The following is a 72,089-nucleotide window of genomic DNA, read 5'->3' as shown; positions in this document are numbered from 1 at the left end:
AGAATTTGTATTACTCACTGAAGCTGATCAGGGGAACATGGAGACATTAAACACTGAAAAACTTTGAACCTTCCTACTCTTGCCACAGAGGACAACTCAACTGAAGGGCCAGCTGCATTTCTGAGCTCCTCTGCAGGTCTTGGCTGGACTTTTTCTTATTCTTAAGAACACGACTTTTAGATATTGTTCAGTCTGCTGTAGATAATCTTTGGGCCTGCCATTTCTCAATGACACACTGCACACCATGATTAATCAAGATTAGTTTTGAGCTAGTGGCTCTTTGGGAATCACCCTGTTGGTGCAAAAATACTGTTTTGTGTCTGTCAAACTGTATTGTCTTCACCATTTTTTATTTTTTTGCAACAGGCAGCTAGTAACAAAGTAGCTATACAGAAAATGTATAATGGTTCTTTGTTAATTTTTCTGCATAGACACTGCATTGGTTCTTCCTTGAGTTACGTAGCCTTTTTATCCTTGAATAGGGCGGCGTTTAAGTGGCTTACCAAAAACAAAAATGAATGAAGAAAACAGCCAATCTGAAAAGAAAAACGACAAAAGCTTGGAGAAATTTTGCGCTGTTCAGAAGAAATAATATATATAAATATAAATATAAATATAAATATATATATATATATATATATATATTTTTTTTTTAAGTCTGGCTCCTTGGAAGCAAAATCTGAAGAAATGAGGGTTGGCTGAATACTATACAGTATATACAGCACTGCCTGACTGAGTTTGCTAATGAACCTCAGAAATAATGTCTCCACCTGACATAATGACATCTGGGTATTTCTTTGCTTTCTATCTTTGCCTTCAGAATCCTCTAAAATGAACCCATATTAAAATGACCCTCTCCTAATTCACTCCTAAAACACGGTGCAATATTAACGTGCCAAAACCCCACACTGTAAATATTTATTGTTTTCTGATTGTATATTTGTACAGCTGATATTGTTTGCAAACTGTTCATATGTACATAGTGCTGCAGAACTGTGCACCTCACCCCCCTTTTCTTTTCCCACATGTCCTCACTGAGTAGGAGCTACTCTGTATCTCACTGACACAATGTGTATAGTGACAATAAAAGGCATTCTACTCTAATTCCAGTGTTTGCCAAACTTCACACTGATGAGCTGTCAGTGAGTCATTAGTGTCATTTGTTAAATCATAGTTTGTTCGTTTGGTTTGGCATTAATACTTCAGTCACATTCCACACTGTACAGTCACTCTAACTGTGACTGTGTTCTGTGGAAATTCAAACAATTGAAGGACTAAGCCAACAGCTCCATTGTAGCTGTCACTATAGTCACTAATACAGTTCAGATTGTAGATGCTGATGAACAACATGGAATAAGTGAACAGAATAATCTCCCCGCTCATTTAGAGTTTTTGTTATGGGATATATTTTTGTACTCTACACCTCCGTATTCCCCTGACAGCTACACCTCTACTGTAAATGAGTACTGGGATTAAGATTTTACAAAACGTCCTACCAAGAATACTTTGGTAGTAGGTATGTGTGCAGTTTATTAGGAATACAGCTTGTCAGAAGATAATTTTGTATTGATCGACTTCTGTGTATTTGCTGTCACAATAAAGAGTTAGCTTACAGCTACAATGGAAAGCCTACAAACTCCAGAGCTCCATCCAAAATAAGTCACTCATGACTTAAAGCTAACATTGATTGTATTAGTTTGGTAGAAAAATCAAAATGACAAAATGTGACAGCATTTAAAGCGTCTTAAACAGTTAGATCAAAGTATTCTTATTCAAATAGTTGAATGAGAATTTCAAATTAAAATTGGAAAAAAACTTTATGTAATGCATACTTTCACTTTTTAGACTTAATATTTTTTCCTATGAACATTCACGTAAAAGTTACTTCTGAAGCTATTAGTTACAGGTTATTTTAGCAGCATCTAAACACATCTACTTACATTAAGCCAATTAACACATGCATGGACATGGATTTAGTTAAAATATATTAAATATATTAAGTGCTTACTTGGCAGAGAGCGTATCTCCTCAGAGAGCATTTGAGAATGAGGCACAAAAAACCAACAAAACAAACGTAACCTATCATATTATCAGTTATCCAACCGTGAGACCACACCCGGGGAACCTGTGAAACTGCCTTCCAAGGTAAGACACTGACTGACAGGAAAACAAAAGGAAGAAGGAAAGTGAGACAGATATGTTGCTTAAAATGTGTCAAAGGTACAAGTGAGCTTGTTTCTGGTTATGCTAAATTAACATTGTGTAAAATGTTTTCTTTTGGAAATAAATAACACCAGGACAGAGCTATGTACACTGTGAAAGGCACCTACTGTGTTTTTTTTGCAGGATGACACCATATTATGTTTTGGTATGTTTGGAGATGTTATGCACTTCTCTGCTGTCTGCTTCAGGCAATACTTAAGGCCCTGGTGGAGTGTTGATCCTCGCTGGATCGTTGTATTTATTCAGGTAGTGTAGCCCTGGTGCTATCCCGGGTATCTTTCCTGTCTTCATACAGACCTTCCTGGACCCCTCCGGCAGAACCAGGCTCAGGGAGGGGCGGGGCCATCTGCTGTGATTGGTTCGGGTGAGAGAAGGAAGACAGGATAACAGACATGCTGTGGAAGACAGACAGAGGTTAATAACAGATATGATTTGATGCAGAGAGGTCTATTAACACATAGTGAGTGAGAAAGGTGACTGGAAAGGAAAAACTCAATGCATCATGGGAATCCCCGGCAGCCTACGTCTATTGCAGCATAACTAAGGGAGGATTCAGGGTCACCTGATCCAGCCCTAACTATATGCTTTAGCAAAAAGGAAAGTTTGAAGCCTAATCTTAAAAGTAGAGATAGTGTCTGTCTCCAAACTGGAAGCTGGTTCCACAGAAGAGGGGCCTGAAAACTGAAGGCTCTCCCTCCCATTCTACTTTTAAATACTCTAGGAACAACAAGTAGGCCTGCAGAGCGAGAGCGAAGTGCTCTAATAGGGTGATCTGGTACTACAAGATCATTAAGATAAGATGGGGCCTGATTATTTAAGACCTTGTATGTGAGGAGCAGGATTTTGAATTCAATTCTGGATTTAACAGGAAGCCAATGAAGAGAAGCCAGAACAGGAGAAATCTGCTCTCTCTTTCTAGTTCCTGTCAGGACTCTTGCTGCAGCATTTTGGATTAGCTGAAGGCTTTTCAGTGAGTTTTTTGGACATCCTGATAATAATGAATTACAGTAGTCCAGCCTGCAAGTAATAAATGCATGAACTAGTTTTTCAGCGTCACTCTGAGACAGGATATTTTTAACTTTAGAGATGTTGCGCAAATGGAAGAAAGCAGTCTTACATATTTGTTTAATATGTGCGTTGAAGGACATGTCCTGGTCAAAAATGACTCCAAGGTTCCTCACAGTGTTACTGGAGGCCAAGGTAATGCCATCCAGGGTAAGAATCGGCTTAGATACCATATTTCTAAGATTTTCAGGGCCGAGTACAATAACCTCGGTTTTATCTGAATTAAGAAGCAGAAAGTTAGCGGCCATCCAGGCCTTTATGTCTTTAAGACGTTCCTGCAGTTTAACTCATTGGTGTGTGTTATCTGGCTTCATGGACAGATAGAGCTGGGTGTCATCTGCAAGCAGCTCTGACTCCTGCATTTGAGTCCCGCCTTGCAATCCTGACAGGAAAGTTTTAATTTGAATGAAAAGAACACCATTCACTTGACTTTTAAATGGGTTTGTTTGTTTGATTTCTTCATCAGAGAAAGTTCACAAAGACTTTGAACTACTTAAATCAAAGATTTCAGAGAACCCGATTAGGTCTTTCTTTGTTGTGTTGTGATGTTATCAACCAGTACTGGCCCAGTTTGACCGTATTCTTAGTGAATTTAAAGGAAATAAATCTGCTCATATAGGCACCTAAGGCTCACCAATCTGGTTGGTAGGGAGGACTGCATCAGAAGTCGGGCTTTCACAGTAATTGGTGCTGAGACAGTCATTACTAAAAGTTACTATGAATACTAATTTGTACTCAAAACAAAAAATGGCCAAAACATATATGTGCTAAAATACATTTCAAAATATGTTATAAATATATTCTAAAATGTATTTTAGCACATATATTTTTTGGCCATTTTTGTATATATTGAAATATATTTCAAAATACAAATGAAAGTTATTTAAAATCATTCATATATACCACACACCCAGCACGCCCCTGCAGGTGGTTTATCCTTCAAGTCCTCTACCAGAGGCCTGGGAGCTTGAGGGTCCTGCGCAGTATCTTAGCTGTTCCCAGGACTGCGCTCTTCTGGACAGAGATCTCCGATGTTGTTCCCGGGATCTGCTGGAGCCACTCGCCTAGCTTGGGAGTCACCGCACCTAGTGCTCCGATTACCACGGGGACCACTGTTACCTTCACCCTCCACATCCTCTCGAGCTCTTCTCTGAGCCCTTGGTATTTCTCCAGCTTCTCGTGTTCCTTCTTCCTGATATTGCTGTCATTCGGAACCGCTACATCGATCACTACGGCCATCTTCTTCTGTTTGTCTACCACCACTATGTCCGGTTGGTTAGCCACCACCATTTTGTCCGTCTGTATCTGGAAGTCCCACAGGATCTTAGCTCGGTCATTCTCCACCACCCTTGGGGGCATCTCCCATTTTGACCTCGGGACTTCCAGGTTATACTCGGCACAGATGTTCCTGTCCACTATGCCGGCAACTTGGTTATGGCGTTCCATGTATGCCTTGCCTGCTAGCATTTTGCACCCTGCTGTTATGTGCTGGATTGTCTCTGGGGCATCTTTACACAGCCTGCACCTGGGGTCTTGCCTGGTGTGATAGACCCCAGCCTCTATGGATCTTGTACTCAGAGCTTGTTCTTGTGCTGCCATGATTAGTGCCTCTGTGCTGTCTTTCAGTCCAGCTTTGTCCAGCCACTGGTAGGATATCTGGATATCAGCCACCTCCTCTATCTGCCAGTGGTACATACCGTGCAGGGGCCTGCCCTTCCATGATGGTTCCTCGTCTCCCTCCTCTTTCTTGGGTTTCTGCTGCCTGAGGTATTCACTGAGCACTCGGTCAGTTGGGGCCATCTTCTCAATGTATTCTTGGATGTTCGTTGTCTCATCCTGGACTGTGGTGCTGACACTCACCAGTCCCCGGCCCCCTTCCTTCCGCTTAGCGTACAGCCTCAGGGTGCTGGACTTGGGGTGAAACCCTCCATGCATGGTAAGGAGCTTTCTTGTCGTTATGTCAGTGGCTTCTATCTCCTCCTTTGGCCAGCCTATTACCCCAGCAGGGTACCTGATCACGGGCAGGGCGTACGTGTTGATGGCCCGGATCTTGTTCTTACCATTCAGCTGACTCCTCAGGACTTGCCTGACCCTCTGCAGGTACTTGGTGGTTGCAGCCTTTCTAGCGTCCTCTTAATGGTTCCCATTTGCCTGCAGGATCCCCAGGTACTTGTAACTGTCCTCTATGTCTGCAATGTTGCCTTCTGGTAGTTCAATCCCCTCAGTTCTGACTACCTTCCCTCTCTTTGGCTCCATTCCATAGTTGGTATCCGTAGCCAGTCTTGTTAATGATCTCACTGAGGGGGTTCAGGCCTATGCAGAACAGCAGTGGGGACAGAGCATCTCCTTGGTAGATCCCGCACTTGATGGTGACTTGTGCTATGGGCTTGGAGTTGGCCTCTAGTGTTGTACGCCACATCCCCATTGAGTTCCTGATGAAGGCTCTTAGGGTCCTGTTGATCTTGTACAATTCTAAGCATTCCAGTATCCAGCTGTGGGGCATTGAGTCATAGGCCTTCTTGTAATCAATCCAGGCAGTGCACAGGTTGGTCAGTCTGGTCTTGCAGTCTCGGCTGACTGTTCTGTCTACCAGTAGCTGGTGTTTTGCGCCTCTGGTATTCTTGCCAATCCCTTTCTGTGCCCCACTCATGTATTGACCCATGTGCCTGTTCATCTTAGCCGATAGGATGCCTGACAGGAGCTTCCATGTAGTACTGAGGCAGGTTATTGGTCGGTAGTTGGATGGGACCGGTCCCTTCTTGGGGTCCTTGGGGATCAGGACCGTTCGACTTTCGGTTAGCCATTCCGGGTGTCTCTCGTTAACTAGCAGCTGGTTCATTTGTGCTGCCAGACGCTCATGGAGTGCAGTCAGCTTCTTCAGCCAGTAGGCGTGAACCATGTCGGGCCCTGGTGCTGTCCAACTCTTCATACTGGAGACCCTTTCTTGGATATCTGCCACTGTAATGGTTACTGGACCCTGTTCAGGGAGGTCGCTATGGTCTGCCCTCAGATCCACTAGCCACTGAGCATTGCCGTTATGGGTTGCGTCCTTCTCCCATATGCTCTTCCAGTATTGCTCCATCTCCAGCCTTGGTGGTGCTGTTCTCTTATTGTTCCCTTGCCACTGAGAGTACACCTTTGCTGGTTCTGTGGAGAACAGCTGGTTTATTCCCCTGCCTTCTATCTCTCTGGTGTACCTCCTCAAGCGGCTGGCCAAGGCTGTGAGTCTTTGCTTGGCAGTTTCCAAGGCCTCAGGTATGGACAGCTTGCTGTATTTCTTATGCACCTTCTTTGTCGCACCTTTCTGCAACTCCGTTAGTTGGCTAACCTCCCTCCGTGCTACTTTGATCTTGCCCTCTAGCCTCCTTCTCCATGGAGGGTACTGCCCCTTGTGGCTGTTCAACTTGTAGCCAAGCATCTCACTGATCACTGCTGCCGTATTGTAGATCAGCTTGTTAGTGTCGGTAATCGTGGTTGTAGGTATTGTCCAACCTATATATATATATATATATATATATATATATATATATATATATATATATATATATATATATATATATATATATATATACTCAACAAAAATATAAACGCAACACCTTTGTTACTGCTCCCATTCCCCATGGGATGGACGTAGAGACCTAAAATTCATTCCAGATATACAATATAACCATCCCTCCCAAACAGTGGTCACAAATCAGTCCAAATGTGTGGTAGTGGGCACATCTGCTATATTGAGATAATCCATCCCACCTCACAGGTGTGCCACATCAGGATGCTGATCTGACATCATGAGTAGTGCACAGGTGTACCTCAGACTGCCCACAACAAAAGGCCACCCTGGAATGTGCAGTTTTTTGCGCTATTGGGGGTCTGGGGACCCAGAACCGGTCAGTATCTGGTGTGACCACCATTTGCCTCATGCAGTGCAACACATCGTCGCATGGAGTCTATCAGATTGTCAATTGTGGCCTGTGGAATGTTGGTCCACTCCACTTCAATGGCTGTGCGAGGTTGTTGGATATTCGTGGGAACTGGTACACGCTGTCGTATACGCCGGTCAAGCACATCCCGAACATGCTCAATGGGTGACATGTCCGGTGAGTATGCTGGCCATGCAAGAACTGGGACATTCTCAGCTGCCATCTGCCCTGAACAATGTGAACCATGATTCATCCGTGAAGCACACACCTCTCCAACGTGCCAGACGCCATCGAATGTGAGCATTTGCCCACACAAGTCTGTTACGGCGACGAGCTGGAGTCAGGTCAAGACCCCGATGAGGACGACGGGCATGCAGTTGAGCGTCCCTGAGACGGTTTCTGACAGTTTGTGCAGAAATTGTTTGGTTGTGCAAACCAATTGTTCCAGCAGCTGTCTGGGTGGCTGGTCTCAGACGATCTTGGAGGTGAACCTGCTGGATGTGGAGGTCCTGGGCTGGTGTGGTTACACGAGGTCTGCGGTTGTGAGGCCGGTTGGATGTGCTGCCATATTCTCGGAAACGCCTGTGGAGACGGCTTATGGTTGAGAAATGAACATTCAATGCACGGGCGACAGATCTGGTTGACATTCCTGCTGTCAGCATGCCAATTGCACGCTCCCTCATTGCTTGTGGCATCTGTGGCATTTTGCTGTGAGACAAAACTGCACATTCCAGGGTGGCCTTTTGTTGTGGGCAGTCTGAGGTACACCTGTGCACTACTCATGATGTCAGATCAGCATCCTGATGTGGCACACCTGTGAGGTGGGATGGATTATCTCAATATAGCAGATGTGCCCACTACCACACATTTGGACTGATTTGTGACCACTGTTTGGGAGGGATGGTTATATTGTGTATCTGGAATGAATTTTAGGTCTCTACGTCCATCCCATGGGGAATGGGAGCAGTAACAAAGGTGTTGCGTTTATATTTTTGTTGAGTGTATATATATATATATATATTAGCACCTTTTAAAAAGCATATCTTAACTAGTCGCTATCCTAAACACAGAGGAATATCTGCACAATATAATGACATTTTCCATTTTTATTGTTAATGCACAACACACACTTATTCCTCTGAACTTAATTTCTGTCATCACACACTTCCAGGAAGTGTAAACAGATAAACGCGTGCTTTAAAGAGTGTCTCAACTCATTGTCCTCACTGCTAAATGACCTGTGATTATAAGACAAGATACAGACACAGTAATCTGGAAAAGACTGTCACTGTTTTCCATTTACTTTTGCTTCCAAGCTCTCGTTTTGTCTTGTGCTTTAAATCAAAGAGTTTCGTCTCGTTTTAGAAGTCCAAACACTTGTTGTTTATTCATCTTGAGCAATAACGTTATGAAAAGAGACAGAGTATCTGCAGTCTTCTTTATCTGCGATTACCTGGTCTATTTCAGTCATTTTAGAGGCCATCAAAATCCATCCAGCAGCATCAGGCAAAATCTACATAACTGATATCTGACAGATGCCAGCTAGAAGATGATCCTGGTATAAATATGGAGAAGTTTCATTAGCACTCACTTGGTAGCACACATGTTAAGAGCTTTGAGAGTTTTACTCAAAATGCTGTATTCGCCGGTGAATTAATAATAATCTGATCTGATCTCGTTCTCGTTGATCTCCTTGAGATCTGAATGACATCAAACTTATTTTTGAAGTTTGCATTTACCCTGTTGTATTAAAAGAATAACTAAAGTTTCTTTTCCATTAGAGAATTTTTTGTTAACCTGTTTACTGGTCTTGATTATGCATCAAGTCAGAATCTGAAATTCATTTTTTTAAAAAAGGACGTAAAAACTCCCACGTTTTACAGCGTCGGCTATGCGGAGGCTGCCAGGCGTCGTATTTACACACCCATGGATGTTTAACTGTATTTATTGTGTACAAATAAATGTGAGATAAAGATAGCTTAAATGGAACAAGACTCTGTTTTAACTCTTAATTCCTGCGTCCACCTGTTTAAAATATATTATTTTAAAATAATGTGTTACATGACTACACAGAAGGATGGTTCAGCTCAGTATATAGCAAATATAAAAAATATAAATAATTCTTAATTTTAAAATAAACATTAATCTGATTATTAAAAAAATTATTGGACAAAAAGTACATGGAAAAAAGAACTCGGTGAAATAGAAAAAATAAAGTTCAATATCTTGAAAATCAAATAGAATACAAGCTTTGTTTTCTTCTTTGTTTTCTGTATTTATCTGTTTGTATAAGACAAACAGTTTATCATAAGTAACTGAAAGTCTTTCGGCTCTTCGAAGAAAAACTGATGGGATCCAACGAATAAACATAACTAAAAACTGCAGCCTCAAAAGTAAAACTCATTTGTTGCTGATAATGAACGCAAATCCAAAGTGCTGTTGTTCCCACCCGAGAGCAGCAGGTGGCAGCAGCACGATACAAAGGAACTGTACTGTACTGGGATTTTTGTTAGTTTTTTTTTTTTCCAAACAAAGAAGCCGTTTTTAACGTAAACTGTTGATTAAAGAGTTTTTTGTTGCAGTTTGACCTTCAGCTGAACTTAATGTTGGGTTTCTATTGATTTTAGAGAAGCTATTCGCTGAGAGGTTGTCATAATTCATGCATGAAAGGGTTAAAGCTTATCCTTTGTTTCATTTTTTAGTGAAACTCTGGTAGAGTAGCTTTGAAACTGATAATTCAGCATATACTAAAAAATAAAAGCCTTTTCTTACAGTATATTTGTGTGTATTTTTTTATTTTGCAATATTTCTAATTACCACACTTAAAAGTGAACAGCCTGTAATGCTATCATGACTCATCACTCAGATGCGTTTTCGTTTGTAAACGCATCTTTTTCTCTCCGTTTTGGCCTTCCGTCTACACTGTGACAGCGTTTTGAAAAAGCTCTCCAAAGCGTATACATTTGACGCCGTTTTCGCGTAGCATTGTGGAAAGCGAACTGGAGCCTTTTTAAAAACAATGATACATTGTAGACTACGTCCACGCGTACCCGGGTATTTCTGAAAACTGAGATTTTTCGTTTTTTTAAGAAATCCCATCCACACCTCAACACCAAAAATGAAGGAAAATGCTGCCAGGAGCATGCCAAAGCAACAGGTGGCGATATATTCCTAACCGTGTAGAAATGTTGGCCAATCAGATGTCTAGACGCCTGGGCGGGAAAGAGTAAACAAAGATGGCGGCGCAGAGAAGCAGAACTGAGTCCTATGTGTGGAGGGACAGTAACTGTCTGTGTATGTAAGGATTTAAACACTACAGAGAGTAAAATTAACAGTATTTTGTCTATGTCCGCCATTGTAGAAATTAATTTCACCGAAACAATAACTTGGCGCACACCTTTGACCCTGCGTTTTCCTTGTCCATAGTAAACGCAAAAACGGAGTTCTTGAAAATCTCCACCCAGGCAGGAATTTTTAAAATTTTCCCTTTTTTAGGAGCCGAAACGTGTGGACGAAAGGTACAAACGCATAGAAAAATCTACGTTTTCAAAAATACCCATACATGTGGACGTAGCCTAGTCAAGTGATGCAATCATGTGATAAATTGTGACAGCCCCGTGAAAGATTAATATCAGTTTGTACATTCTCCAGATAGCTTTTCTTCAAATTCTTTAATTCTCAATCGCTTTTGCAACTTTGTACTTTTGTATTACTTGCAGCAACAACTCCACCTCATTGTTAGTCCATTTAAAAAACTCGTCGTTTTTCCTCGACATTTTGCTGCGACGTTTCAAAGAGCCGGAAAGTAAATAAACGGCAGACAGAAATGAGGCAGGTCGAGTCACCTTGCGTTTCACGCATGCGCAGTACTGGAACGTAAGTGTTTGTTTCAATGTGGACGCACAACTCTGTGAAAACGGTAGTCTGGACACGGAGTGTTTTCAGACGAAAACGCCTTTTTCAAATTTATCCGGGCTAGTGTGACGTAAGATCACAGGCCGTTCCAATGACGTCACATATCACGACACTTCAAAGCACAAAGCCTGCGTTGTCACAGTAACGCATTCTGCGATAGGAGGTCATATATAGGAGTGAACTTGACTCTCACACAGCCTGAACTGTCTGCCTGTCCTCATGTCTGCAGTGCTGCTGTCTCCTGTCACCCTGCATGTTTCTAAGGTTAGTTTTCTCCATATTTATGTTCTTGTAGTTTTTGTCCTCTGGTTTTTGTCCTTGAGGTTTGAATATATATATATATATATATGTATATATGTATATATGTATATATGTATGTATATGTTTTTGTCCTCAGATGAGGTTTGAAGTGTCTGTGTGGTGCAGCTGGTCTGGTCTGTCTCTGTACAGTCGAGGCTGGACCCACCTATAAAAGGTGGAGGCTCACCAGGACATGCACACCTCGCAAGTTCCCGGCTCTCTCGACTCGGTTGAAGACGGCTTTCTAGAAGAAGGCGAGGGCAGTGAGGCACAGTCCCCCGTCCCTCGACGCCCCTCGCGATGCCCCTCCTTCTTCGACTAACCCTCTGCATAGGAGCCGTGAGAGCCAGGAACTTGTGAGTTTTGTTTGTCCAGTCAGGCATCATTCATCCCTGGTCTGTAGGAAGTTCCTGTCAGAAGGAGGACGGACAGTGAACATTTTAAGCCCACTCGGCAGCGACAGATGGCCACCCCTTCTTGAGCCTGGTTCTGTCGGAGGTTTCTCCCCGTTAAAAGGGAGTTTTTCCTCCCCACCGTCGCCAAGTGCTTGCTCATAGGGGATTTTTTGGGCTTTTTTTTTTAAAACCAACCGCTGATAAGTTCACTGGCATCAAGTTCAGGACTCTGCAAATATTTAAATGGATAATTCGTCATCAAGTGAGGAATGATCCATTTAAATCATATTTGAGAGTCACATATATTTGTATATAAATATGATCTGTTGGACAATAAGGCAAATCACAGACTAATTTGGACAATTGGGAAAAATTAAATAAATAAAAAAAAATTGGATAAAATGCATGTGTCATTGTTTCATATTGATTTCAAATAACATACCATTTGATTTCAACATATTTTTGTTAGACTTGCAGTGGTGTTATTTTGTTATGATCCTGTTCATTTCAAATCTAAATATAAATCATCTAAATAGAAATGGAAAACTAGAAAAATTAAAAATATAGCTTTACTAATCTGAAAGTTATTTGTCATTGGATCCATCATTTCCACAGTGGAAACACATTATTTCATATTATGTTCAATTCAGTAGTTAAAAGTATAAAATTTAATAATGTCTAGTTTTAGTTTACTTTGTTAATAAACACATTTTTTAGTATTTTAGAAACACTAACATCATACATATCCAAATATGAAGCAATGTTTTAACCCTTGTGCACCCTGGACCAAAAAAAAAAAGGAGGGGGGGTGTCACGCAGATCCCGGCAGCGCGGACCCAGGTCTCGTCGCGAAACAGGGCGCCGGTTCGCGGTGGGGGCACATAGGGGTCAGGCGGACCCCCGGCTATAGTGGGTCTCGTCACAGCGTCGGACAAAGGCACCTAATTGGTTGTAACCCTCCATCGATCGCGTAAGTTACGATGGCAAACCTTGGGGTCTGGAGGGACCCCAAAGCGCCACGGCAACAACTCTCAACTTCACATCATCATCATCATCGTCTCCTTCTCGATAGTGTTCGCGTACACCGGCCTCAGTGAGGACCTCGGACTCTCCGTTCCTCCTCGACCTCCTTCCTCCTTCTCCCCCGTTCTCCTGCTCCCCGCCGGCGAGCGCTTAGCCGGATGGGCCCCGGGTTACGCGTAAACCGGCCCAAGTGGGGACCGCGGGCGCTCCGTGCTCCGTGGGTACTCTGTGACCCCTTAGTGATCATGATGGGGTATTTCGCCACCCCACACCACATTTGTAAGTTACGATGGCAAATACCGGAGCAAACATCTCTCAACTTCGCATAATCATCATCATCATCATCGTCTCCTTCCTCCTTCTCCTTGGTCCTTCTACCCTGCGCTTGCAAATGCTCAGCTTTACAGAGGGTAGTCTTCACGTAAACCGGCCCTCTCCTCAGTTCTCCTGGGCCTCGCTGTTGGACGCTTGGCTTTACAGAGGGCAGAGTTCACGGACACCGGATGGTTTTACCGTGGTTGTAGCTAACGACAAGGCATAAAGATAGTCGCTTGTCCATCCCTAGTGTGGTTATATTAAATATAAGAGAAAGAGAGAACTTTAAGAAATTAATATAACCACTACAGTGACCATCAAAACGATGAAAAAAATATTGCCGTAAACAGTTTATTTTGCGACACCTAGTGTAAAATGAATTGATAGACGTTTTTATATTATCATCTGATATATATATCGTTATATCGAACAGCCCTAATATGAACTTATTTAGAACTTACCAGAATGAAAATGTCTGTAGCCTAAGTAAGGACACTTACTCGGACACTCCCTGCCTCCTAGTCCTCCTTCCTCCTTCTCCTCGGTTCTCCTGTGTCTCGCTGTCGGATGCTTAGCTTTGCAGAGGGCAGTGTTGGCGTAAACCGGCCTCTATGAGGACCTTGGATGCCCCCTGCATCCTAGTCCTCCTACCTCCTGTTCCTCGGTTCTCCTGCTCCTCGCAGGTGAGTGCTTAGCCTCATGGGCCTCGGGTTACGCGTAAACCAGCCTTCGCGAGGACCAGGGATGCTCTCTACTCCATGATTACTATGGGGTCAAAGTGTACCCACCTTGGGGTATTTCGCAACCCCAATGCACATTCGTAAGTTACGATGGCAAACACTGGGGTATAGAGGGACCCCGAACCGCCGGAGGAAACAACTCTCAACATCATCATCATCGTCTCCTTCTCGGCAGTGTTCGCGTAAACGGGCCTAAGTGAGGACCTCTGACTCTCCCTCTCCTGCTTGTGAAGCTAAATTGAGTGTGTGGGCAAAACAACCAATGTGCAACCAGCCCGTTATTTCCACAGCTCGCACCATATTTGCAGCATTGTCAGTTACGATGACTGGAGTTTTGTTTGTAAGCTCCCATTCTTCGATTGCTTTGAACATAATTTCAGATAAATTAGCTGCTGTGTGGCTTGCTTCAGTGGTTCTTGTCTGTAAGACATGAGACACGAGTCGCCACTCCTGGTCGATATGGTGTGAGGTGATAGTCAGGTAGTTATCTGTTGCTCTGGATGTCCAGCTGTCACAGGTTATAGCGACTCTCTCTGCTGACTTGAGTGAGGCTGTAACATCGTGTTTCACTTTTTCATACATGTTTGGGATTACCACTTCACTCAAATGTTTGCGTGTTGGTAAAACATAGCGTGGTTCTAGCGTATTAATGAGGTTTTGGAAGCCATCATTTTCAACAACGCTGTACAGACGTATATCTTTACATATGAAAGTTGCCACAGGCTGGGTTATTTTTTGGGCACGTGGAGAAGTGGATGCCAACTTCACTGCAAATGCCTTTTCGAGTGAGCGTTGCTTGGTGTCGGCCGTTTTTGCTAGCGGGATATCTGGATGATGCCTCGTTAAATGATTTCTGAGATTTGTGGTATTTCCACAGTGCTTTACCTCCATTTTGCACATCTTACATACGGCTTTGCTTTTGTCCGGCTCTTCACTGTCTTCACAGTTCTTAAATCCAAAGTGTTGCCAGACATCTGCCTTTAGGCTCGGTGGCACATTCCCGGGAGTAGCCATGATGGTTCATGCAACCAGGTCACTTAACTCTCGCGTGACTTCCTCACGTTAACCGCTTACAAGTTTCATACGCGGCAAACTACATATGTATAAAAAAAATCGATTTCAGGATTTAATGAATTGATATCGTTTTATTCCAGTTAGAATCGATTTTAATCGATTCATCGATTTTAATCAATGAATCGATTTTTTTAAACCCACCCCTAGTGACAGGTACTCAGAGATAAGGGTGGTCTCTGCTGCCCTCTAGGCCCAACAGACTGTCAAAACAGTTTATTTGTATCTAATTATCATGCAGTTATAAGCATGGTAATTGTATAAAATGTGTGTACAAATATAAGTCTTTAAATACACTTACAAGGGAAATTGCAATGTTTTCTGTTTTGCACAAGAAGCTTTCTTTGACTAGGTAAAAGCTCTCTGAAATGCTAACTGGTTTCTCAGTGGGTATCTTCTCAGCAATAATTGGATTCCTGTCCATCTTGATACTCTCCAGTTTTTTCAGCTTCAAGAGGCAGCCGGGGAAGCGGGTGAATCTGTTATCAGAAAGGCCAATGTGGCGGAGCTCCTCCAGTGCACCAATGGAGGCAGGAAGAGCTTCCAGCTGGTTGAGACCCAGGTTCAGTGTTTGGAGTTTATTCAGGAGGCCGAGCTCGCTTGGGAGGCTTGTGAGACGGTTGTTGCACAGGTTTAAAACCTTAAGGTTCTGCAGGTAGCCGATAGCCACCGGGAGCTCCTCCAGCTAGAAACAATAACACATTTTTTAACAAATGGTGATTTTGGTGCACCAAACATGGACATAATTACAAACCATGGTACAATTTTGAAATGGGCAAACTACAGCTGCCAAAAGGCTAGTGACAGTTAGCGGGTCTCTAAGGTGTCCCCGTATGTTTGTGATTATTTAATGATTGGCTTTTGATGATTAGTACTTTAATCTAGAGATCGTATTTTTAAAAAATGGGCTTAATTTTAAATATTTGGAATATTTAATTATTTAAAATGATTTAAAATAGTGTGAATTGCACTTTTCAGTTAAAGTTATGAAGATGTAATTGCGTGGCAACGCCACAAGCAGGAAGTAGTTGTGAGTGCGATTGGCCGTTGCAACGCTTCTGTACCTCAGACGAAGAAGAGCCTGCAGACCAAACGCAACTCATGTCTCCTGTCTCTACTTTTCTGTATAAAAACAGACCCCATGGAAGGCCTGTAACACCTGTAGCTGATTTGTCCATATTCTTGTTATTTATCTCACTGAAACGCAGCTCTGCCCAGTACTTTGTATTTGCCACTTTGTTTGAAATGAAGAACAAGTACTGCTGCCTACATAACAGGGAATGTATACATTTATACATGAATGTGAGTCCCACAGCCTAAGTAAACCATCTATACACATAATGCTTACATAGCAAATGCTGGCAGCTAATGAGGCCATTCTTGCTTTATATCTGAAATAAAAATCTGACCTTTGACCTTTAACTCGGACTCGAATCATTTCAGGTCTTTCTCAAGCTTTGATGTGATTCTGCAGCCACACACTGATCTATTTCCCACAAACACAGAGAGTTGTGTCAACAATGAGTTTAAAGTGTCACATATTGCAGTTACTCTGCATCATGCATTGCTGACGATGTCGTTTTTGAATAACACACAATCTTACCAGCAGGTGGGGCTGTCTCCATACATATAAGTTCAAGATTACTTTGTGCCAAGAAGACAGGATGGATCCATGCTTTCATGTTGTTTATGTCAAATTCTGACCCCATCAATCTAACATCAGAGCTAAAATTGAGACTAATCAGATTAGATAACAGTTTTTCAATCTTCTATTATCTAATATTGATAGACCTGCAGAATCTTCCTCTTCTTTGGTGACAGAAGTGGCGTCCGGTGTGGTCTTCTGCAGCTGTAGCCAATCTGCTTCAAAGCTTGACGTGTTATGCATTCTGAGATGCTCTTTTGCATTGATTGTAACAAGCTACGTTTTCTTCCCATCAGCTTGAAGCAATCAAATCATTCTTATTTTACACAGAAAACTACCACTGGATATTGTCTCTTTTTCTAGTCTCTGTAAACTAGTGATGGTTATGTGGGAAAATCCCAGTATCAGCAGTTTCTGAAATAGTCCCATGTCATTGTCAAACTCATTTAAATCACCTTTCTTTCCCATTCTGATGCTCTGTTTAATCTTCAGCAGATTATGTTGATCACATCTACACGCTTAAATGTCCTCTGTTGCTGCCATAGGATTGACTGATTCGATTTACTGAGGAAGTGAACAGGTGCATCCAGTTAACTAAATCTCATTACTGTAATAATTTTAAAGGTATAATATTTCATATAAAGTCTTTGTGGGAAACCACTGTGTTCAGAGGTAAGTTTATAATATGTTGTGCCTGCAAAATATCAGGAATGGCCAATGAAAGGAAAGAAAATGAGAGGCAATTTTATGTCTATTAAGGTATTAATATTGTTGTCTGACTAGTGTGTAAGAAAAGTTAAAAAAGAGTCAAAGCAACACTGTGCCACATTGGCATATGTACGTAAACATGCACTTGAATGACATTCTTGGATATAATGATCCAGTAAAAAGAAGAACATCTTGTTAAAATGAATTAGCACCATTATATTATAGACTTTAGAAAATGCATAGCCACAAAAAGCCACTTACTTTGTTATGTTAAACTACAGATAAACACAGAAAACCTGTTTACCTCCTCCATGTTTGATCAAATCTTAGCTTTGCATTTGGTCAGTTCTTTTATTCTCCTGAAAGAGCAGGAAAATTTAGTAAATGAGCCTGAGTCATGTCCCTGTGGAGTGTGAAATACGGGTCAGGAAATGTGAAGCTCACACTGGAGGAAATGGTGCTGACCTAATTGCGTGAGGTACGAGTTTAGATTACGTCCAGTGATTAGAAATATGAGCTGTGTGTTTGTGGGTCCATTTGTGAGCATGAAAGAAAATGGCTACAGCTATACCCTGCAGACAGTAGCATAGCAGTATGGAAGAGTTTAAATTAATAACTTTAATAAATGATGTCATTCTAATATTTATCATTTCATTTCAAACTGTGCAAAAAATATGATCTCATTATTTAAAAAAAAAAAAAGAAAGAAAGAAAGGAAAAACAAAGTTCTGTAGCAAGGCCAGTTTTGCTTAGTATGGTTGGCATTGTTTTACTGAAAAGATCAGAGTTCCATGAAAACGTTGTCAGAATGGAAGCAGATGTTGCTCTAAAACCTGAATTATGCGGTATTAGCAGCGCTGATGCCAAGTAACAGTCTGTTCACGACTTATATTTACTGGGACATCTTATTTAGCACTAGCTAAACAGTTAGCCAAACAGTTAGCTATAAGTTAGCTAGAGGTTCAATGTTTGAAGCTAGTTAAACTAATAGTCTAAAAAATTACTTTTTCTTCAAGAAGAAGTTTGCTGTAAATTAAATCAAAACAAAACATTGTTAATAATTTTTGTGCCCTGCTTATGAATGCTAAATAGGTGCCTTTAACCTCCTAAGACCCAAACTCTTCCACGGCATGCATTTTTAATTTCTCTTTGATATTTGGGCTGATTGGGACCTGATGATTGTAAAAACAAAGAATTACCAGATTTTTTTTTTTTTTTACCTAATTTTTGTTTCTAAGAAAAATGAGAGCCACATATGAGGATATTCGTTTAAAATTTCGATAGAACAGTAGCAGTATAATGTCCTTGTAAGTGGTTATCAGGCCCCTGTAGAGCAAAATTGAGTATTTTGGTCTAAATTACCCAAAATGTGATGTCCACATATGTGGACGCCAGGAGGTTAAGGAACAAACATACCATTCACATTATCACATTGTCAAAAATGGGCTGTTTAAGCCTAGCATAGAGTCATTAATGAGGGTAGGCTAAAGGCAGCAAATCAAACATAGAGTGACAACACATAATCACACCAAAATCTAAACAAAAGCAGCATTTATCATTGACATCATCATCATCATTTGCTAATTTTACAGTGAGGATTTCCCGTCTTTCATCCACTCATTTCCTTCCTTCCTGTCTTCTTTCACAGCTGCTGGACAGCATTTTTAGCTGCTATCCTGTAGAGAACCACAAAGCTTTCAAACATACCATTATCGCCCAAGTGTCTTATCATTGTACAAATGATGAATGAAGGTTTGTAAAAAATCTACTTCTTAAATGTCTGTGTGCAAGACATTTGACGCAGTGAATCTGGTAAACAGAACTTCCGCAACTTGCAGTTAACACAGGATTTTACCACCTAAACCTCAAAAACAAAGCATCACATGCGACACATGTTGGTAAACTGTCACACGTTGCAGTTTCGTCATGTTGTAATGATTTTACTTCCCTTTAAAACTGCTTAGGTAGAACAGTTTCCATTGGAGGGAAAAAAATCCATGAACTGCAAAGGAAAGGAAAACAAATCTAGGGCTGAAGAGACACTTGCGTGAAGCCTCACAAAATTCTCTTGAAGGACCCTGAGCAAATGTATGACTTACATAAATGCCAAAAAGCTCCTATATTTCCTGCTTAGTGAGCTTTAGTAGACTGCAGAATGTTTTAAAATGCCTAAATGATGCCTGAAGGATGCGGTCTTCCTGCTTAGGATCAGACGCGTGGAAGGAGCCACAGGGCTGGGTGAAGGCTCCAGAATTTGTTTTTGGGATTTCTAATTTCCTGCGTGCCTCAGCATACTTCTTTACAAACTGTCCCTTAGGCCTTCTGATCCAAAACAAGAGTAAAGCCTTTTTTGTGCTGCCCGTTTAAGAAAGCTGGCACCGCAGAAGCAGAGGCGTTCAAGTGTTTATCTAAGCCCTGAGTGGACGTGGCTTTGCTTTCCTCCAAACTTTGCGACTGTAGGGTACTTTGCTTCAGGGCTGCCAGTTCAAAGTCTTTACCCATTTGTAAATGTTTGCCTACATCATATTAAAAGAAAAACCTCCTAAGGGCTCTCATTAAATGTTTACTGGGACTGTGGCAGTGTCTTTTGGTGGTTAAATCAATTAGTTATGATGGATAAAATCACTGAATCTGGATTAGTTTGGTATTTGAATGTGTCCAAAATTTAAAAAAAAAAGACAAAGTAATTAGCCCTTACATTTAAGGCCTCTGAATCATTTCCAACACATTATTAAACTCCATGAAGACGTGATAGAAAACACATTTTTACAGCTTGTAGATGATCATTTCTAAATCAAAATAGCAGAATGACTTGTTTCCTTGAAAAAAAGGTAATTTTCTACAGTTATGTGTCTGCAATACCTGACAGGTTCATTTCATAATTCAGAGACAGATTATGTCACCGTAACTATATAGACTGTAAATAAAAATGGACAAAGTAACATGGATGGCATCACCGATTGGTTTGTGGATTACAATTATATTTAATGACATATTTATTTATTTTATTTATTTTTAAACCCAAAGTAACATATTAGGGTACTGTGGGGATATGGATGCTAGCTATCTGCCTTTGTTAATAAAGCAACATGATTTTTTTTCCATCTTTAGTGCTCTTCAAATGTATAGTGGACTTGACATCCCATAATGCCTTGCGAGACGTGCCGTACAGTAATATTATAAACGAAGGAACCATCCATGGTGTTACTTTGGTCATGTGGTATATGGCAGCGGTCCCCAACCATGGACCAGTTTATGTCCAATAATATTTTCACAGATTGGCCTTTAAGGTGTCACAGATAAATACAACAAAATAAAACCAGTACCCAAAAAAAAGAAGATTTATTCATAACGCACGGGAAAAGACCCAGGGGAACTGAGTTAATGATAAAAACAATAAAAAACAATGCTATAAAGCGATAAAACCCCCGAAAACCATAAATTTCACATCCGAGCCTCATCTCTTGGGGCCCGGTACGAAACAACTCACAGACCGGTACCGGTCCGGGGTCTGGGGCCCGCTGGTATATGGTCACCTACTCACCCACTAAACTGGCATCCAAGATGCATCAGCGTTTTAAATGCTACATTACATGTTCATGCAGTAAAAATCTACACCTGTAGTAGCTCACTGGTCACTTTGTTAAGTACACCTGTTCAACTGGTCATCAATTGATGCGTTCAAGCATATAGACATGATCAAAACAACCTGCTGAATTTTAAACTGGACATCAGAATGGGAGAAAAAGGTGATTTAAGTGAGTCTGAACATGACATGGTTGTAGGCTGGTCTGAGTATTTCAGAAATTTCTGATACTGGGATTTTCCCACTCAGCCATCTCTTGGGTTTATGTGAAATGGTCCAGGAAAGAGAAAACAGGAGAATGGCGAGACTGTTTTGAGCTGAAAAGAAATCTGTAATTCAAAAGCCTCTCTGAATGCACAGCATGTCAAACTTTGAAGCAGACCACATCAGGTGTCACTTAAGAACAGAAAACTCAGGCTACAATTCATGGGCTCAACAAAATTGCACAATAAAACATGGAAAAGACTGGAAAATGGTCTAAATAGTTTCAGAATTGGACCTAATTGACATAAAAGCATGAATCTTGCCTTGTATCAGTGGTTCAGGCTGGTGGTTTAATGGTGTGGGAGGTATTCTCTTAACTAAGCACTGCTTAAACACCGCAATCTCTACCTGAGGGTTGTTCCTGATCATGTCCATGCCAGTCAGCTCATCTTCTCATGGCTGCCTCCAGCAGGATAATGCATCATATCAAAAAGCTCAAATCATCTCAAACTGCTTTCTTGAACATGACAATGGCAGATTTGCAGCAGCCAGAAAATTTGTTGTAGTGAAGTGATGCTATCATGTCGACATGGACAGAAATCTCTGAGGAATGTTTCAAACACCTCGTTGAATCTACAGCACAACGAATTAAGTCCCAACCCAATACTAGCAAAGTGTAACTACAAAGTTGATGAATATTTGCTACTGTCTTTAGCAGGGAGATGCTAATACTTTTCTCTCTCTTTTCTCTCCCCCTTTATTAATGGTTGCTTGCCAGTTGGTGTTTAGAACATTTATTTGGTGAAAAACAGATGCTTGGCGTAGCTGTGAGTGGTGTTTCTTTTAGTGTATTGCCTCTTTGAAATTTTTGACTAATGCCGTTTTCACATCTATGAACCATAATTGCCACAAACGAAATTTTCTCATTTATTCCTTTCATACAGAACATTAACTTGACCAGCTTTAAGCGTTGTATAATGAAAATAGATCTAAAACCTGGATGGAAGCAGAAGTCCAGAAAAGCTTTCTAACCTCGTTGTTGGGGAATCCTCATTCTGACTTCATCATTTACAACTTTGCACCCCTACTGTCTTCTTACTGCTAGTCTTTGGAAGTCATTGTAGTATGATGTCATTATTGTCAAGAGCTCAGAGGGGTGACAGGCAGCTGGCCGGTGAGCTTGGGCCCAAAAAGCTGTTTCACATTAGTCCTGCTTGGCCTTCACTTCCACACAACAGCAGAGTGAATCACAGCGCTGGGAATTGAAAGTTGCCGTGCAGACTAATAAATCCCATGGTGAAATGTCTCACCAGTAACTGCATGTCTGTCAAACACATCCAAGTGCAAGATGAAGATAAAAATAATGGTTACCAAACAAGAGCACATGACATCATCAGCTACTATTTTAAATACAAGAAGCCTTCCAGACTAACAGCAATTACCATCTTAACTGCTGCAGAGGCAAAAGACTTGTGATGTACTAACAGCTTGAGCCATCATAGTCTTGTTTTTTTGTTTTGTTTTTTAAAGTCTACAGAAGGAACCTTGAAATCAAGCGGTCACAATGGCAAATCTGGGGTAACGTGTTCACCCGCAGGCTAATAGACTGCTTCTTCTGAGCCAGCTCTCAGCAGGACCTCCACACTGTGCCAGTGCTTTAGTGAAAACTTTGAAGCCCTGTGGATACTGCCCTTATTTGTTGTACTTACAGAGGGGATTAAAGAGGACGAGATCACCCTTCCAACATGAACTGACTGTACTGGACACTGGATGTTGCTTACAGTTCAGAAGCTAAATCTTAAATTGTCCTTCCTGTGATTTCCACTTGCAGAAGTCTTTCATTACTCTTTTTTCCCTTGCCTTAAGGCCAGTGTAGCTATGCATTACCCTTACCACACAGGATATGTTGGTTGTAGACTATGTTTACTATGTATTGTATTTCTATGGACGGACATGATGGCATGCTTGGGATAGAACGAGCACAGACACACGCAAAGGTTTCTGCTTTAACAATAGGTTTTGTTTGGCTGCTTGACTGGTGACATCAGTTGTTTCTGTTTTAGGAGGTGCCTGCAAACGCTGCTGGCCCGTCCTCAGACATGTTACAAACATCGAGTTGTCCCACAGCTCATATGTCCTATATATCTTCCTTGCCCCATAAATATACATTTTCTCTCGTGTCTTCATTGAAATTCCTCCTTGCCACTCTACACCTCCATCTCTTTACTTAAACAATTTAAAATGTATTTTCCTTACTTATTATATTTTATTGCCATTGGATCGGTTTCCTACGAGCCATGTACTGACCTGTCTTTTTGTCAACGCCTTGTGTTTGCTCTGTGGGTGAGATATTTTTATACGACCTCTGGGGTTCCGCTTGTCTCTCTCACGCAGCTTCTTTTTCTAAAATAATTTGGAGGCTGCAAGTAAACTAAAGCTAACATTTAAACCTCCCCCTCTCTCATCACAACTCTTTCACCACCACAAGAGTAGCTGACACCCAGTCCCTAACGGCTGTGCCCCTTTCACGTCTACTTTCAATGCTTGCATGGAGGCAAACGTGTGAGCTTTAATCATAACAAGATGCCTTGCTGCACTATGAATTTGTCTACCATTGAATAAATACAAATTTTGTCCTAATGTCGTCACTGAAATCACTTCAGTACCCTTGGGGGTACTAAAACAGGCATTGTGGTAGTGACCTCTCATGCTAAGGTTATGCTCACCTCCAAGAATTAGCAGTTCAGGTTCACCTGCAGGATGCATGTGCATTTGGTTAATTGTTGTGTCGTGATAACAAATAGCTGTCACTCACACCAAAGCAGTTAACACCCAGTTTATATTAGATTTCATTTCTATTTCACTTATTTTTATTCAATATACAGCTGAAATGTACAAAATGAACATGAGTAGAAAAGCTTGAATCTTGATAAATGCAGAGATCAGTGGTAAGCAGAGAGACAGAGGGAAAAGGGGAGAGCACAGAGGCACAATTCACACACATGGTTCTAGTTAGCAGACTCCTATTAAGGACAGTGTGGTCTGGAAGAAACTTTACATTTCACAGTCGAAGGGCATTTTTAAGACACTTCTACTCACCGCTGAAAGGTCACTTTCAGTCATTTCATTTATGCAGGGGAAATGCTCGCTGTGCCATTGAAGCGAACATTAGAGGGCAACGTCGGGAAAGTTGGAGCGCTAACAAGAGTAGAGGTCAGCAGTGGTTTACATAGTAAAGTAATATATAGCCAAGGGAAGAAAACATGTCCGGGTCTATAAGCACCAGTTTGCCTTAGGAATGTGTTGTAGGTCTGCAGTGGTAGTTGAGCTCTTTAGATTTGTTTTGAATTGGCACAGCAGCTCTGGTAAGTCAGCCCTAGGGTTGGCTGATGATATGTATTTCTAATGCTAATACCACATACATGTTCAGCGTTGTTTTTGAAGTGATTGCATTCACCGTGCTATCTCAAACTACTGGTTAAAAGCTGGTACAGCCAACCTTTGATGGCTGGAAATGGAGCAAAACGCCACTTTGAGATGAACTTCAGAGAAGCTTAAAAAGTGAGACTAGCAGTCTGAATGCAGAGAACTCTGATAGCAGACGTCTTGGGGGAAGGGAGAGATCAGGTGCCTTTGTGTCTGGGTTTCAAGTTCACTGTTTAAAAAAGCTTTCCTTCGCTTTTCCATGCCTGAGTCCAAAGGATCATTAAATTGAAAAAAAAAAAGAAGGTCTAAAGCACTTTCACACTCAGATTCATGGAAAACGAGAAAGCAAGGAAACCTTAGTGTAGGTATGTGGGATCGTGGCCTAAGTGGCTTTTGGTTCTTATCTGAAACAGCAAATCACCTCAAGATTTAAAATCCGTGACTGGCGTTAATGTGAAACAGCCCAAACACAACTCTTAGTCTGACCCTGACCACAGATCAGGTGTCACAACTGCTGGCAGCCTTGTGAATTTACACTATGTGCCTGTGTAAGTCAGTGATGAGGGTGTTTAGCCTTCATGTAACTCCACCCTTGTATGTATATATAAATGAGTTCATGAGTTGCTAACAGCCTGCTAAGCCGATGTTGGCACCAGATGAAAAGAATTGTGTGATCTTAAGTGTTTGCCTGCGGGGGGAGGTCCGAGGGCTGATTACCAGTTTTGTGTCAACTCTTTGGGGCTGTGGTCAATATAAACTGCAGCTTGATACACAAAAACAGACTGAAGACAGATGCTGGGAAGCAGATAAAGCTGGGAACTCACTAGAAAGTAAATCACATTTGATAATGGTGGGCTTTGGGTTCACATTCATAACAACAGATGTCTTTAATTAACTTTTTCTCTCCTTTATAAATCCACTCACTTCAGAATGGGATTTCCAGCTATTCATTGTGGAAGGGAGTGCAGCTGGCCTAAGAAATATCAAAGGCTATCACTGGAGTCATTTTATTGTATGAAGCAAAGCATATAAAACAGGATTTCTTATTAAGATCAAGCCTTCATGTATTTCAGTTTATTCTAAATGACGCCGTTTTAATAAAGTGCATTAATGATTTCAAAGGAACACTTGGGGAAAGGCTTGGGTGAAAAAGACTGATGCTTTGCTCATGTTGTTACATTCAAAGCAGGGAAATTCTGGATTTGCACCCCACCTTGCTGACTACTGCTTTTGCGCCTTTGTCCACTGCCCTTCTACAAATGCATAACTATAAATCTGACTCAAGAGAAAACAATGGAGAAGCCAAGCCAGAATCTTAGGATGGTAAATGTAGCCCTAGCGCATGGCAACGCAAGCCAAAAGCGATGTAATTATTGTTAATGTGCTGACTGGACAGACGGGCTACGGAGAAGATGACTTTCTCTGGAAAATCATGAAAAACGTTGCCATTGTGTACGCACCAGAGGTTTCAGATTTCTTTGGACTGCATTTGAATTTGAAACCTGGTTTGGATCTCATATTTCAGAAACTGTATTTTTGAAAGTTTGTCTTTGCAGCTCAGGAGCTAAGTCACACTGAAAAGCAGAGAGCTAACAGGACCAGCCTGAAATACAACAACACGGGAGGAACAGGAAGTGCTCCTGTGCTCATTACTCTGCCGAAGGAGAAGACCAAAACCAGTTATTAAATACTGGGTGAAATACATGAATCACAAAAGCTGGCATAAAGTGTTTTGTTTAACTATTTGTTTCCAATGAATTCTGCAGTTAAGACGCAACGTTTGCTTGACATGAGCGTATCAACCTTGTTTGGCTTGAAACGACACTTCAAAAGTTATCTTTTTAAAGTCACAAACAGCAGCAGAGCAAACCTGACTGTCACTCGTCATGTCAGCTTCACAGCACCTTATTCACTCACTAACATGTAAAGTTTTGTCTCACATATCCAAACCTCCATTTTCCCTTCCGATTGTCATGACAGACGAATCAGGTCTAAATCAGCACAGAAGTCTTCGATTGCGTTCCCAGGCTCGGCTACACAGGTTTCAGTTGTGGGTACAAAAGAAAACAAGAAATAAGAAGTCCAGTAATAAAAAATAATCAGTTTGCACCGTGGTCTCACAAAAAGAAGTTATACAAAAGTTCATATAAAATCATATTTTGCCATAATTTTGAGACATTTTTTCCTTCACAAATCATTTAAATATAAAAAACAATACAGACTATAAATAGAAAGTACTTTTTTTTACACAAGGCACAGGTACTAGTGGTGTATGTGTCTCTCTCATAGCTGCTGTTCTTCGAACAGTATCTGGGCGTACACTGTGCCACTACGTGATGCCTTGGTCTCTGGAATTGGCTTCACCAGATCCAGCTCTGCGTAGGTCAGGTTCTCCTCCACTATCCTCGGCTAGAGATCAAAGAGGACAGAGAAAAATAATGATGGAGGAGAGGAGAGAGCTAGTTAGCGGTTAGCATGAATATATTACATTGCTAAAGATGCTGTAGGGTTTGGTAAATCACTGGTTTTGGTAACTTGGAGCATGCTGTGTGTAAACACCACCCTGCAGCAGTTCTGGGTTGAGGTAACCTAAAATTTAATTACCTCTTCAAGTATTTTATGACATTACCATACCAAGCTGCCACAGAGCCACTTCATGCCAACAGCAATAAAAGATTGGTTATGTGGCACAGTTTTTCTGGCACCTTTGCCCTTAGACATTCTGCTTAACTGTTCATTTAATTTCAAAGTTATATTTAAAAGTTTTTGTCTGCATTGTCTGGTTTTCCACTCTTTTTTCAGTTCAGTTCAGTCCTTGTACCTCACCTTAAACATGCAAAAAAGGACATTGCTAACTGATAATCAGGCATGAATGGTACTCACCAACACTACTTTTCTTGGTTGAGGTTTTAAAAGTTTCGGTTTGTGTGTTTTGTCTCCAATGGGAACTGCACAAGGGACAAGACAAGTTGTTAACTGAGCCAATAGAAGGTAGATACTGTTGTAACTGGGAATATTTGAAGGTCCCAGTTGCATTGCCATGCTTCCCTACAAAAAAGTTGGGATACAGAATGCAGGGATTTGCAAATAACTCAACCCCAATTCAAAATAGTACAAAGACAACCTAGGAACAAGAAATTTGTTTCAAATGGACAATATGTTTAGGCCTTCGGGGAGAACTGCATTAAAAACAAGGTCATTCTGTAACACATTACATGGATGCAGGAACACTTCTAAAAAACTTCATCATCTTCTGACCTAAAAAAAGATAAGAATCAGTTAACTTGTCAGCACAGTTCAGAGCCACTATCTGTATGGGGAGTGCATTTGTGTATTAGTGTATGGTTAATGGCCCCATTAATTCATTAATTTCTCTCTCCCCAACCAGTTGCGGCAGATGGCCCCCCCCCCACTGAATGAGTACAGATTTTGGAGAGAGATACTATACCATCGCTGAGACATTTTCATGGCAGACATTTTATATCACAGCAAGACAACCCTAAACTACGTTCATCTATCTTATAACAGTGTGGCAACATTGCTTGGTAATAAAAAAGCAGCAAAACCCACTGAAAGCATGTGGTGGAGTAGCTAACATAAAATTACGCAAAATTATTAAGGCACAAAAGACACAAAAGACACAAAAGGAACGCATTTCAGTTTTCAAAGTTACTATAATTTCTGTAATTTGCTGATAATTGTCCTAAAATGTTTCTAAACTAGGAATTCTGGTCATTCTAAAATCTTTTTTAAGACCTAGGCGGAGTGAAAATCCAGAATAACTTTTTTTTTTACCTATCATTGGAAAAATTATCCATAGAATTCCACTTGCTAATTAAGAAGTGAATTTGGTGTGACTCAGCATTGGTTTAAGAGTGGGAACATGTTCCCAGCTAATTTAAGGAAACCGCTCCATAACTAAGTGTATATGTGGAATGCCAGTGTATTTTCATATTTAGAAATCTATGAGAACAACATGAAGTCAGAGCAAACTTTTAAGTTGGGATTTTTCTTACAGTCATGTACAAAGAAACAATCTTCACACAACTCTGTACAGTCCTCTGAAAACATTATGCGCACCCCATGATTTAGCAGCTCGTGGAACCACCTTTAGCTGCGACAACTTGAAGTAATATTTTCTATATGACTTCATCAGTCTCTCGCTTTGATGTGGAGGAATGTTGATCCACTCTTCTTTAGAACGTGGTGACAGTTCATTAAGGTTTGCAGTCTTTTGTTTATGCACAGCTCTCTTAAGGTCCTGCCACAGCATTTACTGTGTGGAAGCCCGGTCTTTAACTGTACAATTACAATTCTTTTCGTTTTCAGCCGTTCTGTTGTATAACTCAATTTTGACAAGCTTTAGCTGTCAGGCAGATGACCTCCATTTGGCTCTAGAATACTGGTATATAGAGTTCATAGTCAACTCAACAAGTGAAAGCTGCTGTAAATAATTATTATAATATGATGTGTTAAATTTGTTTAGATCAGAGGAATAAGGTGTGTTTTAGTTTGGCTTAGCTGTAGGCCTGAGAGTGTGTGTAATTGTTTAGAGAGAAAGGAATTTATGGACACTGGGGGTCTGCCTGCCATAGAAGGAGACAGGAAGCTACAGTTGGGTGTTGCTGATGCTTGTACCTTTAATAAAACTCATAACTGTTATAAACTTAGAAGTAGGTTTGTAGGAGACTCTCCACCTTATCTGTAAATGTAAGACAACAAGAGGCCAATGGCCCAGTGGATGCAGAGTGGTGGTCTCAGTGTTTGTAATATGTTAACTCTGTTTTCTATGTTGTGTAGAGGAATTTGGTGTAGCTCGGGTGAGGAGATTACTTTTATGACCGACAGGAAGTCACGTACGCAGAGACACACACACAGTGCTTTGATTGTTATGACGCACCCACACCCACATGCACACTCACTCACGTGCACTCACATAGACACACGGGTACGCGCACACACAGGCACTCACGTGCTCGTGCATACACACAGAGACACAGAGTTTGCAGTACACCATGGGGGTTTTAGGATGGGGTCGCTTCTATAAAGCTGACTGTAACAAACAAAGGAGTGGAAGATTTGCAGAGGGACACTGGCCTTGCACGTCTCCCCTTCTAGAAGATGCATGCTTAAATGAAGATGAATAAAGGTTTTTGTGAAAATGACTACTGAGGTCCGGTGCCGTCTCTGGATGCCTTGAGGAATAAAAGAACCGGGGTGAAACTGATTTCGTAACACTGCCCAGACCCTGTAGTTACAAAACAAGTCATGACTCTTCCACCACCTTGCTTCACAGCTGGTATGTTTGGTTTTCTTTTGGCCAACATTTCCATATGGTTTAGTCTGTACAAAGGACATTGTTCCAGAAGTCTTATAGTTTGCTCACATGCAGCTTTGCAAACCTAACCTGTGCTCCCATGTTCATTTTAGAGAGAAGGCGCTTTCAGCTGGCAGCCCTTCCAAACTGTCAGAATTTTAACATTTAACATGCTCACAGAGGCTTGTAGAGACTAACATATAGATCTTGCATTTTTGGGAATTTGCTAGGATACTTGTTCCTGGGAATATTGTGATGTGTTACTAAAATGCCAGAATTTCTGCATTTCTAGACGTGGTCACAATTGCTGATCAGTTAATCAAATGTATTTAATGAGCAGAACGTGCCTGCTACCTATCTTCTTAATTCCTATGGGAGCACTAAGGGTCTACTTAGATTTTCACAACTATATGTTCTGCTATTGCAGAAATTATAATATAAATATAATATAAATATCTGTAAGACTAATTTTAAGTATTCACTCAAGTTTTCCAGCATGTTTTAGAAAACATTAAATCAGCAAACTTGTGATTACCTTTTGCCGGTATCTCTGGTGGTATCTCCTCTTGGTAGTCTCGGCTCCTTTTCTTCCTGTATCTCCTCTCCTTCTTTGGTAGAGCAGGAGACACACTGATCACACTGGTGACTGTTTCTCCTGAGCTGTAGTGGAATCACATTAGCAAAGGTTCAGTTTATGTGAGTAATAGTTGTTTTTTTTAATTATTATTACAATTTTGTAGATTTTTTTTAGAGATGGCTTGCTCTTAAACCTTTACCTGTTTTGCGGGCTTTTGACCAAGTGGTAATTGTCTGCAAAGACAATATCGGACTGTTATTTGAAAAAGATGAAATCATAGACAAAAAGAAGAAAACGGCAACGTCAGAAAGAGTTACAAGAAGACTAGACTTTAATGCTGCTGACCTTTTAGCCTCTTCTTCCTATGTATGTACTGGCAGGTCACTGTCACGGTGAACATGCACATGCACAGCAGACCCACTGAGCAGATCAGCACTGCACACAGGTACACATCTGAAAAACACAAACAGGCATGCACCAGTCCAACACTGCAGGAGCCTGTACTGTAACTTTAACTGTGCACAAAAATGTAAATGGAAGAAAAAATGAGAACATGTTTGGCCAAACTATTTCAAGGTACTGGAGTACATCCTTTGGGTTGGGCTATTTTTATCTACCAAGGACTATACAGTGCCAGTTCACCACACAAATGCAAACACACACATTCACAGACTAAAAATATCTGCACTTACCTTCAAACAAGCTCCACAGACTTTCTTTGGCCTTGGTGGCCGGTAGGACATGCACTACAGTGAAAATGAGAGAAAAGAAACACATGAAGTCCGTAGTCATCACTGTGGGTTCCCTGCTGCCTGATTACACACCGGCTCGAGTTTAAATAAAGCTAATTGCAGGAGGACAGGGAGTCTATTTTGGCCTCCTCCCTGCCTGATTTTGTCTCTGATTCACCGTCCACAGTTCAAAGACTAAACATCTTATTGAGTCAGACATTAGTGCAACAGTTATGCATCTTTGCAAACTTTCACCTCACACTCAGACATAATCCAACGTTAAGAAAAGGGCAACCTCTGCACACTTTGGCTAAACACGTCGCCTCAGGCTTGTTTCTTCTCTTACATGGGTTGTTAAGTTTCTCGTCTCCAGACAAAACATCACAATTGACCCAAGTAGCACCGGGCTTTGTGTGGCCAGCATACGTCATTGTATAAAAAGCTTTGAGTGCTCAGGTAGAGTAGAAAATTACTGTATAAGAACAAGTCCATTTAACATTGAACATATTTCTAGTGAGTATTTCCTGAACTTGATGATGGATCATGAAATAAAATGAAATGCATTGATCTATTCCGAAATTAGCATTTATCAGTAACCAGTATTATATCATTAGCGCAGTATTTAGCTTTTAGTTCCAGATTGGTGAATATAAATGTTAAAAAAGTATCTTTTTGTGAGTTCTTTGCAACACTCCATCCAATCAACTGGAAGCTTTTAGAAATTGTTGTTGCTGTGAGTAGCTTACATAAAGCAGCTGAACAAGTGAATTTAATGTCTGTTGACTTGACTAAGTTGATTGATTAGCTAGTAGGCTAATTAACATTAGCTCCATGAGCTAGAAACTTGGTCTCTGGGCCTTCCCAACTTAGCTCATTAAATTAAATAGTGCCAAGTATGTTTGATTTTATGTATGTGAATGTATGTGTAAACATACACACGTACAAAACATATATAGTAGGGGAGACCGGGGATAGTTGTAACATTTTTGACATTTCTGTCTGTAAATTGGAGCTCTTTTAAGGTAGTGGATTCAAAACGTAATGCAAAGTATTTACATGTCTCTGCTATTAAATAGTGCAGCTATTTTCTCTGCAGCACAATTACCCATTGCATGGTGTGGTCTCAAACACAAAGAGTGAAATGTTACAATTAACCCCATAGTCTGGGTTAGTTGTAACATATCCTGGGGTAAAATGTAACACAATGAAATAAGGGTACTAACAAAATATTAACATGTAATCTTTGTTTATTCAACACATGAATGCACTTACATCCATTAATGTAGCTACGTGTGTGTGTGTGTGACAGAATGCAGAAATCTAACTTTTGAACATATTCCAACCCCCCCCCAAAAAAGACAAATTATGGAATTTTCTGCAACTGAATATTTCATTAATTTTGGTTGGTCTTCCTTGAGTTTGGCCTCATTGGCTCAGTGGGCATTATAACCTACAACTCTTGCACCAATTTTGAACATAACAATGAAGCTGAAAAAATGTAGTTGTTCACCAGCATCGCAATTCCATTACTTTTATCATGGCTTCCCTTGGTGTGGTTTGCAAAGTGCTTCAGAAAGATGAGGAAATCTGTTTCTTGCACCCATCCTGATTTATTTCCACTACCAGTACTTCCTACTGGTCCATCTCTGACACAGAGGTCTGCATAATGTATGTGTGGGAACACAAACAGTGGAGGAATTGTGTTGCCAACGGCATTAACCGCATATACAAAAGCGACCAGTGGACCTCTCTCTGCTGATGTCGTTGCCCCAACTTGTTTAATATAAGTTAAAGTAATAGTGTGGTAAGTTGTAACATCTGCATTATTGTTACAACTAACCCAGACTGTTGCTGTTACAACTGACCCAGACTCCTGTAGCCATGAACTAGCTAACATTACAGCCAACGGCTAAAACACTAGCACTAAAGACTTACACAGAAGATATCCCCATAGACATACAAATAACATATGCAGATAATGCTATTAGAAATTGAAATAAAGTAGAAAAACTTACTTTTTGGCATACAAATTACTTTTTTTCGTGTTAAATTGTCTGTGTTTGACAAAATGTGCTGATTTTTCACATGTGATAGCAGAACTGAATTGGGCATGCACAGGATGAGTTACAACTATCCCCGGTCTCCCCTATTCTTGTACAGTATGGGGTTTACTCTTAATCTGTGTAAGTTGATGTAGCTACTGCGTCCATTCGTTCGTGAAATCCTTTATGACGTTTCCTGTTACTGGGTTGGTGATTTGAAGCAAGATGTGAAAAGTAAGGTGAAGATCTGAGTCTGAAACCAAATATTAATTGGCTTGTCGATCACAAGTCAATAGATGATAACTATATCCTGGACATTCTTTTCTGAAAATAAGGATGACTAATTTTTTCAAAATTAACTTAATGTTTTATTCCTTATTAAGTAACTGAGCCCATAAATTAACAAGAAAAGTGCTTGATAAACTCATCTTTGAGGGACATGTTTTGTAATAGATTTCTATAGGACAGGAAGTCCTTTTGAAGTCACAGGTATCGCCCCCTAGTGGCTATTTGAAAGGACACATCTTTAAGGCAGTTCCATCTTGGCTTTCATTTTCAAACCCGGAAGTTACGTCCATATTTGTTTTTACTGTCAGAAAATGTTACACCACCAAAAATTAAAAATAACCATGAATGGAGAATGAATGCATGTGTAATTTGAATCCAAGACGTGCTGTATGTGTCCAAGATGACAGAGAAAACATGTTTCCAATGCTCCACATGAAATTTCACCCCACACACTCACTCATTTCTCCTCCCCATCTCACCACAGGAGTCTTAACACTGCTGTACTTTTGCTGGGCTGGTGGCAGGAAGCTTGTGAAGTGACACCCACCAGTGTATCTTGAAATACTCTAAACCACCAGCAGCTGAGGACAGGCAGGCTCTCCACAGGCTTTCCCACAGGCACACTGGGTAACTGACAAATAAGCAAGTATGGAAATAAGCATACCTCAGATAATCCAGAAGCTAAAATATCTATATGCAATGTGTTCAGAATTTTTAAAATTTTATTTCTTCAGATTTTGGCTTCAGAAAATTCATAAATATTGGAAGAAGCAGCTGTGTGAGACAAAAAATGCACACAATCACAAATTTCACAATTAGAAGATGTCAAGTATGACAGAGTAATAAGAAGTTTACAAGAAAGTCTGAAGTCAGAGAAAAGAGTTTCTGCAAATGCCACATGGTTTAAGATCTGAATTTCTCTAACATGATACCTTTACAGAATGTAAAACTGCAGATGGCACAAATGTTTAAATGCACAAACCAGCCACGCTAGATCCTTCCCAGTCTGCAGTAAGCTGAACTGTGCTTTTCATGCCCTGTGTAGTCATTGAAGAGTTTGGACTGAAGCAGTGGTCCTCAGACTGTTTGTACCTTTGTATTTAGTCACCATCTGTGAACCCACTAATCCTAGACTGACCGTATGTGACCTACATTCTGCTGTTTGGAAACACAGCCGTTGAACTTTAAAAAAAGAAGAAGATTGGATAACTATTGGATTATAACTGTCAGAATCTAAACCTGTGATGAAAATAATAATATCAGACTCACTCTTCTGTCCAACTTCCTTTGACAGTTTCCACTGTTGACCATAGATATATTCATTCTGATACCTCGCGGGCTACTTTTAATGCATGAACAACGATATTAATATACAGCAGTCCCTCGTTTATCGTGGGAGTTACGTTCCAAAAATAACCCGCGACAGGTGAAATCCGTGAAGTAGCCACTTTATTTTTTACAATTATTATAGATGTTTTAAGGCTGTTGTTGTGATTTGGCGCTGTATAAATGAAATTGGATTGAACTGAATGGAGATTAACTCCTAAAGCAATCATCAAATGACCTGTTTGAGCTGCTAATGACCAAAATAATTACAATGAGACCTTCAGTGCTTAATTGTATATCTCTTCCACACCAGTTTCACCTGGTGACAACAAACAACCTCCCACAAATACTCACCAATTGGTCGTGACCAGTGGTCACCAGGGTGTTTCTGACTAGTTTTTAGGCCTGTGTGACTGGAGGTTAGCAATCAGTTCCACAGTTACTGCCAGTAATGTACACTGTACAGTTTGCCTCCTATGTAATATGCCATATTTTATATGGTAACACTAACACTAAAATTTAATTTTCCCTACTATCACCTTTGCTCATGACGAGCATAAAGTAGCATTAGTAAATAATGATAAATAAAACCAAAAGTCTTTGAGATCCAACAACAGCAAAAACGCTTATGAGCCAAAACAGCGTCTCACAGTGAGCTGCTAATTTTCTCAGTCAGATATTTAAAGCAGCCAAAATAAATGGCAGCTGATTTAATATAAATGCAAGCCCTGCCTTCATTGTAAATTATTCACAGGCTCAGTCTTGATAACATCTCTGACATTTATGTGGGTTTTTGTTTTTGCCTCAGGTTCGGTGTAGCTCTGTCAGTGCAGATGCACATGCTGGAATAATCAGAAACTGGATAAATCTAGAGTGCTGTATGCCATAAAACTGCCTTTTATCCTCATATTGAGAATGTCTTCATCCTAGTGCAACTTTTGAAAGGCTCCATCACGCTACAGTGGAAACATTCATCACTCTCCTTTTTTCGTCTCTCAGAGGCTCGGCGTTGTCTTCGGCTGCCAACTGTCTTTCAGAGTTGTGGCTCTTTTTGTGCACCAACAAACCCAACACTGTAAACATCAATACACAGACGTAGACCAGACTGAATAATGATCCTCTGTGACTAAATCCATCACAGAGGATAATTTACTGTATTATAAATGACCAGAGATGAATGTAAGTACACAGCCACATTGTGTGTCTAAACAAAGGTTTGAAAAATGCTTTGAATAATAAACCCTTTAACTTCCTGTTGTCTCTATGAATCTTTTCTTCTAAGAGTCAGTCTGTACACTTGTTCACTGTGTCCCCATGTCCCCTTTATGGACACAAACATAGACATACTTTGTTGGCTTCTTAGTCATATGTCCCCTCATAGAAAGAGCTATAAAAAGATGTTTATGGTTCTAATTTTCATTTTATTTTTCCTTCGTTCCGACTAAACCCATACCACATCCGTGTGCCATGTACCTCTAGTTAGCTCATATGGCCCATATGTTTTACAAAAATACCTAAGAGTACACTTAGTTAATGCCAAGACGAGACCGTGCCCACGTTCTACACTGCCCTAAGTTTTTCTACAAAACCCTGCAGCCTCTCTGGGTGTGTTCTTTTTAGCAGTATTAAGCAGAGTAATCGGGATTTTGTTTGTGTGAGATTGTGGAAACACCTGGTCACCTGATGCTATCCCAGCATAAGAATTCCATGAAATTTGATGAAATAGAAGTAATGGTGAGACTTTACTGAAATGTAATACACGATAAAAGCAGTGGGATTATTCTTCCTAAAAAGGAGAGTTTTTGTTTTTTATGTCAAGTCCACCACACCAGCAGCATTATGAAGCACTGCAGGCAGCCATCAAACTAATGGAATATTTTCTGAGTTTGCCAACGATTCTGAAGTGTGCCAGAGAGGAAAAATGGAGGAAGAAAGACTTTAATAAGTACATGAGTAAGTAGCAGCACCAGGAATCTACAAGTCTGATTAGCAAATTGTGACGAATGTGTAAATAAAACAACTTTTTTTGCTTGAAAGGGCTCCATTCACAGACATATCAAAGCTTGTTAGATGTCACTGGCTAGATGCGAAGAATAGCGCTCCAGAATAGATGAAGTATAACAAAGACAAAAGTCTACATAAGGAAGTTGAATGGACAGCAGAGGCATGAAGAGCCAAGAAGGCAAGCGTTTGTGTTGCATGTGCCTCTGGTTTCTGACTTTCAGTCACTTTTAGGTTAGCTATAAGCAACAGAACTATTAAGATTAATGTTTAGCAAAACATTTTTTCAGAACATTGTTGTTTGCCTTATTACATTACTGTTATAGAGCAATCTTCACCTTTGAGCAGGAAACGTTTCCATTTTATTGGTTCTGATTTATTGACAGCAGTGAGATAAACAGATCGAATCTGAGTACAGTCTATTGTTAAAAAAGAATTCTATCGAACTGCCCTGTATGCTGAAAAGTTTATGCTACTGGGTTTCCAGTGTCTTAAATGCCAAGAGTCTCTGGTCATATGTAACAAGTAAGGCGAGAGTCCACCCTAATGTAACAAAGTGGAGGCAAATGCATGTCGAGAAAACTGCCCAATGCTCATAAAAATTGCAAAAACTCATGGTCTACATCTCAGTCTCTATGGGCCTCAGTTAGTATGTTAAACATGACAGTTTATGACAGCGTGCTTAGAAAAAAGCTGAACAAGTATGGCTTGTTTTGAAAAGGATGCCAGGAGAAACCCTGTTCTCTCTAAAAAGAACAGGACAGCACAGCTTAGCTTTACAAAGCTACACCTGAACAAACCACAAAACTTATGGAACAATTAACTGTGGATAGATGAGACCAAAGTGGAGATGTCTGTCCATAAGGGACAGCACCACGTTTTGTGCAAGCCAAACACAGCATATCAGAACAGCCACCTCATACAAACTATCAAGCACAATGATGGATGGGTAATGATTTGGTTTTTTTCTTTTTCAGCCACAGGACTTCGGCACCCTGCAGTCTCTGAGTCGATTATGAAGTTTTATGTATGCCAAAGCACTCTAGAGTTAATTGTGAGGCTGTGTTTCCAAAGCCAAAACTGGGTCATTGAACAGGGCAATGATCTCAAGCACAGGATCAAATCCTCACAGGAAGTGATGCACAGCTAGGTGGTGGTGAGAGATCATAGAAGGTAAATGACAATCCATGTCTTCAGATGACTATGGATGTAATAACCATTGATGATTGAAAGGGGGCAGAATTCAAGATAAACTTTTCTCTACTGCCAGATGAGTATGTGAAGTGACTACCAATGACACTGAAGAAAACCGGGTCATAAATACATTAGACGGTTACTTTAGCAACCGGAGCGACCAGCCGTCAGCTTCAAAAGCGAAGTGCAAAGAGTTCCAGTGTTCACACTGCTTAAGAAAGAAAAAATAACACATTTTACTGAACTGAAGTCATTTCTAGAGGAAGAGTGGTCGAAATAATAAATTTATACTAACTTTACATTCCAGTATAAAAGGCCTTTAGGTGACTGCTGTGTTTTGGCACTAATAAAAAAAAAACTTCATTTAAATCGAGTCTCATAGAAAATGGTCACTTATCACAGTTACTGCTGCTAAAGGTGCTTCTACAAGCTGTTGAATCATGAGGTGTACTTGCCATGTCCTAATTGCAGTATTGAAAAATGACACAGTAAGCTTCTTTATTATTATCATCACTCAAACCATGATGGAATGGAGCTTCCTTGGATGAAAATAGCTCCCCACATCCTCAACCACAAAAGGTTAAGAGCCCAACACGAGCCTGCTGCCCACTCGACTGTCATTGTAAATGAATATTCAAGCTCTACCTTCCTGAGCACAGCTATCTCTTGTTCCATTTCTGCTGAGTCTCTCTGGGCTTCCTGTCTGTTCTACTTTAGGGAGGGAAACTCAATCTCAAGGCCAGTGTCAACAGCTCTCAATAGGGACTCCGTGTCTGCTTCGCCCCAGACTTGGCCACAAAAGTCACAGCCTGTAGGAATGCATTCATGGAAAATGCGGTGATCAAAATGTAAGGAGGAAGACACCGTATGGTTATAAATTTAAAATGGAACTGTATTCGGATTGTTGCGAGGATAAAACACTCTGACTCAACTAATTATTTCAATAAACTATTATTTTCGGAATGATAATTTCAAGTGCTTTCTGTAGCCATTAGCATTAGTGACACTATTAACGAATACTCTTGCACTCTGAATGTGTATTGTCCACTTTTATCAGACCATGAAGAGTGGACGAGTGTCGACTTGCTAGTGCAGCCAGTAATCTTTTCCCAAACTCTCTTGAACTGTGAATCATAGCTTAGCGACCACAACAAAGCACGAGAGGTCACTCAAGCACTGAATTTCTCCACATGACGAAGCAATGTCCAAAATGTGGTCTGTGGTTTTAGCAGGTTTTTCAAGCAAAAGTGTGTTTACCCTCGCTTACATAGGATACAAATATTAGCAAACTCGGCTAACTAGGTACTGTTTGCAATACTATAACATCCAAGTGTTATTTCAGATGGTAAAGATTACAGGTCATATTACAAAAACAAGTTTATTTTTCTTTATGTCCTTCTTCCCTTCTTCTCTTTGTCACGTCTTTTTTCTTCTTGCCAAGAAAATGTGTTTGGCACAACAGTGCATTCAGATCATGATTCTGCTTGCTAGCACTACCAGACAGGTAAAAGTTTAAAAAAGGTTTTAGGTACATACAGTATATTTTTACATCCTTTGTAGACATAACAGTCTGATCTACCATATTTCTAGAACTAACTCACTGAAACTGATGAAACACGAGTCATTTAGAAACATCAGCGATAACATTTTTATCTTCTAGATGAAACGGTAGCATTAGCTCAATTATTAGCTTCCTTTTCAACAACCAAAACCACGATAACTGATCACAAATCTGAAGGCTGATTTTCTCTACCTGTGCTTGCGATTGAGGTCATATCTAACCCCTTCTACTAAGATCTTATTATTAGACTTTTATGTATGCTACACTTATTATTTACAGTATATTGCTATATTTAGCTTATAGATGTCGCAGGTGAGACAAGAACAAATAAGAGATCAACAGAAACTGCTGAACGGTTTCTGCAAATCTGGCACAAATTAAAAGCAGGGAAGAAAAACTCCTTTTAAAGATGCTTCTGGTTTTTATGAAAGCGAGTGGATTTCTGAGCAGTATCTGGTACCACTGAATGTGTCATCCATTCCATTATGTGAACGTCTCATGTGGTAGCAGTGGAAACCTCACTACTTTCTTGCTGCTCTGTCTCCACGATCATTTAGTCAGTCACAGCCGCAACTTGTTGAGACGGAGGATCGGATCCTTTAATCGGCAGGCTTCTTCACTAACCAATGACATTCCCCCTCCCAAATCTAAAGCAGGATTATGTTTTTGCTCACTAAACCCACTTCAGCAGCCTCCTCAGCCTGATGCATTACATCATCCAGCTATGGTCACACACTACTGCTACTGTTGACACATAATGACCCCTTTAGGTCAAATAGCTATCACAGTTGACATTAACTTGAGTCTCTTAAAGTCTGTAAGTTTATGAATGTCACCAATTTACTTTAAGCCCTTAGTTGGAGGCTTTTGTGACCCCTTCAATTTTCTGCCAGATTCAGTCCAAGGTAGTGACAGTGTTTTGCTGCTGCCAGTGGATTATCTTTGTAGACAAACCTACAACAGCTTAAACATTTTTTTTAGATGAACTATTAACAAACCTGCATTTCTCATTGCTTGTGTTGTGGTTGTAGAGATAGCTGTCAAGCCTCCACCCTCCACTATCAGATTTGAAGACTTTCTAAGAGAAACTGTGCCGTGATGCTGCAAGCCACATACATTCCCAAATGTTTTAGGACAATTTCCACATCCTCCAAAATTTAAAGATCATTTATTTTTCCATCAAATACATTCGACATACTGTAATTTTGCTAATCCTTTATTCCTTAAACATAAGGGGCACTGTGTGTGCCCACTAAAATGGATGGATGTACAAAGTGGGCATTCAATTTCAAACTCTGGATTCACAAATGGTTGCAGAGGAGTCTTTGTGAAAGCATATGCGAAACTGGTTTAACATGCACACGTGTTGAAGTCTACAACTTTTCAAGGATGTAGACTGTAAATGCAGCAATATGCTTTTGTGAACATCACCTAGTGTTTTCAAGTGTAACCATTTCATCTGAAGTTGATTTGGATCTTCAGTGTGGCAGTTTTAACAGGCCACCCAATGTGAAGTTCCAGCCCAGAGTTACACAGTTTCTTAACAAACCACTAACTGAGGAACGACTCAGACGCCTGTGTCTCTGCCTGCTAATGAGTTGCTTGGACCATTTTCTGAATCATTTGAAGTTTATGAATCGCAACTAAATACTAGCTGTTAGCAGTGTCTAATGATAAGTTACTATATTCAGTATAGGACTACCCACTTTTTGCTTCCAAAATTGCATCTGTCTGTCCTATGTATTTATTATGATTATTTCAGGTAACAGTCCCGGGTCTTCTTTCTCATATTTTTAGTGTAATCATGCGGCACATGTTTTAAGTTGGTGAAAGGTCTAGAACACAAACCCAGACTCAGTGTCCGGATAGTTCTACAGTGAAGACATGCTGTTACAATAGCTGCAGTGTGCAGTTCAGTATTGTCTCACTGAAATATGCAAGACCCTCTCTTAAAAGGATGTGATCTAGATGGGAGCATACGTTGCTGTAAAAGCTGGATATTTCAGCACTCATGCTGCCTTTCCAGATATCCAAGAAGCCAGTTCTATAGGCACGTACATCCTTATCAGAGATGCAGGCTCTCCTCTTTGGAATTTTAAACTTTGATTAATCTGACCACAGAACACTCTTCATGTTCAGAAACAGTGATTTCTGCACGTCTGTGGAGTGATTTGCTTGACAGAATCATGTCTGTTTTTAATGCATTGATGCCTGAGGTCTCGAAGACCACAAGCTTCTAATATTGATTTTCAGCCTTGTCACTTGTGCACAGAGATGGATGTTCTCCAGCTTCTGGGTCTTTTGATCATAGTATGTACTGTAGCTCATGAGATATTTAAAGTCTTTGGAATTTGCAGATACATTTGTCAGCTATACACTGATGAACCTGTTCCCATCTTTACTTCTGAGAAACTAAGATGCACTTTTCATACTCAGTAATATTACTGACCTGTTCCCAGTTAAACTTTTTAGCTGCAAAATATCCACTGTTGAAAGTTATTGTTATCCATATGACCTAAAACTGGGTGTTACCATTGGGAACCATAGTTTGGATTGGAGCATCCCTTTGATTAAATCTATAAGCACCACTCTCACATTTACAAAGGTCCATATGTATTGACTCAGTCAATGGATCTGATTCTAATATGGTGGTTTGTAAATCACTTATAAATTATCAAATCTCAAACAGTAACTATAACTACAGGGAAGTTCAAAGATAGCAAACCAAGCCCTCACCTCTGAGCTCAGTAGCAGCAGTGTAGTTGGATGAAGCTTTCCAGCGAGCCTGATGCTTTTTAAACTCCTGCACCCGGCACATGTAGAGCCCCCGGTCCCCCTCGGACACGTTCAAGATAACCAGCTCAAAGATCTTCCCCTGTTTCACCACTGTCAGCTTCATCTTTGGCCATGGGAAACTTTTTGTGTAGTTGCCATAGAAACGCTCCTTCCTCATATTGACACGGGCGATGAGGAGTTCGTCTTCTGGTTGATCTGTGCCCGCCGGTAGAAAGGTCCATTTAACCACAGGTAACGCTGTGTTGCGACGTCGCTGGGAAACAACACAAGTAAGTGTGATATTTTCTCCCTCCTGGGCCACCGTGAAGGGAGAAGGGGTGATGGTGGCGTTGATGGCCAAACACAGATCTGTAGAAACGAGTAAGAATTACAGCATATATTATTTGGACTGTTGGATGCCATTGGCTGCAGGTTGTTTAACAAAAACAATTGTGGCTTCTGTAAAATAATTCAGAATTTAAGTGATTAAGATTAAGTTAACGAACATGGTGCAGAATTCAAGTCTTTGCAGAGATTAGTTGTTCTAATACTTGCTTACTTATGAACACGTTCAAAAAGCCATCTTTAAAGTAAACATTTCAACTTGCACCAATGCATCTGTAATCTTTTAGTAGCAGTATTTCTTTAATGTGCTGTAATATAAAACATCACTTCATGGAATTACGTGCAATTTACAACATTTTAAAACTTTTTTTTGCTGTTTTTTTCTCTGTTAAGCCACTCAGCACTGACCCATGAATCATTCGAGCATAAAGGAGGCACCTGAGCCACTGTTGTTTTTATGTGTAACACCTAAGTAAGTTTAGGCACCTTGGTACCCATAGCAACATAATTTGTTCCCATTTCTTTAGCTAAACCTTGCTTAGCAATGATCTGAAGCAGATGAACGGTGGTTCAACGGTGGCTGTGAATGTTATTAATTTGGACCCAGAACTGACTAATAACGTGAATCTATTGTGAACAACTTTTAAAATGAGACGCTCAAAGTCACTGCATCGCATCAAAAGATCATAAAAGTGCTCTGAAAAAAGTTTTAGTTTTGGGGGGTCAAAGCTGTACCGTTCACAAAAAGTGTAAAAAGTGTCCATATTGTATCAAATGTAAGTGTGGGCAGCCTAGTGTTATTCATCAGTAGAAGAATACATCAGTGCATAGTTGGCTTGAATTTAGCTTTTGATAGTAAATGCACTGAGAAAGAACAGCCATGAGCATCACAAATCAGAGCTAAATATCTACACACTCCACGGTGAGTTTGTGAGTTTGTTGTTGCTCAGCAGCTTTCTTCCCTCTCAAGCTGACAGCAGTGTTGTTTTTGGCAGCTGTGATGACATACGTGGGATGATGGTTGAGGAACAAACTTTACTGCTGCGCGTGTTGTATGGCATTATATATGACACTTCTGCTTTTGTCAACTTTGGGCACATTTCACAATCCCCATTTTCCACGACACGCAAGCGTTTTACTGTCAAACAAGTCGCATGCTTTGAGCGCAGTGCATAATTACAATCAGGGCTTTTCCCCCCAGTTTTGTCTTTTATTTGGTCTTGAGTGACAGAACAAAACAAGGAAAATATAGCTTAGAGACTGTAAAGTGCAGCTGCTGTGATGAGTTACTTAAATCGCCTGAAAAGAATGTGAAGGTGAAACTGTAAAGTCTGTTTTACTTTCAAACACACACACAAGGAAAACCACCAATTTTCACTCTGGAATTCCCTCCAATCTGTGCAAAGATATGCTGCGTTGATAAACTGTGTATTCTATTGATAACACACTCTCTAATCACACAAAGCTGCAGAAACTGGACAAAGACATGCAGTGCTGACTTTGAGTCCACAAACCTTCTGAGATAAACGGGAATATTTTTCACCACCTATTTATCCATCACTCTAAAATCTTTCCCGATTTTGAGATGTTTTCGTCTAAGTTTCTCTGAAAAACAGTGGAAAGCATTTTGTCTCCACCACATCCACTTTGACATGAAGCAAAGTAAACTTTTTCCTACCTGCAAACAGAACTCGGGTCAGGAAAGCCAAGACCACAGAGGAGATCTTCATTTTCCACAACTGCAACCTCCATAAACTCTCAGTTAAATGCATGTGAAGAAAAGAAGCCCCAGGTTTCCTCCTCCTCTTCTTCTCCTGCGCCTCCGCCTCTCCAGCTGAGGCGTGTAACATGACACACTGGACTCTCTGTTTCTAGTCAGAACCTCCCCTAATCCCTCCCACTTATGTCACACTCAGTGGGACCACATTTGGCAGGCTCACATGAGCACATTTGCACATATAGAAACAAGCAGGTGAGCATATGTGTGTGTGTGTGCGTGTGTGTGTGTGGGTGCATGTGCATGCACCATCTCTGGTTCTGGTAGGAGGACTGGGAAATGTAATTTCCTGTGCAGGAAGGAGGGTGGGGAGGGGAGTGTTGTTTAGGTTGACGCTGAGCAAATCACACTTCCAGCTGTGGAGGACAGTAGCCACAGACCTCAATCAGGGCTTTTATTTTAGAACACACACACACACACACATGTGCTGACACAGAAGAAGGAGGGGGAGGGTTGGTTGCAGACTCTGTGTGCGGGAATCTTTGCATTAATTCAATTTTTCCTAAAGCGCTTCACTGGGGCAGTAGTTCGTCCTGCTTTCACAAAGATCCCCAGACACTCGTGTTTAATATTGTGTCTTTGCAGGTCTGTGTGTGTTCATATCTCGAAATTCTGTAATTTTGTGCTGGTAACAAGATCGCCTATGAATTTTTGTACATCAGTCTTTCTGCTTGTTTGCACTGTTGGAACACTTTGCCGGCTTTTATCAAACCTCAGAAAGCAGCGCTAGGATGATCTGGGACATTTCTGATTTGTAGATAAAGGACTGAGGCCTCTTTAAATGCTCCTGGTCTGGCGACAGTTTGACCAGCCTGGATGTTCCTCTGACAAAGACGTCCCCACTTTGCGAAAGCTCTAGAAGCTCCTGGAGTCAAAATGTTGGCCAGTCACAGAATATGCAGTAAAATAAACAAGTACACACATATAAATAATCTAAAGATTTATATTCTCACAAATGTCTAAAGTGTGAATAAAAATATTGCAGTGGTTGAGCCAAAGGGAGAACAAAGCAGACCATCCAACCCAACCCATCAGCTGGCTTTGTTGAGTATGCTGAGAATGATGAGTAAGAGCTTCAAATGTGTGAATCTCTGCTCCATAGAGAGTGATACAGAGTATCAAGTAAACAAGATGCATACATTATTAGAACCATGCCACAACCAGCAGCACATCTCCTTCTAATCTTAATGGAAAAGGTGTAACTTCCAACACTTTCAACTTTTTCCCCCCAACAGTTTCTTTATAAGAACTGAAAGAGCTCAGTCACACTGGCCAGGGCAGTTTAGAAACAAAACAAACAAATGGCTCAAAGACCCTAAAATGGATAAACGGATAAAAGTGGGTCCATTTCTGCAAACAAACCCTTTCACTCACCAGCCCTTTGATTCAGTTCATTGCCTGTTAGCAAACAGACAGAGTATAAGCATACGGTGCAGGTCTATAAATGATATGTTTCTGCAGAGTATTGAATAAATAGGTGAAATGAGAGCTCAATATTCTTATGTTCCAGATGTTCCTAGTTTTCATCTGGGTGAAAGTGCAAAAGTAGTTCAGTGACTGTGTAGTAAACATTGTGACTTCAGGATTGACAACATCTGCATGTTATTACTCCGTGTCTGTGTGTAAGGTTTCCAGGATATTAGACGGGGTTTTTAATGAGTTCTTCATGTGTCTCTGAGCTGGAAAAGGCAATCCCACAAACTTGGCAAAAGACTCAGACTTCTGATTTGGGTGATATGGATCTTATAGTATGGACATGGAAAAATGCCAAAGTAATGGATCTACAAACTGAACACTAACTCTGCTTACAGTGAGTGCAACAATAGAAGACGTTTCACCTTATACATAATCTAAAGTGTTTACAATTTTAATATTGACATGTTATAATAATGATACAGGTCAGATATTCAAAAACAAATGTATCATATGTTATTTTATTTATATTCCTGTGCCTGTGAGAGTTCACTGTGATTATAGTCCAGAGACATGGATGTTAGGGTAACTGGTACCTACAAATTGGCAGATGTAATTGTCTTTCTAAGTTAACCCTGCGACAGGCTAGAGTCCTGTCCACGCTGTAGCACAGTCTCTTCCCTCCTTTGCAACCCTGAACTGGGCAAACCTGGGTGATGTGGTGTGATTAAATTTAAGCAACTAGAATGCCAGAACTCAAGTGAAAGCTCAGAAACAGCATTTCATCATTATAATTTCATTACTTTTTATTATTTGTTATTACCCAGCCACTCGAGTGCAGTACTGAAAGGCTCCACTGTGGTTGTTGGCAAACATCGCCCCCTTGTGGAAAAACTGCCAGCTGCGTCTTTCCGGGTGCGTGGTGTTACATAATTTTTGTGCAGCTTGTGTGTCAGTGGAGCCTATAAATGATCTGAACCTATTTATAAGACCTTTAAAGCACACCAACGTTCCACAGACAAATAAAACACAACAAAAGCACAAAGCCAGTCTTCTTTAGATATTTTTTTTTATGAACATCATTATAACAAATGTTACAGAACAAGTAAAAGAGGTAAAACTCAGTGTTGAAATTCTGCAACAATTCCAACACTGAAAAACAAAAAAAGGCCGCCAGGTTGATGTTTCGCTTTTAGCAGGGTTGACAGCATCGTCACTGTGCCGGACCTCTGTCATCACACGGCCCTGGACACCGCTGCATCAGAACGTTCTGATTGGCTGAGATGGCTCAAAGAATGCAACTGAGGCTGTGGTTGAGAGCAGATAAAATTTAAGGCCATGTGCACCAGTTGATGCAAACATTTCTCTTTTTAAAAACTATTTAGACTCAATCATGTCTTCCTCACTGACATTTATAAAACACAACAGAAGACAGATGAGCTACACTGTGTTTATCTGAGGAGCTTGAAAGAAAGTGAGTGGACTTGTTTCCTTGAAGACGTTTCACCTCTCATCCGAGAAGCTTCTTTAGTACTGAGACCAAATGGTGCAGAGTCCCAGCTATTTAAGCCCTAGTGGGAGTGGGAGTCACATGAGTGGCAGATCTACAGCCATCCCCTCTGTTCAAAGATCACAGTGGACATACATGGCATCTTTCACTCTTTCAAACCATCTGTCCTCTCTGAACATTGGCATCTTTGAAAAATTGACCTTTGACCTTTAAATGCAGCTGAGACAGCTGAGTCTTGTACTGTCAAGGTGGCTCTTCTATGTTGTGCCATGCATTTATGAAGTGGCTGTTGGGTTTCTCCAATGTAGACGTCTGAGCACTCCTTGCTGCACCGCACAGCATAGCATACATTACGTTGTTTAGTTCTAGCAGCTAGATAGTGTGCTGGTAAGACTACATTCCTTTGGAGTGGGAATTACAAGTTCGATTTCCGCCCGGTATACAGTAAGGGTCCTGGCTTGACCCCCCCATGCTAAAAAAACCAAACCCTGGAATGGCACGGCTATGGCTGCAGCTCGGACACAAGCATTACACTATATGTTGTACTGTGTATGTGATAAATCGTGATAAGTCGCTTTGTCCCTGGGATGTACCAGATTTTGCCTGAGGTTGTGGCTGGGTCTGAAGTGCACTGGGGTGCCATGAAGAAGCGTTGTAAGGTTTAAATAGCTCGAATGAAAGGTGAAACGTCTTCAAGTACAGACGCTTTTCTTTCCAAGCTCCTTAGATGACCATGACCTGGATGACTGAGAACCTACACAGACATGCGTTGTGTTTAGTCTTATTGTACACAACTAATTTATGAGGTTAACCACCCTACCTCTGAAAATCTTCTCATGTTGACATCTGTAAGGAAGCAGGGGGGAAAGTTGCACATTTTAAAGATGCGTGATGCATTTAATGTGGCATACTTTTGCATTGAAAGATTATTTTTGCAAGTAGTAAGTGGCTGTAATATAACCTCACAGTCCATCTCACCTTCATTGTTTTGACTCACTTGCTTCCTAATGATGCAGATCTTTGTTATAATGAATACAGCAACTAACAACAGGCCGATCCCACCTCCGATCAAAACATACTTAATATCTGAAAGAACAACCAGAGGAAGCCAAGCAGCCATTAACAAACAAGGTAGTGATGAACGATTGAGTAAAGGAATCCCAGTTAGAAAGTTTAACTATAATTTAGAGAAGTAAAACCAAAATCCCTCACATGAAGACCGCTAGTACTGCTTTTTACTGATAGTCACTAAATGGCTCTCATTTTATAGACAGCTCTCATTCAGCTGTCTACAAAATTAGAGCTCAAATTGAAAGCTAATGCTGAATTACTCTGAACGGGGAATGATTCCTTTGAACTGTGCTTGGAAATAAACAAACCCACGAGACCTGGGTCACTCCAGAAAGCAGTTACACTCATGACTAAACACCTGCGAAGGAACAAAACACAGTTTGGGGAATGCCAGCTCATGTTTGCCCCTCCTGATATTCTGAAGAGTGTGTGTGTGTGTGTGTGTGTGCGCATGTGAAAGAGGAGAAGGAAGAGAGTAGATGTTTGATTTCACAACTTGTTTACTTCTTGTAGGAGTAAAGATCTGAGGGTCACGCTCCTCCTGCAAATTAAATTGCATCATCGGCGTTTGCAATTTGAATCCTGAACATTTCTAGGAAGCATTCAGGGAAATGGGCTACTGCTGGTCAGAGTGAGAAATCCCTCACAGGCAACTTCAACTTTACTGCCAGTTACTGGTACAGATGATCACTGATTCAGAACCAAAATGATGGGAAGATTCAATTGTTTAACATTTGAAATCTGACAAAGATTCAGGTGAATGTGCATGAGAAGTTCAACATACATCAGTAATAGTTCACAATCAACTATTAGGGAGCTGCAAGCATTGCAGTTTATTGTTTTTGGGGCTGCATAGTCACAGACTAGTCTAAAAAGCGCTAACAATGGGCATGTGAGCATCAAAACTGGACCATGGGGCAATGGAAGACTGTGGCCTGGTCTCATGAATCATGTTTTCTTTTACATTATGTGGGTGGCCGGATGCCGGTGCAGATTTGTCTACATTCCCTGCCTGGGGAACACCTGGCACCGATGTGCACCATGGGAAGATTTGGGCAATGTTCTGCTCGGAAACTTTGGGTCCTGCCATCTGTGTGGATGTTACTTTGGCACATAAAACCTACCTAAACATGGTTACAGACCATGTACACATTTTCATGGAAATGGTATTCCCTGTTGGCTGTGGCCTCTTACAGCAGGATAATGCTCCCTGCCACAAAACAAAAATGGTTCAGGAATGGTTTGAGGTGTTGACTTGGTCTCCCCAGATATCATCTTGAGCTTCTCTGGGTAGACAAAAAAGTCTGATCCATGGAGGCCCCACATTGCAACTTACAGGACTTGAAGGATCTGTTGCATATTAGTGGAGATACCACGGCACACCTTCTGGGGTCTAGTGGAATCTATGCCTCAATGGGTCGGGGCTGTTTTGGCAGAAAAAGGAGGACCAACACAATATTAGGCATCAGTGGTCATAATGTTATGCCTGATTGGTGTATGCACCCATGTAATATATGAACTAGAGTAATCAAACAAAACTTTCAGAACTTCGAAAGTTTATGTAAGTGCAGCCAGAGAAGAAGTTCAGTTTCTCTCCAGTTAATATTGCATCAGACTAGAATGCACATCAATGTTTCCATCTTAAATATCAGCTTCAGATGACATATCACTGCGACTGATGCAAAGAGATAAATACTGAAGATTGATCTTAGGCAGATGAGTCTGATTACACACTTGATGAACAGACATAAGTATCATGTCATCACATCCTGCTCATGCTCACAACAGCAACGATGACAGAAGAATCAGCAAAAACACACATTTAGGCTCAATGAAAGCAGCAGAGCATATAACCTGGTCTCCATAACGAGCTGATCTAAACCCATATGGGATAGGTTGGGTTAGACCAGAGTTTAAGAGTGAAGAAAGTGTCCTTCAATTGACATTTGGGAAAGCATTTTAGGTGAAATCCATGTGAATTCTCTTGCGAGAGAATACTGTATTCACACCGGCAGTAAAAAATAAGAAATGGACTAAAAGTCAAGAAGGGGCTTTGTGAAACATCCTTTCGTGTCAATCAAAGATGAGCTGGCCTCAGTTGTGTTTTTTCTTTTTGTTTTGCTTCACCGCTGCAAAGCAGCAGTGAAGCATCAGTAAGCTTCAGTGCTCTCCATGCTCTGTAACTTTGTCACTTGCGTGAATTGAGCTGAATTAGGAGGGCATGAAAATATCAAACGGTGGATGCTGGAATCTTTTTTTGTTTGCACTCTTGTGTTTGCTATATATGGCTATTTTATGATTGAGATATTTAAAAAATAATAATTTTCTGCAATCCCCAAATAGTAGAAATAAAGAAAAGCCACAAAGTGCAGATGTGTCCAGATATTTGACTGGTACTGTAAAATCAAAACAATCTGAATGGGTAGACTGGGTAAATAATTACTGGACAGACTGACTCTTAAATGATTGACTGTGAAATATAAAAAGAATGACACATAATTTAACATCAGTCAGAGAAATCTGCAGGTGTTTTGCGGTCTTTAACTTGAGCTTCAACCATAATCCACCTTAAAATTGTTATGTTGTTATTGTTACCCACCTAATGTTTCTGAATCTGCGCCGTCTCCTCTCACACTTGTCAGCAAAAACTCTGAAAAACATTTTTTTCCAGTGAGATTATTTTCAGGTCACAAAAACAGGCCGCTCAAGACAAACAGGAAGGCAGTAACGCCACAGTGAGGTCGCTTCTATCAGATAAGGCGTCTCAACGTTGTGTGCAGTTTACAAAACAAGCAATTGCACAACATTCATAAATTATGAAGTGTGTTCATGTAAATGCAGTGCTTTAAAAATAACGCTGGAGAATAGGAAATGCATTGAAGGCCAGTCTAGAACTTTGACTTGGGTTTTAACCGTTGAAGATATGAGCTATTGTCTAGCAAGCCTGCAGTGGTTAGAGAGGTTAACCTGACTCCTTCCCTCCTGCTTCAGATAACATAAGCTGAGTGTTATATAACAGATGTACTTTTAACAGAAATGCAGTCATTGATACTAATGTGAGGGGCTACAATGTAGCTTGCCATCACCAGTGTGTGAATGGGTGAATGACTGAATGTAGTGTGAAGCACTTTGGGGTCCTTAGGGACTAAGTAAAGCACTATACAAATGCAGGCCATTTAGCATTTTACTTTAGAACAAAAGGATAAACTTTAAATACCAGATTTATAATAGTCCTTTAAATGTAGTAGGACTACAACATGAACATGATAAAGGCCCGTATGTGCATCAGACAGTTTTTGCATAGCTGACTGATGTTTGTCTATCACCAAATATGTTTCACATTAGTAACAGTTCGGAATTTCCCAGTTATGAATGCCCTTTGTCCTGGCATGGCCTAGGCCTCAGTTTGCTAGATTTGATCTGTTACCTATATTAAAACCACATTTACCACTTTGATTGAAAAACCTTTTTTTTTCCAGCTTAGGCTGAACCAAAGCTCTTATTTCCACAAAAACAATAGAAAAAAAAAACCAATTACTGAGTAATTCTTTTTGTATTTTTGTTTTTAGGGTTCATAAAAGTTCACGAAATGTCAAAGCATAGGTGATTATTACATGCTAGCACTGTAACCAGTCAAAGATAAGTCTGTTGCTTTGCACTAAGTAGCAGGCATAAGTATACAAGCTTGGGCTCCAAAGAAACTACATGGCAGCAGCCAAAATGACAACACTTAGGCTTATCTATATTTTTTTCGGTAGCTGGTTGTGTGCCCATAAGTTTCAGTTACCCAATTCCTTCACAAAGTTTCAGGCCAACAGAAGGAGTGACATACATCATCCCTGTTTGGTGCATTAAAGCTGCAAGACCAGACATGCAAGACCAGACATGGGCAGAGCACAGGAAGAAAACACTGAAATTTATGACACCCCTGAGCCAGGCACTCAGTCTCCAGCTGCTCCTTCAGAGGCCAAAATAAGTGGAATGGTGCTGTGTGAGGTTAAGTATATAACTGCAGCAGAGTGCTGCTGAAACAGAGCACACATGCTCAGCAATTGGCTCTCTTACAGATTGGAACCATGAGTCACATTCAAGGGGCAGCTCTTAGACTCGGTCTGCTGTTACCATAAGCCAGATGATAAATGAGAAGCAAAGGAAATAGATTTTCAGCAGAAACCAGCAAGTGTGGGTTAAATGCCTTGCTGAAGGACACAAGCAGTAGTTGGATGATTGTACGACTGGCTGTTGCTGGGGTCAAACCTGTGACTCGTCAGGAAAAGATCTATGTGTTATTTATCGGTCTATGGCAATTGCTGCTTAACACATCCTGAGTGCTGCAGGACTGAGTAAGATAAAATTTCAAGTGAACAGACTGTATGACCTCTTATATAATGTGCCATATCCAGTAGTTACAGGAGGCACAGTCTGACTGTTCACTAAGGGTTTGACTCAGGTCAAATGGCTGAAAATATTAATACCATGTACATTACAAATTAATATAAAAAAAAACATTGCGTGAATATATCATAAAGGAGTAGATGGAGCAAACAGCAGAATGTGTAAGAGATATTCAGACTGTAATATTTCAAACTGAGACTCAAAGGCTATTTCATGGGCAGAAGTGGGCAATTCCTTCGTTATGTCATTATCAATTAAGTAGGTAAAAGGTTTTTGAGTTAATTTGAAGTATGTTGCTTGCATTTAGAACAGACAACATGTAGTCAAAGGAGCTCTCCATGCAGGTGAAATAAGCCACCCTCAAGTCGTGAAAACAGAAAAAACCCATCTGGGGAAATTGCTACAATATTAGGAGTGGCAAAATCTGTAATTTGGTACATCCTGAGCAAGAAAGAAAGCACTGGTAAACTCAGCAACACAAAAAGAGCTGGACGTCCATGGAAGACAACAGTGGTAGAAGATCGGAGAATCATTTCCATGGTGACGAGAAACCCTTTCACAACAGCCATCTAAGTGAACAGCACTCTGTCTCATCTATGGATGCACCCAGTTAAACAAGCTTGTAAACTTTAGCTGATACCTCAGCACTCCAACTTTCTATCCAAATAAGGTCAATTTTGCCTCCAACAAATACTAAGATGGTAAAGGACGAAGTGCAAAATCAAGAATTCACAACCCATCTTAGCAGTGCACGACTAATAGTTGTCCTGTGGACAGATTCCCCCACCTGAGCTGTAGATCTCTGCAGCTCGTCCAGAGTCACCATGGGCCTCTTGGCTGTATTTCTGATCAGCGCTCTCCTTGTTCGGCCTGTGAGTTTAGGTGGACGGCCTTGTCATGGTATGTTTACAGTTGTGCCATACTCCTTCCATTTCTGAATGATGGCTTGAACAGTGCTCCGTGGGATGTTCAAGGCTTGGGAAATCTTTTTGTAGCCTAAGCCTGCTTTAAATTTCTCAATAGCTTTATCCCTGACCTGTCTGGTGTGTTCTTTGGACTTCATGGTGTTGTTGTTCTCAATATTCTCTTAGACAACCTCTGAGGCCATCACAGAGCAGCTGTGCTTGTACTGACATTAGATTACACACAGGTGCACTCTATTTAGTCACTGGCACTCATCAGGCATGGCACTCATGTCTATGTAACTGACTGCACTCAGACCAAAGGGGGCTGAATAATTACGCACACCCCATTTTTTAGTTATTTATTTGCAAAAAATGTTTGGAATCATGTATGATTTTCGTTCCACTTCTCACATGTGCACCACTTTGTGTTGGTCTTTCACGTGGAATTCCAATAAAATTGATTCATGTTTGTGGCTGTAATGTGACAAAATGTGGAAAAGTTCAAGGGGGCCGAATACTTTTGCAAGCCACTGTAAACAATTCTTGGCCCGCTGATACTAAAGAGCCCAAAGTGTGCCAAGAAAATATCCCCCACACCATTACATATCACTACCTATACCTACACTATTCATGCTGCTGAATCCCTGATTCATGTTGTTTCATAACTCTTTATCTACATCAAATTCTGTTCCTACCATTGTGATGTGGCAGCAGAAAGACTCATCAGACCGGGAAATGTTTCTCCAATCTTCTGTTGTCCAGTTTTGGCGAGCCCAATGCGAGCTGTAGCCTCAGTTTCCTGTCTTAGCTGACAGCAGTGACACTTGGTGTGGTGTGCTGTAGCTTATCTGCTTCAAGGTTTGCATTCAAAGACTTACTGTTGCCTTCCTAGAAGCAGTCTGTCCATTCTCCTTTGATCTCTGATCGAAATACTCTTCACTTCAGCACGTTATCTTAATCAAACTACGCTGTCTGATTAAATACTTGCATTAATAAGCCGCTGAACCTGTTCAGAGAGTATACATGTACAAGTGCATACAAGCATGCATTGTACTCACCAGTTAAAAAGATAATCCTGATTGCTGCCAGCAAACATCCACGTGTCTTAAACACTCTCATCGTTCTTGCTGTCTGCAACACACTCACTGACTTCTTGAATTGCCTTTCAGCCTTTCATACAACAACAAAGCATTTCCTGAGCTTGTGGGCTTCAAAGCTTTGCTGACTAAAAGATTACATCTATCTTCCTTCTTTTGTATGTCACATTTCCCTGTGCATGTTAAATTGACAAATACAACTTCTGGGTGTTATTAGTTGCAGTGTGCTGTATTTCTGTTGCTTTATAATGCAAGTTTGCTACAAAAGTTTCATAAATTCCTCAGATGTGGTCAACAGTCTGTGTTTGTTGTTTGTGCAGTCAATTTGATATTCACACCCGTCTGTTTATTAATGAACATCATTAACTGTGTGGCACTGATCCGTTTGATACGCGTTGGCAGGTATTGTTGGTTGTTTGCGTCGAGAGATGTTGGCACGGTAAGCATGATGTTCCATTGGATTTATTTCTGTCACCAAGATATTACAGGTCAAGGTGTCCGCTCAGACCAAACTGGCACCAGACCAGCATTGACTTGCAGCGTACCATGAAGTCATGAAGTTGTCATGAATATTTTGGTAGAGCCATGGTTTAGCCATGTCTAACAGCTTCACGTCTTCTATGATGATGATTCAAGTGCATTTTTAAAATCCTTTTGCTTGAAAGTTACTTGCCTTATCAGCATTGGGGGTTTACATTACTACAGTAGTGGTGTAAGTCCCCCTCTGGGTAAGTCCCCCTCTGGGTAATAATGATAGTCTGTTGAGTCATTTCTTCCAACAGATCAAAGCACATTTCTAGCCTCAGCTGCAGATGAAAAAGAAATGTTTAACAAAACACCTTTAATGTCTATTATAATAACAGAGCAGCTCTGTAGTTTGCAGAATTTCCTTTCTGCAGTGACCTACTTGACTCTTTTATTTTCACTATGCAAATTTTCTTGAGAAATCAGTAGTCTTATAAATAATTATCTTATTATTAATTATTTATAATAATTATCTTAGAAATAATTATCTTATTACTGTGACAAAACAAATTTCCCACATGTGGGACTAATAAAGGTTATCTTATCTTATCTTATCTTAATTGTTACACAATATATTCCCTGTTTTAAGGGATGTCAGACATAGCAGTTACTCAGTTTGAGTTTATAATCAAGATACGAATGTAGCTGGTAAAACAACAAGTCATGTATCAGGTCTTTCTTGATGCTTTTTACCTATTTTTACCTTCACTGCACCTCCACTGTACATGATCTGTCTCAGCTGTCCTAGAATTCCCATACCTGGGTTTATTAGCCTGCCAGAACTTGAGGCCGGTTACCCCCTTTCCCTGCCTGTCCCAATTCTCAGCAGGCATGAAGAAGCATGATCCAGGCTGGTGTCAGATGTGGGTGTCAGTCATAATGGTAAAAACAAAGCCTGGATCTGGACTGTGAGGCACTGATCTTGTTTATTGGTTGTTGGTTTTTTTCCATTCTCTTTATGCACATCAGTCAATGCCTCTGATGTTCATATATATCCCAGTTCGACATATTTAAATAACCAGAGATAGGATTCTCATCAATGTGTATGCATAAACATTGTATACTTTGAACAGCACCACAATGAAAAAGTGTCTTTTTTAAATAATTTACAGTAATATTCTTCTATAAAACAGGCAGACCCTTGAAGTACTACAATTAACCAGAAATAACTTCTATGCAAGGGAAACGCATAGATGTGGTGGTTAGCACTGTTGCCTTACAGCAAGAAGGTCCTGGGCTCAGATCCACTATCTGGGTGTGGTCTGGAGTTTGCACGTTCTCCCTTATTAGTATGAGTTCACTTAATGGTGTTAGTTTAACTGGTGATTCTAAATAGCCCATAGATGTGAATGGTTGTCAGACTCGTGACCTCTTGAGGGTGTTCTCCTCCTCTCGTCCTATGACAGCTGTGATTGGCTCCAGTGGATAAATGGAAGAAAACGGATAGTTAGCTTACATGGATTTTGCATAACTGGTTTTCAGTCTCTGATATCAGATTTCTGACAAGTTTGAACAAACTTTCATGGAAAATTCCATCAGTTGCAAGCTGTCCAACATTCCCGTGTTAATTCCCACGTGTGCATCTATGCCAGGTTAAACAAATGTGTATGGAGTGTATGTATTTGTGGAAGTGCTCATATTTACTGTAGATTGTTTAGCCTAATGCTTTAAGACATTGTGTGAGCTGTTTGTCCATTTATCATAAATGCATACCTAAAAGAAAGGCTGGCAAGTGCATATTCCTTACAGTTCCTTACTATTGCAGGTCTCTGAATGCTTGAGCTAGCCAAGATGACAGCAGATAAAAAGTGAAATAGCCATGTCTAAATTAGCTTACTAAAATTACTTGATGTTTACCAGCTGCTGAAAAAAGTCAAAATTCCAGTTAACTGAGTTATTCCACTTAAAATAGGTGAAGCTATGGCTGTTGCAAAGGCTACAGTTGACCTATTTTTGGTGACTATATTTTCCCGTATAAAATAAATTTGAGCTGCCCAACGTTTCTCAAACACTCAACTTCCTCCATTTTGAGACTACACAAGGTTAACCACTACATATGACCTCACCTATCGACTTTCTCTGCCTCACAAAGGGTAACAAGTCAACAAAATTCCAGCTCTGTCTCATCGTAATCTCACAGCAACAACAGCTGCTGGTCCTAAAACTAGATTACTCAGTCACACAGAGTCTTGTAAACAGAGCTTCAACAACAAGAATGAGCCCAGCTCCGCCGTATCAGTCAGCAGACGTCTGCCTCCAGCTGCCAATCTCCACTTCAGGGACTTTGTGATGCAATATCAGAAAGCTTGTTTCCCCGGGAGACAGTAGCAGAATTAGTCAGCTGCTAAATGCTAGCGAGTGGTATAACCATAAAAGTGTACATCATTCGTCTTTATTGTCCAAGGATAAACCCAAACAATGGCTAATCTCTATTGACAGGAAGGCCTTGTCATGTTTTCAGGGTTGGCAAAGGTAAAGAGTGGGCCCATGTCTATCAGCCCTCACTGCCTTGTTATAAAAATAACCAATGACAGTGTTCATTTCATCCTGCCCCTCTGTCTTGCCCTGCCACTCGACACCCACTGGATATTCCAATGTGAGCAAGCTAGCTGGGCCCTCTGTTGCTGCTCAGTTTGGCCACACCGACTTGTGCGTCTATTTTGGTATCATTTGAGTTCACAATCAGAAGCCTGGCGACACCAGCGCATTCGAACATGGATCTCAGGGCTTGACTCACTTTGGTGAGCTTTCTTTATTTCTTCATCCACACCAGCGATTGACAACATTTAACTATAAACGTGTTCTCGACAGGCGGATCCTTGGATTCTACATTTTGGACTTGGTTTTATGCAAACCTCGGACTCTTAAACTCAGCATGAAAGACCCATCACCAAGGTGAGGGAGCAGTGTGATTTTTATATAAAGACATGTACCTTAAAACCTTTAAACTTTTCAAAGTTTTGTGCTAAACATTAATCTCAAAAATCGGACATACATTAGTTTTCTTACTCTAAAATAACCGTGTTTATTTATTTTACTTTCACATCAGATATACTAACATTGAGAACAATTAGGACAACTAAAATTACACTCCAGTGGTTTTTGCCTTTATACAGTATAGGTGACTTGGATAACTCATTCCTTGGGTATAAATACACAGGCAGATGCTGGGAAAGTACCGTGGCGCTAACTGATCTCTGCTTTAAGATGGTTGGCAAGTGAAGAGTCCTGGAAAGCCAAAGTCTTCTGTAAGTCTAGTCTAGGATACAGTAAAGCGACACAGTTTTGGATATTTAATCTGTTAGGTTCAGATAATAAAATAAAAGTAAATATCATAATATTCATTTATCTTATTTTTCTCTCTGTTTTAAATGTATCCACCTTTCCTGAAAATCATTCTTGACTGTGAATGTAAACACTTCTTTGGAGAGAGACCTGCTTTCCATTTATTCCATTTCAATGCGCTAAACATATCTATAATTCATGAAGTGTGTACGGTTATATTTGTCTCAATCAAACCTCTTATATGGAGAGAAATGGTTGTGTGAATAGTTGAAGACTTGAGTTATATGTCTGTGGCTATGCTCCCAGGTCAGGCCGTATAAATAGGTTAATGAGCTATTCTAAAACCTCACCCACATAGCTCAAGGAAGCTACAGTAGAGCAGCTGCTGCTGATCTGTGACACTGACTGACGATTTACTCACATTTCCTGCCTTCTTTTCTATAGATTCATGTCAATATTGTCATGCATCTAAAGCTTAGCAAAAAATATATCTAGATAACAGCTGAACAAGTGTTTGACATTTAAATGAAAGATCTTCTTCTTTTAAAGTGAATGTTGCATGTGAAGAATATCATTATTTCAAATATGTGGACACAAATAACAGAAATCTTCATATTATTCCTAAAAAAGGGAAGCATTTATTTTCATCCCATGCTTGGTGCTCACAGCTTAAGGCATCATGCGATGCTTAAAATAACTGCATGGTATGAAGTGTTTGTCTACTGCCTGCATAGTGACAGCATGGCTGTAGCCAGCACATGTTGTGTACATAAAGGTCATCAGTGCAGCGAGTTCAAAACCATTTAAAGTAATCATGTCAGTCAAACAACCATTTTTGGATTCTTGACTTGCACAAATGCTAACAGTTAACTGCTTAAACTGTGTGACAGTTAAACGGTTTTAGAAAAGCTTATGTGAAAACTAACACTGATTTCACTGGCTTGTTTTTTAGGAAATTTACGTAACCCACCGCTTTCCAGATGTCATCCTGAGCTGGAAGAAACTGGAACCTGCAGAGGAGAAGCAGCTGTACAGGAGGCACAGCTGGTGATGCAAAGACGCAAAGACAGTCGCTGACATCATGAGCTGCGTGGAAAAGCGACACATGAGCCATCGGGCAGGGAGCATGCTCCACCACCGCTTCCCCAATGGCTTCACGGACTTGTTCATGGACGAGACCGATCGGGAGGTTAGCACTCTCACCGATCGAGCCTTCCGAAGTCTCTGCGTTGGAGATGATGCAGTTTACAATGATGACTTCTTGTGTGGATACTCGCCTTTCAGCTGCCACAAACCTCTGGTGGAGGAGCCACTTAAAAAGAATCCTATTAAGGAATCTAAAAAACAGGGGCAAAGCAAAAGTGAGAAAAATCACACCCAGCCATGGAAACACCATCAGCAGAAAACTATATCCCACATGTCATCTTTCCTCAAAGCTTTAAGCGCCACAGAGGAAAGCTGCAAGGGGATGTTAATCAAAAATGGAAGCACGACTGATGCTAATGGAGAATCGTGGGATAAAACGGCACTTCGCAGCATTCAGAGAGAGCTGTCAGAATTCTCCTCAGATTATCACACCAGTCTCACAGATCATCATTACAAAAACTCTCTTAAGCATCAGTCTGCTGATGGCTCATCCAACAAAACTGGCAAAGACATCGGCCTTCCTACAGGAAAATCCAAAAGGATTAAAAATGGGAAGGCCACTGTCAAATTAAGAAAACTTAACATTAAAAACTTTTTTCTCCACAGTGAGTTTAGTCCTTTTCAGACATGGACTGATTTTAACCAGTTCCCCTTTGTCCAGGGGGACACAGTGAGCTCCGTTCTCCCCCTAGATAATATCCCTAAAATGTACGAGTTGCCGCTGTACAAGGAACTAACCAAGGCATGTAGAAAAGAAACTTTGCATGCGGAGAAGCCTCTGTCATCTCAGAAAGAAGAAGCTCAGCCTTGTTCTCCCACTGCTCCTAAACCCATGCCTCCCCCACAACCACCAAAGGTCCTACCAAAGCCCTCAGTGGCTCCAGCTGAGAAGAGGTGCTCATCCGATGGAGGGAATGGAACTGCTGCCCCCTGGAGGCGCAACAGGTCCAGAGCAACAAGTGCTGTTCTGGTCAATCAGCCTGGGATGACTCCTCCAGAAAACCATTTGAAAACAGTGGATGAAAGTCTTTTGTTGGTCAAAAAGGAAGTCATATCTGTGGAAGTCAAAGCAGTTGAGGAGGTCAGCTCTGTAGCTTCTACTCCGTTCAACATCTGCCAGCTGATGACTCCGCTCATTCCCTCCAGGCAGCCGACAGAAACATCAGAAATCCTCCAAACGGTCCTCTCGCCTTCTGCATTTGACCTTCCGCTCAGACCGCACTCTGAGGCCAAGGGGACCCCTGAACCTCAAGTTAAGCGGGACAGCTACAAATCACTGGCCTCCAGCATCCTCTTCAACCTCAAAGACAATAGGAAAAGGGTGAAGAGCCGCTACAGTCCCCCTAAATTCAAAACTGTGGAGCTGCCCGAAGGCGGCACAGACGACAATCAGAAAAATCCACGAGCTGGTTCTGAAGGCAGTGGATCTGGTTTAAGCACACCTGCCATGACGAAAGATGGACTGACAGTCTGCAGTCCTATTTTGGAATCCCACGGATCCCCAACTGTTGATCTTACAGAGGATAGGTCTGACAGGCCTCTGTCAGACGATTATTTGTTGTCAAATCTACTTCAGAGCAAAAGGGAGGCTCTTGGGGAAGAAAACTCCACGCCCCCCTTTATATACCCAAAGAAGAACAAGAGCTCAATGGCTAAAAAGCAAAACTACCCTTCTTTGAATCTGTACAAGAAAGCCAGCCCTGTTGACGGTGATATAAAATATCTTCAAGTCCCTCAGAGCACACCTGCACATACAGATGCACCAACCGAGATGCAGAAAGTTTCGCCGCTTATGCTAAACAAAGAGCTTTCCCCTAAGGCACTGCCAACGAACACGGGGCTTTCACCAAACACTTCAAATATCATCAAAGATTGCTTACCCCTAATTTCACCCCACACGCTTGAGAATGAGGGTCTGCCATCAGTAGGGAAAAGGCCCCCAAATGTGCCAGAGAAAACAAAGTGTCCAGTGAAAGACAGGAAGGATAAAGTCTTTGGGGCACAGCAGATGTCTAAGGAAAAAGAGGCCAGTGGCCAAATAATAAGCACAGTGGATGTGATCAGAGCAGCGAGAGAAGCAATTAATGCAGCCAAAAATAAAGCTCAGTCAGATAGCATCAACAAGCACGCAGCAGACAGAGAAGAACTGCGGCAGAAAGAAATTGATGAGAATGTTTCAAAGGAGGTGTTAGGCAGCAAGAAGGAGAGTTTGGTGGCAGAAAGCAATTTTTTATCCCAAAACAGGAATGAACTGAATAATGGAAAGCAGGTTAGCAACAGTAGTAATGTCAAGAAAGAGCCACCACCTGTTCCAGTGAGAAATATTGCTAAATCTGATATTAAACTTCCTCTTGATAAACAGCAAATGCGTAATGATGAATTGGAGGAACCAAAACTAGATTTGCCACCAAAAGAAAATGATTCCATCCAGAAACAAGGCAAGCTAAAATATATATTCTCAGCCAGACAGAATAACTATATAAAATATCAGAGATTTGCAGTGACCGATGATGAACAAGTCGAGGAGAATGAAGAGGGCAATCCGAACGTGAATGCAAGAGGGGAGTTGGATGAGGAGGCGAGAGAAATTAAAGACAGCGAGCACATAATTAATGATTTGAATGCTTTGAAAGAGCTGGAGAGAGCTAGGCTTGGTAATCGCATTCTCGAAAACGCGAGGAGCAAACTGGAGGTGGTTAACATAGACGAGGAGACGAAGGCTAAAAATGATCTGATCTCAAGGGAGCTTCGAAATATAAAGAGAGGCATGCTGTCGATAAGAGGCAACACGTCAGCCAAGAGAGAAATGTTTGCAAAGAGAGAAAAGGAGCAGAACAAACAGGAGGACTTCGCAAAGTTAGATAGCAATGTAATCGTAAACAAAGCGCTCATAAATGACAACTATGACAAAGCCAAAATGGCACTCGAAGAGATCATCTCAGAAAGGGAGAGGAAGAAGAATAAATTAACAGAAGCAGATGCAAATCCACAGTTAGATGAGAAAGTTTGCAGTGAAAGTTATACAGCAAGGGCACAGCAAAGTAAAAACTCTACAAAAGATGCTATCACAGTGAGGAGAGAGAAAGAAAATGACAGCACTTCTGCGCTTAAAGAAAAGGAACTAAAAGAAATGTTGAGTGATCTGAGAGACCACAATCACCTGAAACAGATTTTGGCACAGACTGAACCTAGACTTGGAGAATCACACAGATCAGGCGGTAGGGTAGCACTACCTGGCTTGAACAAGATTAGCAGTGAGGTGAACACACTCCAAAAATCTACAGGCAGACATTTGAATGACAAACTTACCGATCGTTCTAGTCACGATAATCCAGAGGCTAATTCAAAACAAGTTGCTAGACAGGTGTCTGAGGATAGCGGAGATTCCCTGATGAATGAAACTGTAGGCAGCAAAGTCGACACTCCTCCTGTTCCTCCTAGGATCAAAAAAGGTGGTAATAGGAGACGTGGAAGCGTCGCTAGCGAGAAAGACTCTGTGGATGAAAATGTCTGCAACAAAGATGGGAGATATGAAAATCTTGAGGTACACCTTAACGCAACGGGGAAAGATTTAGCTGTACAAGAGGTAAATACTGATTATGCTGTGCCCAGTCAGAGTGAAATCAGCTCCAGTAACGAGAGGTGGAATTTGGAGAAAAGTCTGATATCATCACAGTTCAGTGCAACTTGCAACAACTTGCACATAAATATGAGCCCAAGGAGTGCGTCAGCTGAAAACAATGCTGCTAAGGCACAAGAGGCATGCAGGATAAAGCGAAAGGCCCCATTAAAACCAGATCATTTAATCACAGCAGATGGGACGGTGACTAAGAATGTAGTAATGGATGAAGAACCTACGAAAATACATGAACCGACTGAGGATAAAAATGTGGATTCAGAAGCTCATAGCGAAATCCCCAGAGACATAATATCGCCCTTGCTGCTGGTGAATGGTGTTAGTGTAACTCAGAGCCCGCCCGATCAGGCCAGCTTGTCCTCGAAATCCTCGTACTTCTCTGTGGAGAGCACACTCCACAACTTTGAAAATGTAACTGAAGAGGTGAAGGTGGTTAACGAGGCAGTGCGAAATGTTTCGCGGAACACAAGAGGCGATTCGGACAGGGCAGAAGTGGAATATTATTCTTTAAGTGATCACGAAAGCGAGCCAGATGCTATAAAGCAACCCGTAAAGTCTCCTCAACAAGAGCTGGAAGTATGGAAGGCTAGCAAAGAGAGAGAAGATGCAGATACAGATGAAAGATTAAGTAACAATGAAAGTAATTCAGCAACTCTGTCACCTGTTAATACTTTCTCACCGACCTTGGGGATCCCTTCCCTGTTTAAAGTCAAAGACAACACTTTTAGTAACAAATTAAGGAAGACCATACAACCCTGGTCGCCCAGAGGGAGTCTGAGTGGTTCAGAGAGGGGAGAGGATGAGCTACATCATGCAAAGGAATGTCCAGAGCTCACACTGGCTAATGAATCCAGTGCTACCACCAGTGGGAGGGCCGTAATTCTAGCAGACATTCTTATGCCTACAGAGATGACATCGATTCAGTCAGCACCCCAGCTGGTTTATCCTTCAGATCTTCAAGATGAAAACCCACAGAAGTCACAAGCTGGAGGGTTCCTCACTGTGCCACAGGAGGAAGACAGATTTTCCGGGTTAAGCCCATCATCAGAAGGAGTGGAAAGTCTAACCACCAGCACAGCTGACACATCTGAGGAGACGGTGTTAAACGCTGGGCTGACAGAATATGATACGACAATGGGGTTCAGCCAAAGTGGCGGTGATAATGAAAGCCAAACAGGTCTGCTGAAGCCACCGCCCGTCCTACCTAAATCGGAAAAGGCAGTTCTAAAAGCAATCAAGCTTGCAAATAGAAGGATAAAGAAAGAAGAGGCCCAAAAGTCACCTCACAGGTCTTCTCAAAGCAGCAGCAACAGTAGCAAACACAGAGCAGAAAGACACAAGGCTGATAAGTCTGAGCACAAAAGCAGCACTGGTAACAGAAATGGCAGGAGGAGCGAGAAAGAACACAGAGGAAAAATTGAGGACGATCACAGCAGAAGCCACCATAGTAAAAACAGCAACAGCCAGTGTGAGCAACTGCTAAACAAGAAAGAAAGTCCCAGCTGCAACAAATCAGAAGTCAAGCATGAGACTCTGAGACAGGATCACGAATCATTGGAAAGTAACAACCAGAGGAGAGAAGCCCTACCCAGTATGGCATCGGAAAGACAAGGCCGCAGCAGCCGCAGACACACTGGAGATAAGACAGAGCAAAGACATTGCAGTAGCGACAGGATCATCAGTAACGTGCCCGTCTACAAAGCTCACATCAGTGAGAAACAAGTGCCAGACAGGGCTTTGCATCGAACACAAAGCACTGACCGGCATTTAGGAGATAGAGCCGAGCGCAGACTCAGCGCCGACATGCCGGTCAATGAGAAGCTTGATCCCAGAACCCAACGCATTGAGAAATCCATCATGGATGAGCTTCAGCAGAGAGGCCGAGCCAGAAACAAGTCTAACAGAGACAACCCTCTGAGACGGAGCCACAGTATTGATGCATATGCCACAGAAGTACCTCGCCCTTCACCCCTATCAAGCCACACCAGCCAGCTGTCTCGACAGTCTAGCATGGAGCATGCTATCGTTACGCAGTCCTTCCCCATGACCCAACGTAAGCTGCTCCAGGATCCAGACTCAGGACAGTATTTTTTTGTAGACGTGCCTGTACAAGTCAAGACGAAAACCTTCTTTGATCCTGAAACAGGAAGCTATGTGCAGCTGCCAGTCCAGCCACCAGAAGGTGCTGTCCCTAAGGCATCCCCTATGGAGGTCTTGAGCCCTCCTTTGGTTGTTTACCATGGCTTTGTCCCAGTGCCTCTGTCGCCCATGGCTCCGAAAGCTACAATTCAGGCACCTCATTTGGAACCAGAGGACTTTGAGCAGAGGAATATAGAGAGATCAATGCAAATGTACTGTAAAGATGCACATCCATATTTGGAACCTCTCTATGGTCAGAACGAACACATGTTAGGGGAGTTCATAGGCACTGAGGAACTCGACTGTCCTAGCTGATGGGCCAGAGGGTTTAAAAGGAATGCTGTTTTATATCACTGAATTGTGGTGTTTGTTGCATTCCAGGAGTTTTTTAAAAAATGCTTTTGTCACATTAAAACTCTTTCCCAACCAACTTTGCCTTCTTATACTATACCGGCATTTGACAGAAGGACTATTAAAAAGCAACAACACTGTAGTGATGGATCTTTCTCTGTTTGGTTGTTGAACGCTGGTACAAAACAGCAATCCCAGAAAGAAATAATTGCTCTTGTAAATACTTTTTGTTGTACTGCTACATTTGGCCTGTTACAGACAGAATGAGGAAAAATGCACCACAAATGTTCCCAGGAATGTAAAGTTCATTGCCAATGCATATTTCAGGGCGTTTTTTCCCTTCAGTGTTGACTGTTTTTGCAGTTTAGATCTGTGATTGTGGTTTTGTTTTTCTTGCCTTCCATTTTCAGGAGGCACTGAAGTTGTGTTGGATTTGTAAAGCTACTGAAGCCATTAATGGCTTTGTGAAAAGAGAATGGCTTTTAGATGAGCATAACCTGACAAAAGATGACGACTTATTGGATGAATGATGTAGAATGTGCTAATTTAAATGTGGTTGAAAGGGTTTGCGTAAGATTTTTGAGTAAAATGGACATGGATGTTCCATGTACATAATGTATTTAAGTATAAACAGAGAGGGTGGGCTTCACTGTAAAATGTTTATTTATTGTAAATGCTGACAGTTTGTTATATATTACAGTTGTATTGGGTCTCCACAACTGTGTAGATATTGTAGCATTTCTTTTACTACCTGCAAGGTTTGTTGTCTTGAGAGTTCCTTTTTCACCAGACATATACAGTCATTTGTCATTCGATATACTTGAACCAAATCTTATTGATTTTAACTATCTCCATACCACAACATTTTGGAAACCTTTGCATGCTAAAGTCCAAATTGCACATTTTGATTATGTTTGCATTTATACTGTCTGAAAGCTTCAACTGGTATTATTGGAATTCATGTTTTGTATGGAGAGGATATGAGGGAGAATTTGTTTTGCAAGTTTGTAGAATCAAGCAGGGCTGTCTTGTGTCTGTGATGCATTCCAATAAAAGAAAATAACTACTGTTATGGGTATTTGCTTTAAATTGGATTAGTGAATGGTTAGAGTACAGGCTGAACCAGCAACATAATACTAAGTGTTCTTTTAATATAAGCTTTATTCATCAGTAACACACAGATTCATACAAACATATCTTTTGACTTCCTGTTTGGGGGACGAACTGCTCTTCGACCTGAGTCACAGCAGCACCACTGAACAGCCATTCTTCTACCTTTTCTAATTATCATCCTGCTGCTGTTTAACTTTAGTTTCTTTTTAGCCCAATCTCTCTCAATCTTCCTTGCGGGGCTGAGCCTTTTTCGCAGGCTGCCTTTGTAAATAACAGTGAGTACTTTCGCCTGCTTAAATGAAGGTTACATTGACTTGTTGCACCATCTTTTGGCACAAAGTGGTATTGCATGGAAGTAAAGCCCCAGCCATAGTTCAGCTTCTGTTACTTATGGAAGCTCATCTCTGCCAGTGGGGGGGGGGGGGGGGGGGGGGAATAAGTAAAAGGAAAAAACTTTGAGTTAATAAGTAGAAATTTCACATAAATAATTTGAAATTCTGAGAAAATAATTCAAATTTTTGTTTTAGTAAGTTGAAATTTCAAGTTGCCTCTGCCAATTGGGAAGATCTTTGAAGGATTTGAAGTCATTTCCTTGTCACCCAGAAGCAGATGACATCGTTTACAGAGTTTTCTGATTTGCAGAGCAAACTTGGAATTTTGAGTTATTTTCTCAAAATTTCAACTTATATACTCAAAATCTTGAGATACCTAGCTCAACATTTACAGGTTACAGTACAAGCTGAACTCCAACCTGCTGCTGACCTTCTACCGCTCGTCCATTGAGAGCCTGCTAACCTACTGCATCACGGTATGGTACGGCAGCTGCACCAAAGCAGATAGAGTGAGGCTTCAGAGTGTGGTCAAGACAGCACAGAAGAGCATCGGCTGCCCTCTCCCCTCCCTGATGGACATTTATTCCTCCCGCTGCCTCAGCAGAGCAGCAAACATTATCAAGGACAGCTCCCACCCTGGCTTCAACATGTTCAGCCTGCTTCCCTCAGGGAAGCACTACAGGCGCATCAACACAAAAACCCACAGACTCAAAAACAGTTTTTTCCCCAAAGCGATAACCACCCTGAACTCACACATGCACAGATAACACAGCCCCCCCACTTCCCACTTCCTCTATGGACCACCACTGTGCAATACCTATTCTATGTGCAATAACTCAACTGTATATAAATAACACTATTTATTACATATTACTTACGTCTTGTATATTGTACATTTTATATATATATATATATATGTTTTTCCCTATGTTAATACTGTCCATATGTACATAGCGCTGCAGAACTGTACCCCCCAGCATGTTTACACTGAGTAGGAGATGCTCTGTATCTCATTGTACAACTGTATAGTGACAATAAAGGCATTCTATTCTATTCTTACGCATGGCATTTTTTATTCCAGTGGCAGAAACAAGCTTCTGTAGACTCCCTTTAACACAATACACAAATGTTTTGGACATACAGTGCAATCAAGTGTTTTTCTCTGTTGACAGTTTAAGTAGACTGTTTCTAAAACACTGGAATTTAAAAAAAGCAAATTTAAAGAATTTGTATTTAAAAACACTGCAGTTGTCTTTAAAACTGTTTTATTAAATACAGCATCAAATATTAGTTTGTATTCTTTTTAAGCACATTAGCAGCTTCCAGCTTCACCTCTGTCCTACCTACCTGCTGACCAATTTATGCTAAGACACCGAACAATAGCAAGAATGTTTCTGGGCACTGATGTGCTTCTTTTATTTCCTGTGTGCTCTAATATAATATAATACCATAAGAACTTGAAAACACAATGCAGGGTCTTTTAATTTCCCCCAGTTCATTCAGCATAGCCCCCCTGCTTTTAATAAAACAAACATGTAACATTGTTTCTTACATTACAGAATCAGGTTGTAACAACTTGCAAAGTCCTTTTTTTTTTGGCCTTGAAATCAACAGCCAGAGCTTTTTTTTTGTACATCACACTTTTTTAATTTTTGTATTTGTGTTTTTGAAAGATATATATATAAAAAACTTTTGACACTGACTCATTACTCAGTCCAAATCCCCTTGTAAAACATTGATATTTGGTACTTAATAAATAATAGTCCCTGGAAATCATTTTCAATCAGTTTATCCAAATGTGTTTTTTTAAATAGCCAATTACAAAATAAGTTACTTTAAAATGTTGGAGTAGTTCTTTGCTTAAATGTAAAAATAGTTTTAATTTGATGTGCTCCTGAACCAAAACAATGAATACTTGAAAACATCACCTTTAATTGTAATTTTTGAGCATTTTAGTGGCAGCTACCACAGTCTGCTGAGAAACAGTAAAAGTTAATTCCAAATAAAAAGTAATGATTTTGTAGGACGGACCACATGGACATATCAGTGTCACAGAAACATTCAAATTACATTCCAGAAGAAGAACCTGAAGTGGGCCTTTGGGCCACAATATAAACTATATAAACAATATTTTAAAAAAATGGAGAACAACAACAGGCCATTGGACTTGCATCGTCAAAGGATTAGCAACAAGTAGCTATGAAATAGCTCTTTCAGTACCTCAGTGAATACCATCAAAAACACAGGAACTTAACCCTCACTGTTTCATGCCCATGTGTTGACCAGTGTTAAAGAATCCAGGAGACTCACAGGCAGCTAATGACAACCACAGCTTAACGCCATCATGTCGTCATACTGCTTTAAAACCACATTCTCCTCATCGTCAAAATACAACAGACTCATAGACTGGAGCGTGTCCGGCACGCAGCAGGGCGCTTCCACCTCATCGCTAGTAACCTTGAGTGCATGCATGATAGAACGCACTGTGGCGTGGTTGGTCGCCCTGATGCCTACCCCCAGCGGGAACGGACAGGAGCCCGTACAGTGATAGGCATTGTATCCACGGGGAGAGATGATCCAGCCCGACCAGCCGATCTCCTCGAAGTCAACAAACAGAGAAATGCGCTGGCAGTGCTGGGAGCTGTCGAGGGGCATGACACTGGAAGATGCACGAGGCCTTCTGCTGCGGTGCTCGGGGGCAGCCGGTTCAGGTTGGGCTTGTCCTGTGATGAGGTTAGGATAGAAAATTATGACCATTTTTACATTTCGATCACCTGCCTAATATTGAGTCAGTTAGTCTGCTACCAAAACAGCCACTAGACCCCTGAAGGTGTGCTGTGGTATCAGCACCAACATGTTAGCAACAGATCCTTTTAAGTCCTGTAAGCATGGAGGTGTGGCCTCCATGGTTCGGACTAGTTTGTACAGCACACCTCAGACACATGGTTGGATTCATATCTGGGGAATTTTGAGCTCAAACTTGTTGTTGTGCTCCTCAAACCATTCCTGATCCGTTATTGCTTTGACGCAGCTGAAAGAAACCAGAGCAATCAGGGAATATTGTTTCCATGAAAGAGTGTACATGGTCTCCAGCAATTCTTAAGTAGGTGGGACATGTCAAGGTAACATCCACACAGATGGCAGAAACTAAGGCTTCTAAGCAGAACAAAACATCACATTGCCTATGCAGCGTTGCCTTCTTCCCATAGAGCATAGTGTTCCCTGGGTAAGAGACACACGCACCCTGCCATCCAAGTGATGTAAAAAAAAAAAAAAAAACCCAAACGTAATTCATCAGACCGGGCCACCTTCTTCCATTCACCATAGTCCAGTTCTGATGCTTGCATGCCCATTGTTGGTGCTTTTGACGGTGGACAGGGGTCAGCATGGCATGTGTATTCTGACAAAACCAGCATTAAATTTTTCAGCAATTTGAGCTACAGTGGCTCATGTGTTGGATCGACCACACCAGCTAACCTTCACTCCCTATGTGCATCAGTGAGCCTTCATCTCTCACGACCCCGTTGCTGGTTCCTTCTTTGGACCACTTTTAATAGATACTGACCACTGCAGAAAACAAAACTGCTGAGGATTAGACCCGGTCGTCTAACGATCACCATTTACTGCTCCTCAAACTCACTCAAATCTCACTTTGGCATTTAAATGACATAATGCTAGAACTTTACTCACTGATAAAAACTAAGCCGTATTTTTTATAACGTACTGTAACTGCATTAAAATGGATCCACACGAACAGCACACAGTCAAGAGACGGGTTAAGTGAACAAACTGTATTGATCGGTCAACTGGTGCTAAGCAGACTAGCATGAGATGTGTAGATGCCTCACTTTTTTTCTTTCATGGTGATCATCTGCCCTGAGACTTGATTAGCCCAAGTCTAAAAGACAAAAACAAACAAAAAACCCCACCAAGCATGAAACCAAAGCCCAGATGAGTTGCAGGAGTCCAAATATTCCACTTGCAATTTGCTTAGAATTTCTTATTAAGTTAAAAATGGCAAAATCATCTTGCCTGCCTAAATCAATCACTGTTATAACAGAGGAAAGGTCACACTGTGCAATATGCCCACATCTCTCTCACCACCTTACCAAAGTATGACTGGTTTGATGCTCCTGTCTGTTTGTCGTGTGAGAATATGACCAGGTAGGCGCTTGTGTCTGTCAGCTCTACATTCTGTTTAGATGAATGCAACACCGACTCCAGCCAGTTACCGGAAGGAAGTGTAGTCATCACCAGGATGCCGTTGTCCTCCTGACTGTTCTGGATCCACTTGGATACCTGACATTTAAAACAAGCATGACATCATCCCTCCAATCTAACACAAACCATGATCGTCATCATTATGAGACGTTTTTATTTGGAATTGATCATCTGACTTTTGAAATAATGACCAATGATTTAACTTAAAAGGAATTATTTTCTCACAACAAGCCTCAAACATTCATTTTAAACAAAGAAAATGAAGTTATGGATTTTTTTTTTTTTTTTTACTATTTGAGTGACATTGAAGACTTCCCATCCTTGTGTGTATAGTGGAACCAATCTGGAGGTGATGAGGTTTCCTCGCCATGGCTTCACAAGGTTCTCCAGCACCTCATACAGAGCCACCTGGAGAAAAAAAAAGAGAGGAAAAAACCCCACCACCAACAAGCAAACAGAAACTATCACTATTTGTTTTC

General features: G+C 41.0%; 3 protein-coding genes and 1 long non-coding RNA gene across 6 annotated transcripts in view; 1 reads left to right on the top strand and 3 right to left on the bottom strand.

Moving 5' to 3' along the window:
- LOC113027669 (uncharacterized) overlaps nt 1–2,051 on the bottom strand; it is a 7,839-nt gene extending 5,788 nt beyond the window's left edge. Inside the window, exon 1 of the long non-coding RNA XR_003273114.1 lies at nt 2,009–2,051. This is a non-coding gene — a long non-coding RNA (uncharacterized LOC113027669). The remainder of the gene's footprint in view (nt 1–2,008) is intronic.
- A 24,682-nt stretch (nt 2,052–26,733) lies between these two features.
- vstm4b (V-set and transmembrane domain containing 4b) lies at nt 26,734–44,543 on the bottom strand. The gene is made up of 8 exons (XM_026177334.1): nt 44,372–44,543; nt 42,310–42,717; nt 31,123–31,176; nt 30,776–30,883; nt 30,630–30,663; nt 30,389–30,513; nt 27,420–27,484; nt 26,734–26,945 (listed from the first exon to the last, which is right to left on the bottom strand). The coding sequence occupies exons 1-8, from the start codon at nt 44,541–44,543 to the stop codon at nt 26,820–26,822; spliced, it is 1,092 nt and encodes a 363-aa protein (XP_026033119.1). The 3' UTR covers nt 26,734–26,819.
- A 13,419-nt stretch (nt 44,544–57,962) lies between these two features.
- Nucleotides 57,963–67,012, top strand: LOC113027666 (uncharacterized). Of its 2 annotated transcripts, XM_026177331.1 has the most exons (3): nt 57,963–58,127; nt 58,198–58,281; nt 59,624–67,012. In XM_026177331.1, the coding sequence occupies exon 3, from the start codon at nt 59,753–59,755 to the stop codon at nt 65,906–65,908; it is 6,156 nt and encodes a 2,051-aa protein (XP_026033116.1). In that variant the 5' UTR covers nt 57,963–58,127; nt 58,198–58,281; nt 59,624–59,752; the 3' UTR covers nt 65,909–67,012. The 2 variants fall into 2 exon arrangements, with proteins under 2 accessions (XP_026033116.1, XP_026033115.1); XM_026177330.1 differs by having other exon boundaries at nt 57,963–58,281.
- A 2,216-nt stretch (nt 67,013–69,228) lies between these two features.
- LOC113027667 (bone morphogenetic protein 2-B-like) overlaps nt 69,229–72,089 on the bottom strand; it is a 9,246-nt gene continuing 6,385 nt past the window's right edge. For both annotated transcript variants that reach the window (XM_026177332.1, XM_026177333.1), the window contains exons 4-6: nt 71,902–72,018; nt 71,499–71,688; nt 69,229–70,112 (exon numbers count right to left, since the gene is read on the bottom strand). In XM_026177332.1, the coding sequence (XP_026033117.1) occupies nt 69,706–70,112; nt 71,499–71,688; nt 71,902–72,018 (714 nt within the window). In that variant the 3' untranslated portion in view covers nt 69,229–69,705. The remainder of the gene's footprint in view (nt 70,113–71,498; nt 71,689–71,901; nt 72,019–72,089) is intronic.

The sequence above is a fragment of the Astatotilapia calliptera genome, chromosome 8 (genome assembly GCF_900246225.1).
Source record: "Astatotilapia calliptera chromosome 8, fAstCal1.2, whole genome shotgun sequence".
NCBI lineage: Eukaryota > Metazoa > Chordata > Actinopteri > Cichliformes > Cichlidae > Astatotilapia > Astatotilapia calliptera.
Note: the sequence above shows the minus strand (reverse complement) of the source record. Positions and strands in the feature narration are given on the sequence as shown.

Coding starts and splice junctions, on each gene's coding strand:
- vstm4b (XM_026177334.1), bottom strand. CDS start 44,543: ATGTTACACGCCTCAGCTGGAGAGGCGGAGGCGCAGGAGAAGAAGAGG. Junction 30,884..31,122: donor TCTGTGGAGCTTGTTTGAAG/GTAAGTGCAGAT, acceptor TGTGTTTTTCAG/ATGTGTACCTGTGTGCAGTG. Junction 30,664..30,775: donor TAGGAAGAAGAGGCTAAAAG/GTCAGCAGCATT, acceptor TTGTCTTTGCAG/ACAATTACCACTTGGTCAAA.
- LOC113027666 (XM_026177331.1), top strand. CDS start 59,753: ATGAGCTGCGTGGAAAAGCGACACATGAGCCATCGGGCAGGGAGCATG.